General features: G+C 29.3%; 8 protein-coding genes and 1 pseudogene across 8 annotated transcripts; 4 read left to right on the top strand and 5 right to left on the bottom strand.

Moving 5' to 3' along the window:
* The first annotated feature begins 5,405 nt into the window (after nucleotides 1-5,405).
* LOC132925931 (uncharacterized) lies at nucleotides 5,406-6,680 on the top strand. The gene has a single exon (XM_060990287.1). It carries the CDS (start codon nucleotides 5,406-5,408, stop codon nucleotides 6,678-6,680), a length of 1,275 nt encoding a protein of 424 aa, XP_060846270.1.
* Nucleotides 6,681-12,952: 6,272 nt separating this feature from the next.
* On the top strand, nucleotides 12,953-15,399 carry LOC132925930 (putative nuclease HARBI1). The gene is made up of 3 exons (XM_060990286.1): nucleotides 12,953-12,999; nucleotides 13,054-13,215; nucleotides 14,799-15,399. Exons 1-3 carry the CDS (start codon nucleotides 12,953-12,955, stop codon nucleotides 15,397-15,399), a joined length of 810 nt encoding a protein of 269 aa, XP_060846269.1.
* A 1,045-nt stretch (nucleotides 15,400-16,444) lies between these two features.
* Nucleotides 16,445-17,849, bottom strand: LOC132927762 (uncharacterized; annotated as a pseudogene).
* Nucleotides 17,850-18,843: 994 nt separating this feature from the next.
* On the bottom strand, nucleotides 18,844-23,391 carry LOC132925929 (uncharacterized). Its single transcript, XM_060990285.1, is given in 6 exon segments — nucleotides 18,844-18,925; nucleotides 19,650-19,866; nucleotides 20,308-20,400; nucleotides 22,242-22,395; nucleotides 22,398-23,131; nucleotides 23,370-23,391. Coding segments are annotated over 6 exon segments (1,302 nt in total).
* A 249-nt stretch (nucleotides 23,392-23,640) lies between these two features.
* On the top strand, nucleotides 23,641-24,417 carry LOC132925928 (uncharacterized). Its single transcript, XM_060990284.1, has one exon. The coding sequence runs from the start codon at nucleotides 23,641-23,643 to the stop codon at nucleotides 24,415-24,417; it is 777 nt and encodes a 258-aa protein (XP_060846267.1).
* A 661-nt stretch (nucleotides 24,418-25,078) lies between these two features.
* Nucleotides 25,079-26,734, bottom strand: LOC132925926 (piggyBac transposable element-derived protein 4-like). Its single transcript, XM_060990282.1, has 3 exons — nucleotides 26,566-26,734; nucleotides 25,259-26,411; nucleotides 25,079-25,130 (listed from the first exon to the last, which is right to left on the bottom strand). Exons 1-3 carry the CDS (start codon nucleotides 26,732-26,734, stop codon nucleotides 25,079-25,081), a joined length of 1,374 nt encoding a protein of 457 aa, XP_060846265.1.
* A 6,493-nt stretch (nucleotides 26,735-33,227) lies between these two features.
* LOC132925925 (putative nuclease HARBI1) lies at nucleotides 33,228-34,046 on the bottom strand. Its single transcript, XM_060990281.1, has one exon. The coding sequence runs from the start codon at nucleotides 34,044-34,046 to the stop codon at nucleotides 33,228-33,230; it is 819 nt and encodes a 272-aa protein (XP_060846264.1).
* Nucleotides 34,047-44,640: 10,594 nt separating this feature from the next.
* Nucleotides 44,641-51,532, top strand: LOC132927496 (uncharacterized). Its single transcript, XM_060992036.1, has 7 exons — nucleotides 44,641-45,032; nucleotides 46,959-47,099; nucleotides 47,518-47,670; nucleotides 47,741-47,839; nucleotides 48,159-48,269; nucleotides 48,342-50,449; nucleotides 51,011-51,532. The coding sequence occupies exons 1-7, from the start codon at nucleotides 44,987-44,989 to the stop codon at nucleotides 51,446-51,448; spliced, it is 3,096 nt and encodes a 1,031-aa protein (XP_060848019.1). The 5' UTR covers nucleotides 44,641-44,986; the 3' UTR covers nucleotides 51,449-51,532.
* Nucleotides 51,533-52,232: 700 nt separating this feature from the next.
* On the bottom strand, nucleotides 52,233-53,114 carry LOC132925924 (uncharacterized). Its single transcript, XM_060990280.1, has one exon. The coding sequence runs from the start codon at nucleotides 53,112-53,114 to the stop codon at nucleotides 52,233-52,235; it is 882 nt and encodes a 293-aa protein (XP_060846263.1).
* Nucleotides 53,115-61,937: the final 8,823 nt, after the last annotated feature.

The following is a 61,937-nucleotide window of genomic DNA, read 5'->3' as shown; positions in this document are numbered from 1 at the left end:
TTAAACAAAATTATTATAATTTATAATGCAGTATTGTGATTTTTAAACTATTGATTAGTATTAGATTTGCATTACTTCCATGTTCACTTATGCCTAATAATAATGTTAATTTAATAATTTATATAACCAAGTTAAAATTTAAATAATTATTAGGTGACTAGGACCTATTTTAAAATATATATAGAGTATGAAATAATTAATTAATAATTATACTTATCAATTCACTGGTTTCTAATATATTTTAATTAAGATGAATGTAAAACAAACATAAAAAATGGCAAATATTATTGGTGGTAATAGGTAAACACTCGTATACCATATGGCATATTTATACTATTTCTAGGATTAAAACCTACATAATTAATATCTACTATTACTCTTTATAATATATAGGTAACTCTTAGTAAGATTAAAAATCTGTGATGCATATTTATGTTTAAAAATAAATAAATGAGTTTAAATTGATTATATTGTTAGGTATTATATATATATATATATATATAAAGTCAATCTATTAGAATATGATTAGAGTAGGTATGATAATAATATTATTGACTATTTGGCGGTATTTTAAAATAAACCAATCGTAGAGCATGATTTTAATACAGGTGCTGAGCTCATGTACGGAATGCTTATATGCAGCCCGTTATCGCTCGCCACAAACTATAAATTGATAAACGTATGGAATTCCCAATAGTTGTGATTAAAAGCTATCATTAATTTTAGATTTAGAACTGTATAAGAATATTCTGCGACTCTGCGTCTTCGAAATAACAGCTACGTAAAAATACGCCGGTCGCCGGGTATACCAATATAATAATACAATTTTATTATTATTATCTATACAATATGACAGGACTATCGACTGTCGTCAACACTTCAACAGTCAATTCAGTCGACACTATTTTTAATGTTATAATAATTATCATTTACTTATGTCATTATAAATATGTATAGAGAACCAAAGAATAAACGCATAATAATAATATATTATAATAATTTACATTTAAGCATAGTTCAATATCTCGATGCACCTACCCATAAAATATAATATATCATACATAATATAATATAATATACAAGGTATAATAGGTACCTACTATTATAATACACGACACACTCGTACGAAAATGCAGACCTTGATAATTTTCTAGAAATTATAAACGTACTTTTATATAAAATGTATTTATTTTATACGTAAGTGTTAAAGCTGTGAAAGGAATATGCAGTGGAGACGTGGAGTACGGTGTAGGTATTCATAGAATAAATCAAATATATTATAGGTAGTTTATTCAAAGTATAGTCAAATAAAATATTCTACAGTTTAAATAATTATAAAAATATAATAACATAATATTATTAAACTATTGTACATTTTGAATGTAGGTTTTATTAATTATTATTATTTTAACTTAATTAAATTAATTACTCATTTTTTCTTATAAATATAGGTATAATTACATCGGAAACAAAATTTGTTTAATAATATAATAATACTAATAATTAATAATTATATAACCTATAATATACATTACAGATATAGGTTAGTCATTACTCATTATGTATTATAATATTAATATATTTGATTATTCAGATTCTTTAAATGTGTGTAAAATCGGCAATAAGACTGATTGTTCATCACTTATCTTTAGAACAATACATTTACATCGAATATTTGACATCGGACAATGGACCAATTCAGAACTCAAATTATTATTGATTAAAAATATGCCAAGATCGCAACTTGAAATAGGTTTGTCATAGAGTGATGTCTCATATTTATCAAATCGGAAACCTATTAGAACCACTTCGCCACCTGTTGTTTCAATAATACTTACAACTTTTAATATATGATTACTAGTGTTTTGTATAAAACAATCCTTTTCGTTAATACAAATTTCCGTATATTTTAATTGAAGTGTCTTAAATTGTTTATAATTAGTGTATGTTTTTGATAATGTAGTTGTAACAGGCCCATTATTATTGTGAATATTTTTTAAAGTAAAATAAATCGTATTACCTGATTCTTCAACTGGTTTTCCATATTTATTATATTCAGTATATCTCTTAACCGCTTGCTGAAGAGGCTGATGAGTTTTTCTTATGTACTTTTTTAATGTTGACATATGGTTTTCGAATGGGAAACAACTGCAATTGTCCAACGGACCGAAATGTCTGTAGTCATCGCAAATGTGTTGAAGTGCATGAATATTATGTGAAATATGTTCAGTGCCGTATATTTTACCAAAAGTTTTAATAAAATATTCTAATATATTTTGACAAAAATTTAAGTAACGGTCACTCATTACGTTCGGAGTCAATAATAATGTCATACTAACATGCAAACAAAGAAAATTATTATAACATCGCTTGTTTATAATGTTTTTTTAAAACAATAGGACCAAAGTACAATAAAAATGTCCGAAATTCGGTTGCTTTCCACCTATTTACTTCGTCAACACCTCGTGGTTTCCGCTGAAAGTCTTTAGGCATAGACTTTTTAAACGATATTAATAAAAGACTAAGAGTGGTGCTATTTCTGTTACCGATTCTATTAGCCAACGGTCCTTTTAACCATAGGTTAATTAATTTTCTAGTTACACCAAGACAAACTAGATGCATATAATCTAGGGAAAATGATTTAATTATATCTATTCCAGGAATTTCAGTCAAAATAGAAAGAGTAGAGCAATCGGTGTGGTGTTCCTCGTTTTGTTTTGAAATGAAATTGTCATGTGTTCTCTTTATACAATTTAAATCTGGGAAACAAATTCTATTGTTTTTAGAATCTCCTTCAACCATACAGCGAGAACAAGAGAAGTATCCGGTGTGACCTTTAGTTTTCAACACAAACGATTTTGCAGGAACATCACATGCAAAAACATCTAAAACTACTTTTTTTTCACATAATACACCAGACTTATTTAATATTTTGATTCCATTTATTATTAAATTTCGTATTTCTTTAAAAAAATCGTCTAAAAAATCATTGCTGTTGTTAGGCTTCTCATTTCCCCAATATATCCCAATCGGAAATACATTATTATAAAAAGGTCTTATATAACATAAGATTGGCCAAAAAGTGCTTTTTGAGCTTTTAGTTAGTGGAAGACCATCGATTCCTACAACTAATTTTATAACATCCAAGGTGTTATCAATATAATTCTGTATAATACCATTGCGTACACCAAAATGGTAGTATTGCCCAGGTGCTATTTCTTTAAGTGGAATCTTTGAACTTGAAATTTTAGTTTTTAACAAAGTTCTAGCATCGCACGGAAGGGAAGGGTCGTAATTAGACTGAATAATTTTTAATAGATCCGAAGTTGCAGCATGTGTTATATTATGTTTGATACTCCATAATGCTAGTTTAGTTTGTACAGAAACTGCATCTACCTCAATATAATGACGAAATGGTAGTTCTTCATACGAACAATCTGTACCTGATTCCACAATTCCATTTTCTTCGTCATCGATAAACTGAATTTCTGGTTTATAAGAACAACTTGCAATTTCTTCTGTTGTATTATTAATATTAGATAATTCTGAAATACAGTTTTTTTTTTATTATAAGCTTATTATATTATTATAAAATAATTTATAAATAAATATAAATCATAATAATTAATAAATAATAAAAAACATTATTGTTATAATGTTGTACGAAAGACGATTCTGAACGGAAAATGCAGATCGTCTATACACTAGCCATATGCCTATATACATAATTTATTATTTAAAAATATTTTATTTTAGTGAGACTATATTATTATACGCATCATAATAATCTAGGAATAAGAATTTTATAATTATTACTCTGTGGTATACATTGATAATAATATTATAATAACATTACCTATAATATACAAGTAATTTATTTAATACTTTTATATTGATAGTAATAATAGGCACAGTAGGTTGGAATAATTATTGCAGAAAAATTGCATGAATTATTAAATAGGTATTATGATTTATGTTCTAGTTATTATTTAATTTTTATATAATATAAAATATAATATACCTACTATTTCGATTTGTTATTAATTATTATATAACTATTATAACTTATACATAATACATACGTAAGTCAATAACTTATTATATAGGTACTGATGTACCTTACAGTAAAGAACTCGGTGTTACGACAGTTGTTTTTCGAATAAGTTCGTGGTATAAATAGCTTCAAATTAATCTTAAAATGTTTAAAATTGCTTTTGTGTAATAAACAGTAATATTATATACGAATAAATGTATTATTGTGGAAGTTTTCAAGTATCTACAGTTATTCGTTTTTTAAAATTCAAAACATTATCTTCATTATTACTATAAATAATAAATCGTAATTATTCTCGTTAGTTTAGTATCTAAAATAGGTACCTATAACTATCTACATTTTAGATAATTTATTATATATGTATCGAATTGTTATTGAATATTTTAGTAACACCTATACGTAGTTATAGGAATATATTGTAATTCTTTTTTTTAGTTCCAGTAATTTTGAAGTCTAATATTGAACTTAATGTTAACAATTGTAGTACAACGTTTAAATACGCACTACTGTACCGGAGCGTACGGAATAAAAGGTGAGGAATAAATAAACAACTGATTATATAGTCTCAAACTCTCAACCCCTTTTATTCATGGGTCACGGAATTAACATTAATATAATATAATTAACACACATGTACAACAATTTGAATAAATGCCGATCGTCGTACGGAACGGTCGGCGGTCGCGACTACACTAAAAATGGTCGCCAACACGATCGACGTTCACATAATCACATCGATCGTCTGGCCCGCACTTATCGCTATAATTGATAATAATCAGATTACCACACAATAATATATAATTATAGTCTGTTCAAAATAAGAAACCTAGACGGCGGCGACCAGTTTTCGTCGGCGGCGGTCAGACTACGCCCATCTTTCTCCCCACCGAATCAACCACCTGCTCACCAGCTCGGCCGACTACGCGCGACGCAGCTGGTGGCAGGTGTTCGCATGTACGCGCCTTTCCGTTGATTTTCAAATTATATTGTTCATTGTAGAATTTGTGTTCGTTCCGTTACAACGTCCTCCGTTTTTTAACCTCGCAATTTCTACATACAATTCTTTTACCATGAGTGAGCACAATGAAAACCGCAACCGTGTTGAACCTGACGAAGTTATTTCTCCAATAAGAAAAAATAAAAAAGGAAAAGTAAGTTAAACGTTTTTTTTTATTGAATATTGATTGGTTATGCCAAATAATCACACATTTGAAAGATATTTGTTAGTATGTGAAAATCGAGTTAGGTGTATAATTATAATATGGACAAAGCAGGCAGACTTCGATGTGTGTTAACATTTATTTATTTTTTGCAGTATGTACACAGTCGTCAAAAGAGTATTATTGTTAATATGTACAAAGATACTCTAATGAAAACTCCAGATGTTTCATGCAGTGATATGTATAATAATCTGTCAAAAGCCACGGGTATAGGTTATGATACAATAATGAAAACTATCGTCGAGTATAAGCAAAAGAACACTGTGACTTCTCCAAACACGAAGCGAGTAAAAACATCGCTTTTTAATAAGATCGATGATTTGGACCGCAATGGACTTCGGCAAAAGGTCCATTCAATTTGGTTGCGGCGTGAACTCCCTACAATCGATAAAATTTTGTTTGAAGTTAACGAAGATCCGTCGCTCCCCAACTTCAAGCGTACTACTTTGTACAACATTATAAAAAAATTGGATTTTGTGTTCACAAAGAGGAAAAGGTGCAGTGTCTTGACAGAGAGAGAAGACTTGATTGTTTGGCGCCGCAAATATTTATATGACATCCGTAAGTATCGAAACGAAGGTCGATCGATTTACTATTTGGATGAGACGTGGTTGAACGCAGGTGATTGTGTAGACCGGGTGTGGATAGATAAAACGGTACGGTCCAAACACGATGCATTCAACAAGGGTCTAACAACCGGGCCGACAAACCCAACTGGTAAGGGGAAACGGTTGATTGTGTTACACATCGGTTCAGACAAAGGATTCCTCGAGGGTGGGCTGTTATGTTTCGAGTCCAAAAAGAATAGCACTGACTACCACGATGAAATGAACGACGATAATTTCAAAGAGTGGTTTCAGTCTATTCTTCCTCGACTTGATCCTCGTTCTATTATTGTTATGGACAATGCACCCTACCATTCAGTCCAAAACGAAAAATATCCTACTTCAAGTGCAAGAAAATCCGTGATATTGGAGTGGCTTAATGCGAAAGGAGTTACTTTCGACAGGCCGATGCTAAAGCCTGAACTTTTAGCTAAGGTACGGGAGTTAAAACCACGCGAGAAATCGTATGTTATAGACAACTTGGCTAGCAACGCAGGGCACACCGTTCTCCGATTACCACCGTACCACTGCGAATTCAATCCAATTGAACTAGCGTGGGCGATGGTAAAAGGCTACGTCAAACAGGAGAACACAACATTTAAAGCTGACGATGTCCGCCGACTTCTCAATACGGCAATTGGCAGAGTTACACCAGAAAATTGGCAAAACTTTATCAAGCATGTGATTGATGAAGAAAACAAGATTTGGAAAGTTGACGACATCATGGACGAGATTATTGATGGAATGGAACCATGTGTGCTAACCATTACAGGAGACACATCGAATGACTCTTCTGACTAACTTTTTTTTTTATAATATAATAGTATTATCTATTTTTTATTTTTGTTTATTTTTTATTATAATATAATTATTAAAAATACAAAATTGTTTTTTTATTTTTTACGATCGTACGTATTTTACACCTGGTAAGAGAAAAAATATTAACATACATTGAAACAAAAGGTAACATGATACAAATTAGAAAACATAAAATAAATTGGTTGTATAACGTGCCAACGTACGGAGAAGTACGCACACACACCTCACCGCACGGCGTGAACTAGGTATACAATGCATTTTAAGTTATGTGTTCATGTCACTTATCAAAGATCGACTAATGCGTCGCTCCCGCCGAAGCGCTGCGGTGGCGTTGATTTATGTCCGTGCTATTAGTCTAGCCACGCCCCTGCGCAGTAGCAAGCCGCCGTCTAGGTTTCTTATTTTGAACAGACTATAGTACTACCCATACAATTATATTTTATTATAATATATAATACCAACCTGCATTATTTTTGTCGTCTACACCAACAGCTTCATCGTCATGTTCTTCAAAGTCGAATTGATTAAATATAAACTGATCTTGTGTTTGAAGTTCTTTAAGCTCTTCGCGAATACGCCTTTTTTTTACTCGATTGACTTAAACAACTCATGTTTTTAATGTAAAGGCAAAATATAATATAATTTAATATAATCTAATATAGGTCTAATATACGTAGTCTTCACTCCTCTCAGCTTGTCCGCTGTATTGATGACTATTTTTACTTTTTATAGCTCTATTTGGGTGTTCGACTGCGACTTATATAATATTATTATTATTAATAAGTTATAACTATTATACATTTATACTCCATTTGCAAAAGAATAATAATGTGGTTAATTCGCAGTCTATATAGTTCGTTGACACCTACGACGCACGGCTAACTAGTGATGAATCGGGTGGACGGTGGTAGGTATTGTTTTGGCGGGGTACGACAGTTTTTGGTGTTTGTGTGCTATCACAGTAGCAGCGAGACGCTAACATAATAATGTCTACTGCGAAAGTGCGTATTATTGTTAATAATAGAATTTATTATAATAGAAATCGGTGCAACGTTCATCGAACGATTATTTTTAGGCATCGCGTCGTGGGCTGCAACGGTCTTATCTTATCGCCGCGGTAGACGTACACCGCGGATTAATATATTAATCCATGACGTAGAGTCGTAGACCTAGAACTCCGTTGTAAATTGTATTCTAGCAAAGGCTATTGATGAGTTGCGGCAATAAAGTTAATTTTCCTATTATTTTATAATTTTATAATAATATTATTATAGGTATTATTAGGGCTCCGATGATAATCATGTACAATTATATACATTGATATTCGAAAAATAAGTATGTATATTACATATATTGCGCTATACTACAAATAATGCTGACGAAATTGATTAAGCATTAATTAAATATTTAAATTAATACATTAACAATGCAATTCTAATTTAATGTGTGATAAATGTTAACTTAGTAACCTATAGTTAATGATTATAGATTTAGGTTTAATAAGCATTGTTTATGATACTCTATTCTAATGTTAGTCATTGAACGTTTATTCAGCATTTAATACAAATTAACTTTTTAATATTTATAATTTAATCTAAATTTAGTGTTTATATAACACTTAGAATTTATTTTAATGTAAACATTTAAAAATAAACACTTCATCTAGTATTATAAAACATTATTGGTAGAACCTTTCAAATTCAACTCAACTTCGACGTTTATAGAAGTTTTAACATTGGAAAATGTTATGTGGGCTAGTTATTAGTTTTTAAATGTACATACTATATATATATATAAAATTGCGTAAACAATTAAAATATTAATATTATTAGTTGTTAGCACATGTGGTAATTAATAAATAATGAGTTTAACGTACAGAAATATTGAATGTTCAGTTTTTATTACAACTCCCGCGCTTTTAAAATTATTTTACGCGGGAATGTAGACTTGGAATCACTGCCGGTAATTTGCCACCAGGCGCGCGACGGTCACCCGCCTAGTTTCGCTGGCCGTACTTTAGTATTAATGTATAAGAAGATAATACTATTATAATATAATAATAAAAAACGACTGATGACATGTACATATGTTAAAAACAGGAAATTATTAATATTTTTATTATTGTAACATGTCATCTGTTTAGGTTTGTACTAAAAATAGTTTCAAACTTGAAAGTATTATAAAATATTCAAAATATTAAATTGGAGGTATTTGCTCATAGAGCTATAGATTTATGAAGACATGGAAATTAGCGCTATCTATCAGTTTCGCTGTTAGTTATTGGAAACTAAATCCGATATGTTTTGCTTCACTTCATTAATAATAATTATTATGATAGGGCATCTCTATATACTCTATGCTAAGAACTGAAGAAGATAGTACTGATATCAAGTAATTTATAACAAAAGATAATGACGAGGAGGAAACACATGAAGAAACTGAAGTAACTGAAGAACCCGAGTACACTGTATCAAACTATTTTGAGGTTTTAACTCAAATAAAACAATTATCAGCTTTCCCTCTTCAAAAAGGTGACGTAGATGGTTATAATATGTTAAAAACCGCAGAAATTTATTTTGAAAAAAAATGTTTAAATAATCAAATTAATCTAAAACAAACTAATATAACTCAATTTTTTTAATTTTAATATTTATAAAAGCTTATGAGATTTTTTTTAATTTTAAATTGTACCTACTTACCTACATTATTTCGTAAATCATAAATACAATTTTTAATACCATATTCATATGCGTTATTTTAAAATTAGTGTTTTATTTTTAAAATTTGTATGACCTCTATATAGCGGTCACTTGCAAGGTCTTGAACTTCTGTTAACGGTCACCTCTAAATGGCGGTCATTATTTACAGTCCCTTTGGTGACCGTTGTATGGAAGTTCTACTGTATAAATTAAAAATATTATATGAGAAATATTTTCAAAATACTTATTTTAAATATTGTGAAATATTATGTGAGAAATATTTTCAAAATATTGATATTAAATATTATGACAATACTTGTTTTGCTGCCAATAAGTAATGTGACAATATTTTGAAAATATTTGAAAATTTTCTGAAAGTGTTCTGAAAATATTAATATTATCTATGAAAATGTTTTCAAAATATTTTGAAAACGTTATTTTGCCGTGTGGGTAAATCCTTGCTATTCTCCCTAATGCCCTCTGCAGGAAATTTCCGGTTCATTGCGTCTAACATATCATTAATTTTAGTTGTAAATAGCTGAGTTTCTAATGAATCATCAATACCATTACAATTTTGTGTACGATAAAATTGTATACCCACTGCCATGGATTTACTAAAAATCTATTAAAAGAGAAGAATTTAATTATTTCAGTTATATTAATGTATATTTCATTATTTATCTTAATTTACTTGTGTTGCAAATTTAACTTTCATTTTTGTTAAATTATTTAACACTATGTGATGTTTTGTAATTTTGGGACATACTTTCAGCATAGACTTAGAGTCATTTTAAAATACTTGGAAATAATGGTCCCATTTTATAAAATTATTGAACGGATGTAACTAAAAATAATTAAAGAATTAACATCAAATTTCGTGTTTAATAAATTTTGCATTGATAATATATTCCAAAATCAATGGTTATAGATATAAAAGTTGGTTGAATTGAATAAATATTTTGTAATAATTGCCTTTAATTGTTTTGTTTGGACCAATCGATTTCTGATATTTTTAATGATATGAGGTGCATCAGAAAAAACGGCCGTAGCCATTTTCCTGCAAAAATGAGATACCGTTTTCCTCCACTGTCCATTTTTCTCCAATAAATAAAATAATAAAATCGTCACTCATTATCAGAATGTTAAATGAAATAAAAGAACAAATTAAATATTTAAAGTATAATTATAATATAATAATACATCGTATGCGCTGATCTTGACAGGTGGCTAAAAAGAGAATGAATATAATAAAAAAGTACGCACGTCAATAAAAATGCATCAATCAATAAATTAAATAATAATAAAAAATTAATAATAATAACGGATTGGTGATAACGCAACCAGACAATATGTAAAATATAAAATATAGTAAAATCGCTGCAGTAAATAAAATTAAATTTTTTTATAATTATATGACATCTCAGCAACAAATGAATACCTGTTGGAAAAATAAAAATTAGATAAACTTCATATGAATAATTATTTAAATTTTTGCAATTACATACCTAGAAATTTCTCTGTTTTGTAATTTAATAATTGCATCGTCGATTGCTCCACGACGCTTGTTTGCTCGGTAATCCTTTGATTTTTTTGGAATATGTATACTTCTCATTTTACAATAAATATTTGTTTGAGTTTGCTTTACAATATTAAGCCACATACATATATTAGGCTTTTCTTTATAAAAGTTTTCTTTGAAATGAGAGTGGAAAGACTCACATGCATTAGTGGTTCTTGATAACGAAGAAGACAATTCTGCCCAAATAATTGGTGGAAATATAGAATTTTCCGAAATATACGTATCGGTTAAATAATCAGCGTACTGACTCACTCTTTGATCGTTTGGTATAATACTCATAAAGTCTTCAATAAAACATTTGGAAACTTCTTGTGGACTTAGAAATGTGAGTCCAAACGTGTTTCTTATTCAAGACCCAATTTCAGAGTTTTTTTCTTTATAGTATTGAACTAAACCAAGATTTTTGAACTTAAATCTAGTCAAGAACAACAATATCAATCTAGAAATACACCATCGTCAGCATTCATACTACCACAATCAACCCAATTTCCACAACCATATCTACATTCACATACACCTGAAATATCTAACCCTGCTATTCAAAATATCCAATATGATTCAACAGCTTCGTCATCATCATGTTGTAGTTATTTACATACATTTTCTCCTGAAGATAATCAAAACTAAATTTGATACAGTTAATTATATTTAAATTTTAAGTAAGTTTGTTAGTTTTTTTGATACTTCAAGGATTTATTTTTGTTTTATTTTCACTGGATAAAGCATTTGTTAAATTAAAATATAAAATAAGGTGGTACCTAATTAGTTATTTTTGGATTTTTATTAAAGTTTATTATGTTATTATTTTTTTTCGTTACTGTTGATAGTATAGTATTATAGTTATTTCTATACGTTTTTGGAGGTTGCCATTAAATTTCATACTATTTATTGTATTATTTTATTAATTTAATAATAAATTTAACTACTCAGAATTCATTGTATCTTAAAGTATATTTAATTAATTTGTTACAAAATGGATACTTTCTTACCTTAAACATACAGCTAATTTTTCTCTTGGTGATATGGCTTTACGAAAACTCGTATTTTTTTTTCTAATTGTAGTTTTAATTTTCGATAAAAGTACATTAAATTGAATTTTTGTCATACGGAAATATTTTCTTCGTGGTCAGTTAATTGTTTATACAAAGTTATGTATTCACCTTCGATATGCCGTTTTAACAAAATATCGTGAACCCATATTCTTCGTTGTACATTCCTTTGTTGTTCTTCTTCATCTAGTGCAATAGCAATCATTGCCAAATCGGCGGTAGTAAAATTTTTAAACATACTTCAAACTTTAAATATCAAAAAAGGGGAAAAGATGGAAAATTGTGTAGTCACTTAACGATGTTGAAGCGAAAATGTGGGTTTGGAAACAATGACGGTCGATATAGTATATTTGAACGGTACGGTACGGTGTCTGTCGGTACGCGTCTGACTAGTGTGAATCATCCTTAGGCCCGTTCTTACAATGTCCGGTTAAGTGTCGGTTAGTGCTAACCGGGGGTTTTACTAAAATTTAACGGACAGTTGGTTCTTACATACGTCGGTTATGCAAAAAGTCTCTGGTTACCAGATGTTTTACGGTCGAATTTTTAACCGGCAAAATTCGGCCGGTAATCTTCTGGTTATCTAAAATCTCTCGGTTTGTGTAATCAATAATACTCTATTTTTAAATCATTAAAAAAATAATTGGTTATTGATTTTTGTTTTAAATTCGACGTTGGCGTTTCAACGTAGTATAGTGTATACTTTTTGTTACAATTAAAATTTAACAATAAATTATGAATAGAGTTCTTCATAATTGCGGTTTAATCGACCAAGAAAGTGATTCTTCCGACTTTGAAAATGAAATTGCAGACTTTAACGTTGCGATTCGGGAAAAGAAAAAATTTGGATAGCGTAAAAATTACTTCGAGTTATTAGACGAAGTAGAGTTTCAGAAACGATTTCGTTTAAAGAAACAAACAGTTGAGATGGTTCTGGAAGAATTACTTGATCAGATAAAATATCCCACTAACAGGTAATTTGACATACTGTTATATCTAATTAATAATGTTAAAAACCAACGTTTCAGAAATAATGCCATTTCTCCAATGACTCAATTGTTACTAACTTTGAGGTTTTTTGCAACGGGGAATTTTCTAATTACAGCAGGGGACTTTAGTGGTGTTAGCATTGCAGCTGCTGGACAAATTGTTAAGCGAGTCAGTTATGCATTGGCTATAAAAAGTGATAAGTAAGTAACTGTATAATAAATTGGAAAGGAGAAAGAACTCAATAGGGTTTCTTGATCTTTGATGATTTTTAAGAATTTTTCTGATATGTACAGTGGCGCCGAGTACGTACTTAAGGTGGTGCATTCATATTAAAATTATTATTTTAGAATATTATGGATGTCTAATTATCAGTCATCTCCGAATCGATTCCTATATACCATTTATTATATATAGATAGAATTTTTTGAAGTCCAATATTCTTTACAGTTTACACCAAGTACATTATTATTATTTTATTCTTACATTATTGTTTTTATGACAACGCAATCTGAATGTTTCAATCAGATAGTTTTCTAAAAATTTTCCAATTTTCTACGTCATTTTCTTATTTTTTTCCCCGTTAGAACCTACTTCGAGATGTACTCTTTAATTTAAAAAAAGTGGGCAAGTGGGTATCGCTCTGCTGTATAGTAGAGATGGGGAGTAGATCACCATAATGGATGTGTTAAATTTGAATGCAACGACTGATATTATTATATACGAAAAACGATTCTGAACGGAGATGATTTGTCAGTTAATGATAATTAATAGGATATATTATATTATTACCTATTTTTAAATTGTAATATATCGTTATTTTACGCGTTTCATAAAAATTAAATTTCATACGCTCATTAAAATTTTTTCTATATTGACGCTGGAATTTTTTTTTATAGTTACTTGAAGGAAAACTTATGGATAACCTTGTATTGGGTTTTTTTTTACCATAGGTAAAAATCACAAACATTTTATGAATTCCTTGCAAATTTTCGCGATTTTGATATATTTCGTAAATATTTGAACTTCAAATGCTTATAAATAACAATTGTGACTAACGATTTATGATTTTTTTTTTACTACGATAAGTACCACTTATAAAAAACCTTGTATTAAATTTTAAAGATTTTTCAGAAATCGGCATTTCAAGAAAAAAAACTTAGAAAAGTCGAAAATTTCAATAAAAGGTCAAACAATTTTGAAAATTTAATCATTAATAGATAATACTAATATAAACATTTGGTGAAAATTTCAAGTATTTACAATGATTCGTTTTTGAGTTAGAGCAAAATAAAAAATCGATTTTGTCGAAAAGTGGTTATGCGTAAAAATTCCCGTTTTTTCCGCTATTTTTTCAGGGTTTTTCTGACGCTTTTGAAAACTACTGGAAATTTTTTACTTTTGACCCCCCAAAGTACCAACTAGATGAATTATCCTTTTCAGAGACGGGCTGAAGTAAAAAAATCGAAGCATTATTACTATTCAAAAATGTGATGAGACACAAAAAAAAAAAACATATCAATGTAAAATCAATACATTCATCACTCCGTTCAGAATCTAAAAAATCAAAATAATCAGTAATGGCGTTTTCAATTTATGTTGAGACCAAGAGAAATAGGGCTGCATTTTATATGTATAGATATTGTACTTAGACCCAATGGAAATAATATTTTTGAGGGTGTCTATGTAGGGGTGAGTCAGTGGTTGAAATTTGTGTTTGTGCCACCTATTAAAAAGTAGTTCGGCGCCACTGAATATGTATATTAATTATAATTTGTTTTTGTAGATATATCAAAATGCCTAAAGCAACAGCAGAAATAATGAAGGTGAAAGTGATGTTCTATGGTTTAGCCCGTTTTCCAAAAGTAATAGGTGCAATTGATTGTACACATATAAAATTGCAATCTCCATCAAGAGAATACGGGGAACAATACAGAAACAGAAAGGGGTATTTTTCCTTAAATTTACAAGCTTTGGTTAATGCAAATTTGGAGTTTTTGGATGTAGTAGCACGTTGGCCCGGCTCAGCACATGACAGCAATATTTTTGCAAATAGCAGGCTCAGAGCAAGAATGGAACTCCATGAGTTTAAAGATTGCGTAATTCTAGGAGACGCAGGGTATGCATTTTCCCATTACTTGCTAACACCTATAGCAAATCCAACAACAAGGGCTGAAAGATTGTACAATGAATCTCAGATTAGGACTCGTAATGTGGTGGAACGAACGTTTGGAGTCTGGAAACGAAGATTTCCTGTCTTATTTTTTGGACTACGTTTGAAAATGGAAACATCAATGGCAGTTATTCAATCCTGTGCCATACTTCACAACATTGCTCGGTTGGCAAATGACCCACAACCACCAGATGAGGTTGAAAATATTAATTAGCTATTAACCAACGAATTAGTGGATATAGAAGATGTTATCCAGCCAGGACATAATAATTCTGGTCTGAGAAATGCTCTTATAGCAGAACATTTTGGTCTCATGTGATGCATCACACAAGAGTAAAATTCCTTGTAAATATTTATACAAATGTTCATACAATTTATATTTATTGAAATTTAAAATTTACAATGTACAAATACGTTATATAGCTAAATAATAATATAAATAATACAAATTATTATGTTTTTTGTTAAAAATAAAATAAAAATGTTCTATATATTTCCACTTATATATTTGCAATATTCTTTTGTTGTTTATTGTTTTTATTCATCCTTATTGTAAATAAGAATTATTTATCAACTGCCTATTAATCAAATGCGGGCAAAAAATGAATAATATAGATAATATAGTTAATATAAAATTTAACTATCCAAGTTAGAATATATGTTATTTTCTGAAATTTACCAAATTTTTAACTTAGTTACTTAGAAGTTAGTTTGGTTAAAATAGTAACTTAAGTGAAAGTAGAAGTTAGAAGTTAGTTTTTTTTTAGTTTAAAATATAAATTAAAAAAACATTTTTTCAAATGTAATGTATTACATAAATTAATTACTAGTTACTAACTAGTTACATTACAAAGTTAATATGAAGTTCAGTACAGGTATAGGATATATTAAACAATATAACATAATACATTATACACAGTGCTCGAATTGGGAAAAATTATGTAGATGAGCTCAGATCAACGATTTAAAAAATGAGTTCCAAGTACACAATTACACAAACCCATGGGAGGCTTTCACACCCCCTGCCAACATTACTTATATTTTGAACACCACTTTTCAGCTACACAGATATTTTAATTCAACCTTCATACTAGTCCACAGAATGGATATGTACAATAAATTATAGGCAAAGAACAGTATGATATTATAATTAATTAATAGCTAAAATATATAGGGACAAAATAATAAAATAATAATATTATTATATTATATCCGCCCCCTGCGCACTCCCCCAATTCGAGCACTGATTATATATTATACTAAATATCTACACATGCACCCAACATTGTATTCACAAAATTATGAATAATTACTTGTTTTAAATCCATCACTTCATGCCTCAACTTATCACACATTAGTTTGTAATGTGCTCGTTCCCACTCATGTTTTTCTTGAGCTCGCAATTCATCGGCATTATGTTTCTCCTGAGCCCTTTTCTCTTCATTTTCAAAATATTGTTTTTGTGTAGTTATTAATTGTAACTTCTCTAATGAATATTTTTTCACGCTGTCCCCTAAAGTGGTCTTAATTTTTTTTTTCATAGCAAGAGGAGTCATTAACTCCGCACTTTTATTATTTTTTAAAACCTCTGGATTCCACTTGGCCCACATATGTTGTTGTTGCACTGTATCAGCTGTGACAACAGTTGCAGGATAATCCACATGCTCTACTTCCTGTTAATTATGTAAAAAATTAAAGCTTATTAAGAAAAATGATAATTTTAATAAATAACTCACTGTATCAGCTGTGACAATTGCCACAGGTTTATCTACAACAGTTTCAGGATCATCCACATGCTCTATTACCTATTAGAAATGTAAAAAATTAAGACCTATTAAAAAAAATGGCAATTTTAATAAATAACTCACTGCATCATCATATGTATATATAATTTCATCGTCCAAACTATTTACTCCAACAATTTCTATCTCTGTATTAACTAGCGGTTCTCCTAAAATAAACAACAATAATGCAATATTAAAAACTAGATAATTCTAATGTATTTAGTAATGCGATTAGAAAAGAAATGTATTATAAGGGGTGGATAGGCACATCATATTTAATACTAACATTCCAGTACCAAAACAAAGAAAACTATATAGAAACTGGTAAAGGTTACCTGTTTTGTCTCCATCAAAAATGTTTTGAAGTCCTACTGCAGTTGTACCCATAATTTCAAGCAACTTATTATGTGTTGGTGAGGATGCTACAGTAGAACGTGCACTTCCACCACCTGTTTTAAAAATTTCTTTTTTCCTATCCGCTTCCGTCTTCTTGGCTTTCCTTTTTAGGTTCTCATACTTGTCCTTTAAATTTTGTATCTGGGAATATAAATCAATATTGTTTTACTCCAAACTAAGCTTAAATATTCCTATTAAAAATTAATCATCTGTGAACAGTGCACATTTTTATATTTAAATACCTACACCTTTAAACCAAAGTAAAACTTATTTAATTGCTACTTACTTCTCTTGAACTGCCTGTTGTAGCAGTAAATTCTTCTTGGATTTTCATCCATACAGCAATTTTTGACTGCCAAATATCGTGATCAGATTTTTTACATTCTAATACGTTTGCATATTTTGCGGCCAATTCGACTAATGTATTTTCTTCTGTTGAAGAGAAATTACTGCAACGAGGTCTCTTGTTACTGTTTTTCGACATGTTTTAATTAAATAATATATACAATAACTCGTTATAAAATTTAAAAAACCCAACAAACAAGAAAATAATATAACAATATAATGTCGAATTATCTGGCTGATAAATGATAACAACAATAATAATTGATAACTCAAGAACGACGCATGCGTAGAACAATTAAATATATTCAAGTGCGGTTGTTTTGGGAATCACTTGTATTAAAACTGACGATTAGTTATACGGTTGTTAATCAGAGGTTGTAAGAACGGATTGGTATAACCGCCGGTAACCGGTATTTTACCGACGACGTTCCCGTTAGTTAACCAACACTTTACGGACACTTTAACCGGACATTGTAAGAACGGGCCTTAAACACTATTCGACGTACGGTAAGCTACTAAAAATATAATAATATAATATAAATATAATCTTATTGATACGAGTATTTTGTATATTCGTGTGTCTGTCTAACTCAACTCAATGTTGATAATCAGTGACAATTGATGATACACAATATAACAATATAAGTATATACGTATAATATGTCCATATGTTGTATGTACGTATCTTTATTAGGCTTAATCAAAGTTACAATATTAAGTTATCGATTGTTATAGACTGCGTGTGTTGTCGGACTAGCGTTTTTACCTAGCCGATAAGAACGCGACCAGAATTTAATCAACAGATACGCGCAAAATGTGATCCTATCCATACTCTATTTTTATAATACGGAACGCAACACTACAACACTGACTAAAATATGTATTGGAGGAAAATTAATATAACTTTAGTCAAAAATAATGTGGAGGAAAATGGAAACCAACCTTTTTTTTTTTTAGAGGAAAATGGACAGTGGAGGAAAACGGTATCTTATTTTTGGAGGAAAATGGTCCCGCCCGAAAAAACATACACATTTCTATTCCCATCATAAGGGTTAGTAAAATAATTTTTTAAATCTGCACGTTTACCACTGACTCCAAATTGCTTTGACTTTGTTTTATTAGTTGAGGCTCCATCACAGGTAAGTGCCATTACTTGTAGACCTGCATCTTTCAATAAAACAATCGCTTTTATTATTAACTGTGCCAAATCTACTCCTGTTTATGAAACAAATATTTTTTTTTTAATGCTTAATAACTAAAACTATATTAAAATTAATAATTTAAAATGTAATCCAACCTTTAACTGGACCTTTCGAGGCAAAGACAGATATAGGTTTGCATTTTTTCCCCGTTTTTTTATTATTATTATTTTTATTTTAAATTCCCGTATTTCATTTAATATTTGATATTATCAAGTCGGAACAGCACAGATATGATTTATATGCTTATCTGCACTACATATTAAAAGTTTACCCCCTACTTCATATTTTTCATTTAAGTATAAATTCTATGCTATTTATGTTAGAATGTTCATTTTTACATTAAACGTTTTTGATTTTAATTCTTTAAAAGTCCCCCTCTAGTCTCATAGTGTAAAATCGTCTTCAAAAATTTTTTTAATAGAACAATTCTATTAAAAATCTGATGATTTATTATTATTTAATATAGAGTTTCTCATTTCGCTTTGCATTTCATTTTGTTGTAACAAATTAAATATTTTAGCATCATTAACAGATAATTCATATTGTTTTGTAGATTCCATTCTTTATTTTAATTTTTATTTCTTTAACTAAGATATTCAATTTATTTTTGAAACATTTTGCAATTGATGATTTATTTCATTTTCTGATCTTTTTATGTTAATATTTTTAATATTTATTTTGTGATCTTTTTGTGATTTATAAAAGTGTGCCAGGAATGGTACTATTATACTACTTACCTTTTTTCCATATTTTCCCCATGAGTTTTTAGAAACTCAAATTGTTTTTCCTTAGCATCCATCATTTTTTTAACCCAACTGGGCTTAGTAGTTTTCAATAATGGACTTGTTTTTTGTGTAGATTGTAATGGAGAAATCTGAGTTTGAGACTCTGTCCTTGTGTTAATTTGTGGGAGCTGTTGTATGGGTTTTGCAATATGTGTTTCATAAATCATGTCTGCAAATAAAAGAGATAAATTTGTAAAAACTTGAAAAAAAAACATAAAAATACATTTAAATAAATACCTTTTGGAGGGGATGCAGTATCCTTTGTATGTACAATATTTTCCATATCTTTGAACCACTTCCATTTTACAGGCCCTCTTCTTCCAATTTGTTTCGATCAATCATGAAGTTTAGTATAATTTGTTTTCATTTTTCTAAACTTCTCATCACAAATTTTTCCACCTACGTTAATTCCTTTTTTTACACTTCTGCAGCAATCTGTTTCCATAAAATAATTTTTTTCTTTGACCTCCCATTTGAAATTTATTGTCATAAGCTAGTCTTAAATTTAAAGTTAACTGATTGATTTATCATTCCATGGTGAACCTATATTTATAGAATTTAGTTAATGGATACTACATAACATAGGTATGTTATTATTTGTCCTACTTACTTTCTTTAATAGAACTATTTAAGTTGTCAAAGCCAATAGGTTCGTCATCAAAAACTGTAACATCAGTATCTGATTCAAATATGTACTCAACAACTATGAGAAAATATTAGTTTAAAATATATTATAATGTCACTACCGATGGATTGTGCAGTGTAAAACTGAACTAATAAAATAATATTTAAAATATAATGATCAATATCAATTATCATTTATCATTTTATCAATGATGAAATGAATTTAAAATGAATATTTAATAATCTTCTATAATAATAATCTCTTATCAATTATCTGTACATATTATGTTTTCTCTCTCTTACAAGAGTTTTATTTTCCTTTTCACACAGAAAATGTGTGCGAGTGAGAACCATCGTTTCTCTCTCCGTTATGTTGACCTAAACAGTGTATGTAGAATGTATAAAGTAATGCCGTATCCATATGTTTAATATCTATGGGTAAACCAGTACTGGTGGTGTTGCCATAGCATATGTGTCGTTCGCAGTTCTCGTCCGTCCGCACCATAACACGCCATAATTATCCGGCATAATATAAAATCGCCGTAAACCGTCGCCCGCCCGAGTGTTTTCGCAGTGTGATCAAACGCCGCCTGCGCGTGTATTATTTCATTATTATCACCTGTCCGAGTAAGCATAGCGCGAATCAGTCCGTTGACATTATCGTGCGTTATTAATTATTATTATATTGTTATTATTATCCACTTCGCATTTCGCATACATGCCGCTAGTAAACGAAATAGCTGTTATATTGGTTATCGCACTCCAGTGGCGATTTAGGGGGGGGGGGGAAGCAAGGGAGGCAGTGCCTCCCTTGAAAATTGAGGGAAAAAATGTAGACTTATTGTTCCTAATTAATTTTAAATTCAATCTAGATTTTAAAAATAATTTGACTTCCGAAAATTTTATAAAAAAAAAAAAATGATTAACTACGTAAATAACAACGCTGCATAGTGCATCGGCAAAATAATGGTTTGTTTTACTGGCTTTCGTTGTCGCCCGCCGTACGGCGCACGCGAACGGGCAATTGCTCAGCAAACCTATTACGTATGACGCGGCCCCGCGCAAAGACCGTTTGAATTCAAACGGCATTTGCGCGGATAGCCTCGCCGTAAGCCCTCTCTCAACCACAAGTTGACGTCGGACCCGACGCGACCGCGAACCGGCCCTAGACTAAAGGTCTATTTACATATAACCGTTCCGTGTCCGATCAGTATCCGTTGTCCGTGCCCGTTCAGTGCAGTTAAAACCTAACTACTGAACACACGCACGTTTTTTACATTCCATTTTTCACTGTTGTTTTGGTTTTTGGGTATTTGAAAAAAATTATAATATGACTGGAAGTGTAGACGAATCGCTAGAAGATCTAGCAGTACTTGCCTTGCTGCTGGATGAAGAGGAAAAGAACAACAAACAAAAAAGGATTTGGGTTCATGATTTATGGGAAAAAAGAAAAATTGAAGGCGAATTTGCAACTTTGTATGGAGAGTTGGTAGATCACGAAACAAAATTTTTTGAATATTTTCGAATGTCACAGTACTGTTTTAATTTATTATTAAGTAAAATTGAACATGATATAAAAAAACAAGATAGTTTTTGGAGACCAGCAATAACACCAAAAGAACGATTAGCTGTCTGTCTGAGGTATGTATACTGTATAGATAAATATGAACCTACTTACAACCAAACTGTATGCAATTACAATTTGACTTAACAATATTATAATTTAATTAATTAATTTGAGAATAATAAAATTAATCATACAATATATTTCTTAATTATATATCTAAAGTAGTGTATAACATTTTAAGCAATTTAAAACTTAATACCAATCAATTCAACAAACATCATATTTAAAAGGTAGGTAATTTTATATTATGTGATATTATTGTATATTATCTTTATTTGAAAAATGTTGAAAAAATTGATGAACGAACTGTGGAGATGGTGTGGATGAATAATCAGATGTAGTTGGTGAGCTAATATCATGTGGTGTTTCTATAATATTTTTCGTATTACTAATTGAAGCAACGTGACTGACTTGTGGAGAAGGTGGTGAAGAAGAATAATTTGATACACACTTGGTGATGGCATCTCTTTCTGTAATTGAGTACTAGGATACGTATTGTGGTTAAGATGTTGTGCAGAACTTGATGGAAAGTTTTGATTAAACTCTCGACTAAACTGTTGCTGAGGTGGTAGCAATTGTGTGGGATATGGTGTCATAAAAGTTGTTTTTTTCTTTTCTTGGTCTACAATCATTTGAATTTCATATTCTTGAACTATAGAAAAAATTTTTGATTTCACTATGTTTAAATAGTATGGCGTAAATGATTTGAGTGTGGGTGAAAGGCAGGCTAATAAAGCATCAACAGAATGGGTTTGTGTAGTATTAGCTATATCATTTTCTCTTTTTTGCATTATATACTTCATTAAAGTACTCAAAGCCGATTCCGGAGTTTTGGTTGTACGTTTTTTTGTACATTTGCGAACTGCAGATTGATATTCTGGAGTTTTTGGTAATTGATCTTCACCATCTGTATTGCCACTAATATTAATCTCAATATTTTGAACTGTGCTAACATTTTCCACATCGTTCTCACTGTCATTACTAGAATTCTCTAAATCATCGTTATTCACATCTTTTAAATTTCCTAAAGTATCCCTCTCTTGTAAATGAGGCTTTAAAAACTGAAGCTGATCATCATATTTATATTTTTTAATTTCTCTAAATGCTTGACCACTTGTTGTTTTTTTAATAGATTTTCGATAGTTATCCTTAATGCTATTCCAGCGAGTTTTGCATATTTTTCCTAAAAAAAGAGATTAAATATCAATTTATATAAAAATTTAAAAAAATTAATTTATTTTATAATTCACTGTTTAAAATTAATTTTTTTTTCATTAGATTTTAATTTGATAAATGTTGTCAAAAGTCGAAAAAAAAAATTGTACCTATTTATTTTTAAAATTTTTTTAACTGTTATTGTAAAAACATATCAGAAGCCTTGTATTAAAGTTTTAGGTTGAAGAAAATCGAAGTAGTTTTACTGCCCCAAACGGACGATGACATACAAAAATTAAAAAATTTAAATAAAAAAAACATTATTGTAAATTGAATACATTCATCGCTTCCTCAGAATCTAATATAAGTATAATATATTTATAATTATAAAAAATGTTTGTTTTTTTATTTAGGTTTTTAGCGACAGGAGATTCGTTTAAGACAATATCCTTCAGTTACCGCCTAGGTCACGCAACAGTTTATAAAATAGTAATTGACACTTGTCAAAGTATATTAAAAAATTTGAAGACTGAAGTTATGCCTCAACCAACTGAAGAACGATGGAAACAAATCTCCAATGATTTTTGGAACGTTTGGAATTTTCCTAACTGTTTAGGAGCGCTAGACGGCAAACATGTCACTATCCAAGCTCCAGCAAATTCTGGATCTAATTTTTTTAACTACAAAAAAACGTTTTCAGTTGTTTTGCTAGCATTAGTAGATGCAAATTACAATTTTATAGCAGTAGATGTGGGTGCTTACGGTAAAAACAGCGATGGTGGTATATTGGCACATTCTAATTTAGGAAAATCATTAGAAAATGGTTCATTAAATATTCCTAATGATGAAATTCTACCAAATACCAATATTTCTGCACCGTACGTTATACTAGGCGACGAAGCGTTTCCACTGAAAACGTACTTAATGAGACCGTATCCTGGGAAGCAACTTGACGACTTGTTCAAACGAATTTATAACTATCGTGTTTGTAGAACGCGGAGAGTAGTCGAAAATTGTTTTGGAATTCTAGTACAAAAATTTCGTATTTTTAACAGAAGGATACAGTCTAAACCAGAAAATGTGGACTATATTATTTTAGCAATTTGCGTTCTTCACAACTATATAAAAAAATACAGCAATTGTACCAATGAAGTTTTTCAAAATATAAATGAACCCGTTTCAAATATTACTCTAAATAATATACCTATGCAAGGCGGTGGAGCTGGACGGGCAGCGTTTGCAACACGAGAATTATATAAAGATTTTTTTAATTCCCCAGCAGGGTCTGTACCGTGGCAAAATGAAAAAATTTAACAACATAAAAACGCATCTATTATTAGGTACTTACTACTATTTAATTTTACTGTGTATTATGTCTTAATATAGGTACTTATTATTATATTAATTCAGCAAAAATAATAATTATAAGTTATTTTTTAACAGTTGTGTTTTTTAAAATTTAATAACTTAAAGTTTTTCATGTAAATGACATACTATTGTCATTAGCGACTAGCAGTTGTTCATTTCAAATGTGTACCTATATCAATTATATAGATTTTACTTTTTTAAATGTTTATAACATGTTGCTATGTGTACCATTTCTGGTACACGGCTGAACATTATTATCGAGCCACATGTACCATATAAGGTACATTCGATTCATTGACATTAGTTACACCGTGCGCCAAAATGGGTACACGTAAATGTGATTTTCCTATGAGTTATGTTTGTGTGGCCTCCTAGTAATGTTTTAGTAAAAATAGCGAAATAAATTTATAAATTTTTAATATTTTAATCAATATTTTTATTAATGACATGTTTTACTGTAATATAACAATTAATTACAATATTTTTTTTTGTTTTATTTTGTAACATTATCATTTTTTTTAAATTTTATTTTGTAACATTTTATTTTTATTTTTTTTTGTATGCATGAATTCGAAAAAAACAATCCAAACAAAAATAGGAATCACATTTAGGACAAATCGTTGATACGCGAGAGGTTTTCTTTCTTGCTATCTGCGTTCCTGTATACAAAAATGTATTTATTTAATACAATAAAATATAACAATTATGTATAAGTATATTACCTTCTGTTCGAGAAATGTGTTTGTAGCATTGATTACATCGACCTCTTTTTTTATTGTTTACCAACTTATGTTCATCATATAATTCTGGAACTTCTGGAACACTGTTTGATTGCTGAATTAATCCATTAATAATGTCGTCTTTGAACTGGGTAATTGTCTTAGAATTTCCAGTGACTCCTTTATAAATACTAAAAGCATTCAATAATGATGTGTTGCAAATAATATCCATAGCAACTTTACGGTACCACTTCACACCTCTTCTTAGACAGCTACTATAAGATCCCATTTGATCAGTTAAATCGATGTATCCCTTACCACGATTATAGTCGATAACAACTTTTGGTTTTATTTTAATTCCTCTTTTAGCCATGACTTCTTCCATCGTGTTTGAATGTTTTGTACTTATCATAAGAACATCTCTACGGTCTCTCCATTTTAGTACCATAATTTCGCGATCACTCTTTTTTGCAAATATTTCACCCCGGTTAAGTTTTTTTTGTGTTACATCTTTAGGATTTCTTTTTCTATTTGATCTAAATGTTCCTACTAAGTGTGTTTTCTGTTGCAATAATTTTTCCGCTAAGTCAATGGAGTTATACCAATTATCTGCATACAATGTTCTACCGAAATCGAGATATGGTTCCATTAGTTCCATTACTACATTACATGAAACTGAATCACCCATTGTCGCTTCTTTTCCTGCATATATTTTATATTTTGACGTATAAAAGTCCCGTGTACACAGCTTAAAGATTTTGACTCCATAACGATGACGTTTATTAGAAATATACTGCCGAAACGATAATCGACCCAAGTAAGGGACCATAGACTCATCGATACAAACTGACTCTTCAGGAATTACTGCACTATTGAACTTTTCGACGAGTAAATCAATCAATATTTGGATTTTGTATAATCTATCATTAGTAGGAGCTTTGTCATTATCAGAAATGTGTAACATACTCAAAATAATTTCAAACCTGTTTCGGGACATAAATTTTGGAATATTGCAAGAATATAATTTAGAATTTTTCCAATAGTGAGCAATTGATGGCAGTTTCATCATGCCCATCCACATAGCAATACCAAAAAAGAGTTTAATTTCCTGCTCATTTGTGTCGACCCATTTTCTAATTCTAGCATGTCGAGATAAGCCTGCTGTGTTTTTTTTAGCATTAGCATACCTGTTTGTTTCAACCACTAACATGTCAATAATTTCTTTGTCAAAAAAAAAGATAAAAAAAGTCGATAGGACTGGCATCAGACATAGTTTCAATTATATCTGGATTTATTCCAATAGTATTTACATCAGGATTAAAAATTATATGACTATTTAGCTGTCCATTAGAAAAATCGTTATTCCAATTATTACCAATCGTATTAATAGTTACGTTACAATTATCCAATAATTCACGTTCGTAAATATTTTCGTCCGGTTCACTTTCCGAGGACCAGTTTGGATCAGCGTCAGTATCGTCGTAATCTTCCGAATATGAGTCCGAATTTGATTCCAGCATAGCTTCTATTTTTTGTCTATTCATTTTCGATTTCAATATTTTATAAATATACAAAATAAACAAAAGAATTTGAAATTGATACGAGGCAACACAACGCAATGAAATACAACCGTCTACTAAGACAAACCCGTGTGACCGTGTATAGTTTGTCGATAGCCCGTATACGACATACAATTGAAATCAGAAATAATAAACAAGATATAAAGGGAAAAACCTAAAGAATAATAAAATAATTTCATGTCTAAATGAGCGATAAGATAATAGTTCCAAGACATGGACATTATGCGTACCATCTAGGAATTACTTTACTAACATTTATTAGATTATTATTAGTCATGATGATTAAACTAATCGTGTACCATTTTTGGTACATGTTAAAATAATTAATTTTTTAGTATAAATAATTACATAATGACCATTCAAATACTAAAAGCATAAACTAAAAAGCTTATTTTATGATTATTGTGGGTATAGTGTATTGGACAAACATTGTAATAAATTGTATTAATTGCTTGGCAATACAACAGTGTACCATATATGGTACACATGACAGTTAACCTGTTAAACTAAGTTTTACTATATGAATGTCCAAGAACTCTAGCTGGCAACCACTGAAAATCAATTTCATTTGGATATGCTCTTTTTTCTATCATTTTTTTTACAGAATGTTTTAAAATGGGCCAAGCACACTTGTTTTCTTTTTTTTTTGTACCAGATATTAGGAACTGATTCAACAGTATCGTCTTTAATGAAATGTACAACAGTCCACATTCTGAAATCTAAATGTAAATTCTGAAATGTGAATCCATGATATATACAAATCAAATTGAAGTTAATTTACAAAATAACTAACAATAATAATAAAATAAAATGTACACTCTTATTAGCTTGTATTATAAAACTACAATTTAGGAATTAATTAAAGGCATTGCAATTAATAAGTTATTGTGAGTTATTTACATTATTTTATTTTCAATTTCAAAATCTTTCCAGTATTTTAAATTTTCCGAAAGATGATTTACAATACAAATATTAAATAATGTTGAATCAACTGGATTCGTATAGAGTAAAGATTTACTTTCAAAAATCTTTCCGATAAGTATTACATGATTTTGACAGTGTACAATGTTTAAACATTTTGCAACTTCTCCACTTTTAGTAAGGAAAAAACTCTCTTTATCAATAGATATATTAATTTTTGTACGATTTATTTGTAACTGTTTGTACTGAACTCCATCAATGTTGTTAACTAATGGTCCATTTGAATGTGGTTTTGATACCAAAAATTGCAGTTTTGGATTTTGAGGTATTTGTATCTTGTTGTATTTTTCAGTATATCGATTTACTAATTGTTCCAATGGTTTATCATGTTTTCTTATTTTAGCTTTTAACTCTTTCATAAAATTTTCAAAAACAAATGCACTGCTATTATCCAGTGGGCCATAGTATTCATAATCGTCTGATATATGTAGAAGTCCATGGACATTATGTGAAATGTGTTCACGACCATAAATTATTTCAAAGGTTTTTACAAAGTAATTTAAAAGTTGTTTTGCATACGCTACATAGTCTTGTCGATTTGGACTTAGCAGTATTAACATAGCAACATGCAAAACCATAAAATTTGTATATACATCTTTTTTGACAATATTTTTTAATACTATAGGACCTATATATATTAAAAATAACCGTAACTCAGTGGCTTTCCACCTGCCTACTTCATGTATTTCTCTTGCTTTTCTAACAAAATCACAAGGTATATAAGAATTTGTACTTAATAATGATGTACTTAATTGTTTAACATTATGGCTAGACAGGCGTACATATAATGGTCCTTTATGCAGCCAAAGTAAAATCAATTTTCTTACGACTCCGAGGCAAACTAAATGCATATAATCTAAAGAAAATGATTGGACCAAATCTAGTCCTGGTAACTTTATAAGTTCTGATAATGTGTTCCCAACATGATGCTCTTCATGTAACCTCCTTAAATACATTCCATGTGTCCTTTTATCAGATTTTTGATCAGAGTATGGGAAACAGACACGATTTTTATAATACTCGCCTTCTTGAACACATCGAGTACAAGAAAAAAACCCTGAATGGCCTTTGATTTTTAATAAAAAGGCTTTAGCTGGGGCATCACATACAAATACATGTATTGATACTTGTTTATTAGAACCATTTAGTACAATACCATTAACTATGAGTTCTTTCATTTCTGTAATGAAATCTGCCATGAAATCATTGCTATCTTTTGGTTTAGCTGTTCCGTGATAAATGCCTACAGGAAAAACTTTCTTTGTTGTATCAATAATATATGCTAAAATAGGCCAAATCTGACTGTTGCTGCTTTTGGATAAAGGAAGACCATCAATGCCAATGGCTATTTTAACCTCACTCAAATCAGATGTTGCATATCTTAATATTCCAGCAGTTAAACCAAAATGATAATAATGACCGGGATTTACACTTCGAATACTAACTTTTTTTTTTGGTGTATTTAATAATGTTCTACAATCATTTGGTAGATCTTTAGTGTTAATTACTTCATTTTTTTTCATTAATTTTAATAGTTTATTAACAGTTATGTTGGGGACATTACACTCGATGGCCCAAGTGCTTAATTCTTCCTTAAAATTATTAGTTGTTATGTATTCCTGTTCTATTATTTCATGGTTGTCTGGTGTTTCATTAAACAAGTTTAATGGAAATGATGTTATAGGTATAGCTGATACTGGCTTGGTGAAAAATGTATTTGTTTCTATGTGTGACGTTCTTATTAGGCAAGTACTTGTGGATGGAATTTTTTGTGACTCTGAAGTAATTTCATCTGTATTGTAAGTTGGTTCTACTTGAATATTATAACTATTAATAGGATAATATATTTTTTGAATATTATCTAATTCTTGTTTTCTTTTCCTCCATTTAGTTCGATTACTTTTTATCATTTTAAAAATGATGAATAAAAAATGTTTGTAAAATTAATTTTAAATCCTGCAAAAAATTATTCATACCTGATGTAGTTTTCAAAAACATACCTACAGTCTATACATTATAGATATTATAATATATATGTTAGACTTAATATGTTAAGAAACCAGACTAACAAAAAAGTATTTAAAAATAATATATTAATTAACTTCAAGAAATATTTATAGTTATACCTAAATTAATAGTAAGACAAAATATTACTGCAGATAATTTAATGGTACACTTTAAATACACATAAAACTTATTATTTATCACATATCTAATTTTAAATTGAATATTATAATAATATATGGCAAATAATTAAATAATTGATGTTTAAAAAACACTATAATAATATTATCTTATTTACTTATTAGTTATTCTTTAATGTTAGAAACATTATCTGGCCTTCTTAGGCTCAAAATCTCACAAATTAAAAATATTAAATGAAAACGTCTAAATAAATCAATATAAGTACCTAACTAATATTATTAATGTAGCATTATACATAGATAGTAGCCAGTATGTACACCAAGTATGTAGTATGTTACCACTATGCACTACTCCTTAAAAATATTTTTGAGGAGAATCAACATAGGTACCTATTTAAATATTTTTTTATTAACATCTAATTTTATCTTATGTCAGTATACATTCATTTTAAAATAATATAGGTACTTGTATTTTTTAATAAATATCTTCGGTTCACTTTTAAATAAATTTTAAAAACAAAATAGTAATGTAAATTCGGGTAAACTAAAAGTTACTGGTAAATATTACAAAATATGCATTATTATGTACAATATTGTAACATAATATACATGTATAATATTACCAAGATAATTATAAAATTAAAAAAATATATAATATAGGTATAAGTATGTACGTACCAGGATTTAAAGAGAAAATAATAGGTGTTTACTATTTAATATTTATATTAGAATGGGAGGAAAAAGATTCTTTATGAGTCTGTTTTACAATAGTGTTTAAACTTGATTCAGACTGTTCAGAGGCTGGATCAAGTTTAAACTGTAATTGTAAAACTCATTATAATATACACTTCATACACTTTTGATAGTTTTAATGTTTTAAATATGGTTTTAAACTGTATTATGATGTACGGACAGTGGTGAACACCAAATATACAATATATTAATACAAATTATAAAAATATCATGACAATATAATACAAAATATTATTGAAATGTGTATGTATATGTGTAACTATTATATTATGTAGTATTAAGTAGGCCAGTGGCGGCTTTGGGGGTATTTTTTTGGTGAGGCGACTCATGTATCACCCCCCCCTCTTCATAATAAAAATTAAACTTCATAATAATGGAATTTAAAAATATAAAAATAATTATAACTATAATAATATACTTGTTTCGTATAGTAAATAATATAATAAAGTGAACATTTTAAAACTTGGTAGTCCTGAAAAGGACTTTTTTAAGTATACATTATACCTACCTACTACCTAGTCTTGAAAAAGACTTTTTAAGTAAACCTAGTCTTGAAAAAGACTTTTTAAGTAAACCTAGTCTTGAAAAAGACTTTTTAAGTAAACCAAGTCTTAAAAAAGACTTGTTAAGTATGCAAAGTTCTGAAACTATGAATTAAATAAAACTATATTAAACTATTATGTTTTGTATGTTAAATTTATACTCCTATCTTTTTGATTAGCATATATGTTTATAATATTATCATAAAATGATTCTGTCTCTTTAAGTTGATAGATCAAGGACTTTTCAATTGATAGTATAACGAGGGAACTTAAACGAATTTGTGAAATACTATTTCGAGAATAGGTTTTAATTCTTTTGAGGCAAGAGAAACTTCTTTCATTTGATACACTAGTTGATGGTATAGTCAAAATAAGAATAAATAACTTATAAACTTCAGGTAAAATGTCTTTCAATGTATCTTGTTCAATAATTTTAACCATGTCATAAATATGTAATAAATTTTGATATTTTACATTACTATACAAAACCTCCAATTCAACTTTTAATTTAATTATATCACAAAATATATTAGAATAAGTTAATTTCAAATTATTTAAAGCATTTTCTGGAAATTTACAAGAATATTCTTTAAATTTAGTTACATCAGCTAACTGTAAAAAAAGTAATTTATTTGTGTCTTGAAATCTAGTATTTAATTGCATTAGAATATTATCAATTATTTCATAAAATAATATTTTAAAATTTGATTGATTGTTAGATTCATTTCTTGTAGCTTTTGGAGGTTTTGTAAGAGTAATAGCTTGATTAAATAATTTTAAAAATTCAAACTCATTTCTTTTTTTATTTATAAGCTCACATGTTATATTTATTTTTCTTAAGCAAAATTCTATATCAAATGACTTATTTTGAAGAACGTTAAATAAATTGTCAGTATATATAAATATATTACTAAATATGAGTGCTAAAAAAGCAAATTCAAAAGTTTTTAAATTTTTTAAATGACCTATAGCACCACAAATAGATTCAGATGAAGATTTTGGATCATTGCTTATAGAATCAAAAACATTTATAAACCCTGACCACTCATTAACTACTGTATGTAAAATTTTTGAACGTGAAGACCATCTAGTTTGAACGAATTGAGGAATTCGTTTACCTACAATATTATCTACAACATTAGTACGTGAGGTGGAATTGTGAAAATAAGCAGCCATACCAGTTATATTAGCAAAAAATATACGACATTTAGCATTTATACTACAACCATGTTGCAATACTAAGGCCCTCCGCACACGAGGCGATTGTAACGCGACACGATGTATGCGATATATGCGATACGAGCGATTTCCTTTCAAAGTGAATGGGGATCCTCTAACGACGCAATTTGATAACGATGCGACTTCGACGCGACTGTGACGCGTGCGACGGACGACACGTGCGACCGGCAGTGCTGATCGCTTGGCAGTCGCGTCGCTCGAATTGCGAGTAATTACATTTTTTTCGTTGTATTATATTATTATTTTAACTATGGAGGCATTCAATATTAAATTTGTTGGTGAAATTGAAAAACATCCTGAACTTTATGATTTCTCTATGTCGGAGTATTCAAGACGAGATTGTCAAGACAAAGCTTGGCATGATGTGTCAATTGAAGTTAATTTATCTGGTAAGTGTACAAATTGATGCTAATTTTATTTTAATATATTAATAATTGTTTTTATTTGCAAACTAAATATTTACATATATAATTATATTCCACAAAACACACTAAACACGTTCCAAATATATAATATTATAAAATAGTATACTTTTACTATCAATTTTAATTTCCAGTCGTATTAAACCAAAATAATTGTTGATTATTTATTTTTACTTTGTTTATTTGCCAACCAATGGGACTTTCCAGTCCTCTTTATATTGTACACGCAACACGCTTCTTAAATAAAACAGAATAATAATATATACTACTTAAATAATGATAATATTAGTATATAATAAAAGCAATATGGAGAGAATACCAGTAAGAAGAATAGTTTATTATTTAGTTTATCATTATTATTATAAATGTTACTAATTTATATACAATTATTCCATTGCCATGGAAGAGATGCTTGTGGAGTAGTAAAGTATCGTGATAAATAATCTCTCAAATCATAACATGACGATTGATCGTTTACTGTTTTCTCATTTGAAGTCGAATATTCTGTAGTGAAGTTGTTGGTGTTACGCAGATCAACACTTTCTTCAAAGTTTCGCATTGCATACCGAATACCTTCCCTTTTACGGATAAAATTGTGGAGTATACAACATGCTTTTACGATATTATTGATTTTATCAACATCACGACAACGAATAGCAGTACTCAGCACTTGAAATTTTTCCGTCATCATACCAAATGTGCACTCAATCGTTTTCCTACCACGGCTTAATCGGTAATTAAATACTCTTTTAATGTTATTAAGAGTCCGTCTGGGGTAGGGTCTCATTAGATATTTCGATAATGGAAACGCTTCGTCTGCCACAAAATAATAGGGAAAGTTACAGTTATTGGTATCGTGAGGTAACTTTGAAGGTAACGGAATATCAAGTTGTGAGTGAGTTATATGATATTTCATTGCTGAAGCTCGAAATATTCCACCGTCACTGTTCCTACCTGCATATCCGGTTTCTACCATCGTAAAAAGGCCATCAGCATCACAACATCCCAATAATACTATCGAATTGTAGGCTTTATAGTTGAAATTACTTGAACCTGTATTCGGCAATTTCTCTATTCGAATATGTTTACCATCTATACTGCCTATACAATTCGGTAGATTCCACAAAGATTCATAACGTTCTGCAATATTTTTCCATTGATCCTTATTCGGTTTCGACATCCAATATCCATTCATCACATCCCATATTATCTGTGTCGTCTCTGCCACGATCTGACCAACTGTTGATTCTCCTCGGCAAAAGTACAAGCCTAGCGACACAAATGTACTCCCTGTAGCCAAATATCTGTAAAATAAATATGAAAATGCATTATATGTATGTTTTTTAGTGAACGATTGCAAAGAAAAATGGAGGAATTTAAGGACTACGTTTGTAAGAAGAATTAAAAACTCGACAAGTGGATCAAAAGCCAAAAAGCCGTATTATTTGAATGAGGCAATGCAATTCACGTTACCTTTTGTCAAAACATGTGCTATGCCTAGTGGAAATTTACCACCTATTCCCGATAAAGATTTTGAGACCGCCGATGTGTGGGAAAACTCGGAAATATCGGAGTATACTGAATCAAACCAGACGGACATCGTGTCAGTCTCATCACCAGATATGCTTCAACCACTATCCCCTCACCCTTCTACTTCAAATAGCATACCACTAATTACGACACAATCTGAAACTGAACGCGTTACTACTCCAGAATCGACATTTTCAAAATCCAAATCTACTCCAGGAAAAAGAGTAAAAAGAAATAAAAATATTTCCACTGATGTTGACAAAGCCTTTACCGAATATTTTGAAACCAAGAAAGCTAAAATAGCCGCTACTGCTTCTGATGTCAAGACAGATTCAGTGAAACAGTTTCTAAATAGTCTTATACCAGATCTCTTAACAATGTCAGATTCACAACTGAGAACCTATAAGCGCAAATCTATTGAACTCATTGACGAAATACTTAGTCCTCCCCTAATGAATAGTCATTCTTCAGTTGCTACTTATTTATCTTCGTTTTCGGACGAAAGTACGGTAATTTCAAATTACACAAACTTGTAGTCAATAATGTTTTTTTTTATTATGATTAAAATTATAAAGCCTAATGTTAAATAAGAAGTTAATGTTTTTTATTATGATTAAAATTATAAAGTCTTATGTTAAATAAGAAGTTAATGTTTTTTATTATGATTAAAATTATAAAGTCTAATGTTAAATAAGGATATGTTTTTGGTTATTAATATTATAAGGTTTATTATATTATAAATATTAAAAAATATTATTAAAACTATTATTATAAACATCATTGACGTACCTTAATGTGATTAATATTCGTTCTTCTGCACTCACACATTCTCTCATGTTAGTATTCTTCTGATAAATGGCAGGAGATATAATATCTACAATTTCTTTGTAGGATTCCTTTGACATTCTGTAAAATGCTATAAATTTAACGTCGGTTTCCTGAAGTTCTCTAGTCGCAACGAAAAGTCGACAGTGGTTATTTTTTTGAATATAAGGATGAATCCAAAATTTCCTTCTATGATTCTTTTCTTGCTTTTTTCTACCAACCAACTTTTTGTACAAATAGTACGTAACAATTGCTTCTTCGTCACTAGATGAACTCGACATTTTAAAAAATGTAACCAAAGAACTGCATAAACGTCAATAATCGACTGATTACAAGCGAATAAATACGTAAACAACGATAATAATAATCTCACAACAATCGCATCGTGTGCGCCCCCGTAATCGCACAAATTGCTTGTATCGTATATATCGCATAAATCGCGCAAGAATCGTGTCGCGTTACAATCGCCTCGTGTGCGGAGGGCCTAAATTTAATCTATGAGCTAAAAAGTGTGTAAATAAAGCATTAGGAGCAAGTTCTTTAACTCTAGCCTGTAAACCTGTTAAATGACCTGACATTACACATGCTCCATCATAACATTGGCCAACTAATTTATTTTCCACATCAAACTCATGTAAAACAGAATAAACCAAATTAAATAAACCTTGAGCCGTGCGATCTTCACTAACATTATGAAAACCCAAAAAACGTTCAACTAATTCAGATTTATCTGTAACATATCTAATTACAATTGAACACTGTGTTTTTTGACTGATATCTGTAGTATCATCAATTTGAATTGAATACAATTTACATTGCCTAATTTCATTTTTAATTTGATTTATTATAAAATCAGAAATACATGAAATTAAATCATTTTGTATGGACTTGGACAAACCTGAAAATGTGTTTTTTATACTTTTATAATGATTTTGTATTTCTTGAGAACACCTAACAATATGCATATCAAACAACTCTTTAAAATTCCCTTTGTTTAATGAATCACTGCTCTCATCATGACCACGAAATGCTAGCTCTTGTTTTCCCAAAAATATAACCAAATCAATTAAGTGCTCCATAAATAAACGATTCAATCTCACATTTTCATTATAATTTTTTTTAAACAAATTACCATGCTCATTAACAATATCTACTATAGTAAAACTATTTTTTTCTAAATGTTTTAATCCTAAATAGTTATGAATATGTCCTTTTGATGATTGATGTATTTGAATACTCCTAGATAAATTTTTTAAATCACAATAACCAATAGTATTCCGAACAGACTGAATTTTACCCAATAACAAACACGGCCAACAAAACAATTTTTGTAAATAATGACTTCCACATAACCATGAGTGTTGTTTATAAAAATTTAAATTAAATGATCTACAGAATACCTTGCTTAATTTTTTGTCAGGAGTCAAAACTGACAAAGCCGGCATAGGCCTACCTACCTTTATTAAATCATTTTTATTATTAGATTCCAACGTCGAAATGGCGTCTCTAATAATATAACAACTTCGTCTGTCACTGGATTCATATTCATAATGTTAAATGTTAAATGAAAAGCACAAGTTGACAATACAAGTAAAATTTAAACGAATTTAAACAAAAAAGCACGACACGAGCGACGACTGCTGACGACACGATCGAGATATAAAGTATAAACTAATAAACTAATAATGAAATTGGTTTCCTTAGGCGCTGTGACAATAATAACGGTTTATCGGTTTATGATTATGCAATAATATCTATATTATGTTATTGTTGAACGTGCCGCAGACATGATTGCGGGCTAACTATCTATTTTTAGTATCAGAGGCGATGAAAAAGTCGCCTCACTAAGATCATTGCGCATGCGCTATTCAGCTTATTTAACAGTCGCGCGCATTCGCGTACATTCGCATGTGTGTGTAATTAATGTACACAAGTTACAATTCTGAGGCGACGTTCAACGTCGCCTCTCTGACGTCATCGGAATATTTCCGCCGGCTGAAATATGAGCGTTGGCTTACGTAATTATTATTTCGTGCATTTCTTATCGGTTTATTGCTATTTTTTGGTAATAAACACGAAATAATATTATACTATAATAAAATAAATGATAATTCATATTATTAAAATTCGTAAAGAAGAATTTTTTTCAAATAAAATCATAAAAATGTTAAAAATTATTAGCGAAATGTTATTGTCAAGAAATATACTTTTAGCGTATTATTTGCTACAAAATTTTAGGTGAGGCGGCGCCTCACTTGCCTCACCCCCAAAGCCGCCACTGAAGTAGGCTAAAATATAAATATTTCTTACGATTATTTTTCTACTAATTAATTCATATTATATAGAGTTAGTTAGTAAAGTTATTTACCTGTTTTAAGCAAACCGAGACTGAAGATTTAATTTAATCACAATTTAATACTTGTACTGTCTTAGTGTCTTGTAGTAATAAACGTCGCTTAGAGCTGATAACACACTCAGACTGTACGGGCCGGGAACGAACGATAATAGTCCGTGATGCCCGATCACCAAAATACTTCGTGGTGCTACTCACACACCGACCGACCTGTGTAAAGGTGTGTATGTATGTATAGCGACTCAAAGGAAGTGGACGGGGTCGCCGAGCAAAACCAGAGAGTGCTAGTGTGTAGTGGTGTGTGTAGATGTGTATATGTGTGGGTGTGTACGCTTAAAACTAATGACGGATATAAGAAATAATTCAACAAAAATGGTAACAGATAGTAGGTAATTAAGTTGCTGTATTATACACAAATTTAATAATTATTACGAATACAAGAATATAAAACTCACAGCAACACCTAAGGGTATAAAAAGAATATAGTAATATGGCCCTCCTGGCCCAACAGGTAAAAATATAAAATCTACGGCCCTACTGGCCCAACAGGTAAAAATATAATAAAGATAATAATTAATAATATATAATCGGCCGCTCTGGCTCAACAAGCAGTGCCACTATATGGTCCTTTTGGCCCAGCAACTTAATAATAATTTAATTGTTTGTAAAAAATAATCAATAAATAGCAATAATATAAATAAAAACTCACAATTTGGTGGAGCGCAGTCTGGCCAGCTGGTCCTAGCTATACAAAAAAGGATAACACACACACACACGACAGAAAAATATAATAATAAAAACAAAATAATATTATAGATGGATGGTGATTAGCACCCGCACAATATATAAAATAATGTGTCGATTAGCGACACACAATACAAAATATAAATACACAATATAATAAACTAAGTGGCGATTCGCGCCTCACAATATAATAAAATGAAACTAAGTGGCGATTCGCGCCTCACAATATAATAAAATGAATACAAGTGGCGATTTGCGCTCACAAGAAATATAATTAGTACAAGTGGCGATTTGCGCTCACAAGAAATATAATTATATACTAACGGCGATTAGCGCACGTAATAATATAAAAGACGTGTTCTTTGTAGGTACTATGGAAACGAACTGCTGACCCGGGCGGCCGTGGTAAATAATAATAATCGCGCAGCCGGTGCGGCGGCGGCGATAATCTGCATATTATATAATTCACAAACGATAATAATTAGCACAGAAATAAAACAGTAAAAATAAATGTGATTGTGTGATTGTGTGTGTGTGTGCGTGCGGTCGGTGTCTGTTAGCGTTCGGCTCCAACATCCTCCCCCCGTTGAAAATTATGATTTTCAACCGAATCATGTTCTTCATGTGCTGGTAAGCGGCACAACTTCACGGTGGGTCGACGCATTTGCGCTCCAGTTGCTGTCCTTAACGTAACTACTCGTGTTAATCCATCAGCTCCTGGATGAGTTTCGATCACTAAACCTAACTTCCATCTTGTAGGTGGTAGGCATTCATCTTTTATGATCACCACGTCTCCCTTTTTTAGTTGGGTTCCCTTGCTTGTCCACTTTCCGCGAGTTTGTACCTGTGGAAGGTACTCCTTTGACCATCGATTCCAAAAGGTTTGCATAAGGTTCTGAACCAACTTCCAACGCTTAAGGGCACTTACTGGTTCCCTCGAGATGTCTGGTTCATCAGGAATCAACATTGGGCCTCCAATTAGAAAATGGGACGGGGTTAAAGCTTCAATATCGGATGGGTCACTGCTAAGCGGAGTAATTGGTCTTGAATTTAAGCACGCTTCTATTTGGCAAAGGAGAGTTCGCAGCTCTGCGCTGGTGAGTTTGTGTTCTCCCATTACTCTTTTTAAGTGATGTTTAGTGCTCTTTACTGCACTTTCCCAAAGCCCTCCAAAGTGTGGCGCTGAGGGAGGGTTGAAATGCCATTCGATTCCTTCCTTTACAACCTGGTCACTAGCCTTTTTCATCATGGATACCAGTTCCTTCTGAGTTCTTACTTCATTTTTTATAGAATTAAAATTTTTAGGATCCAGGCAAACACAATCACTTAGTAATTTTGTATTACTTATAAACCGTTTATCCAAGCTGTTTACACAAATATCATGTATATAATTAAATGTTTCAATTTTAAACCTATCAATTTGTGACATATTTGGCCGTTCATCTGTTGCTTTTTCACCAGACATTTTTTTTTTTTTGATACTCTACCTACAGATTTTCCCTCGTTAAAATCATTTTTTATAGTGAAATTACTACTATTTAATTCTAGCTCTTTATTTATTTCTGTAATAAAATGTTTAACTTTAGAATAAAGATTAATGAATTAACTATCAGCATTATCTCTTCTAGATCTAATTTATTTATGCAAATTGTTAATCATATTAAAAGCAGTTAGATAGTTTAATGACGGTGTTTGAAGAAATTTAGAAATAGGTGAGCTAATACTAAATATGTCCAGATAAATTGCTGCAGTCATAATCACATCAAACTTAGACCAATTTTGTAATAGAGTGCGAGCAGTGAATTTTGTTTTTGAATCAAATGTAGAGTGATTTGAAATTATTTCTAGCAAAAAATTTAAAAATAATAAAAATCTTGAATTTTTTATGTCAGTTTCATTAAATTTTATAATAGAGCTTAACGCTTTGTCTTTAATCCACCAACGTGTAGCACCAATTAAATTTAATCTCCTAAGTTTATCATTACTTGTATGAGTTTTTTTTGTTAAGTCAGACCAAACTTTCATTCTTTTGTAGGAATCTAATAAAAATGTAGATGATTGTTGTACTAAACCGAATAGAAATTCTGCATTTACACAACATTCCGATGAATCGACCATAACTAAATTCAAAACATGACCTACACATTGTGTGTATACACATAATGGATTCTTGTTTTTTAAATGTGATTGTAAACCATTGTATGTCCCTTTCATATTGGCTGCTCCATCGAATGAGCAACCTACAATTTTAGAAATATGTAAAGTTAATTTATGAAATTCACTTGAAATCAAATCATATAAGCCTTTTCCGCTGGAGTCATAAACTATTATCAACTTTAAAAGTTTTTCATGAACTTCATTATTTAAAACATATCTAACACAGATAGCAAGCTGGTCTAAAACAGAAAAATCTTGTGTAGAAATCTACCATAATACTAAACAGTTTAGCTTGTTTTATATCATTTAATAATTTATTTTGTATTATTTGACCAATGACTAAGATAAGTTTGTTTACAAAAGTTTTTGATAAAAAAGTAACCAATGATCCCCTTCCATGACCATTTTTGATGATTACCATTTTTAATATTACATAATTCTTTCTCTTTTTTCTTATTACTTAAATGTATACTGTTTTGTATATGCTCATTCAAAACTACATCATAATCTTTTATTAACCAAACTAATTCTTAAAAGTTACAGTGATTGACAGATCTGTCTTCTAAATTATAAGCAGCTTCATCTTTACCTCTATATGATAAACCTTGTCTACCAATAAATGTAATAATATCAATAAGTCTTTTAACAACTAACCGTCTACATTCAACTTCTTTAATATTTTAAAGAAGAATATTTTATTAATTCTTAATAGCATTAATATTGATACAACTACCAATATCGTTTTTTAAATTTGCTTGAAGCAAAGAATAAGCTGCTGCACAATGAGTTTTAGATATTTCATGCTTCTTAAGTGTACCATATATACTTTTTGGATTATCAACTAACAATCCATTTACTAAATTACTAACATTTTCACGAGTACTACCAAAAGTCATACAAGTAGTACAAAATATTTTTTTATAATATGAACAATAAGACAGCCATTTTCTATTAATTTTATCATTATTATTTGTTGTTTGAAAATAAACCTTATTCGGATCAAAAGGAAGTTTATCATCCAAATCCAATGAGAGTGGTTGAATTGGATGATTTTTTAAGAAAGCCAATTTTACTTCTACTGAACTTCTGTAATCTGGCATGATAAAAAATGCAACATTACCTATAACAGAAGTAGAGCTAGATTCCTGGATAGTGGATTCTCCATTTTCATAACTTGTTTCTGGTTTACACTGTTCAGCTGAAGTACAAATGTTTTGTATGTTGTTCTGACCTAAAGCATCTGGTTCACAAATTCTATCTGTGGTTTTTTTCTCCTAATGAAAATTAGAAATAGTCAATAATATACTTATTACATTATAATAATTAATTTTACCTTTGATTCAGAAGAAATTATACCATAAGTAACTTTATCTTTATTTGAAGATGAAACTTTGAATTATCATTTGTGATTACCTTTGAAAAGAATAACTTTTTTTGTTTTGGGTTAGAACCGGCTTTGAGTAACATTTGTTGTTCTTTTAGGCGACGTTTTTCCGCACCACTTTTCAATTTCGTATTCATTTTAAACCGTAAGGTAAAAAAAAATAACAACAATTTAAATACATTTTATATACTTGTTACAGGTGCTTACAACAGTTACTCGTAATTAAGTATTTTGTACACCTTTATTATTTATTAAGCTCCGGTGCGTTGATACGAACAACTCATGACTCGTAGCAAACTGTCAATAACGAGTTAACTTCGGCGTGCGTAGCGGTCCCGTATGGCGTATATCGGTATATATTTAACGAGTGAGAGGTCCGAACGCATAGACGAAACTTAATGTATAATAGTCTCGCTATCAACATTTCTTTTGTGTGCTGTATCTTATCGGTGTTTCTTATGCACAGAAATTCAATTCAATTTTGTAAAATTTATTTTTAGATAAATGCGGGAATAACGATAGTTGCCCGCAGTCGAATTATATAATACATCAGCTATTATAATATCTGTATTAATTGGGGTGTGTGTGTGTGTGTGTGTGTGTGTGTGTGTGTGTGTGTGTGTGTGTGTGTGTGTGTGTGTGTGTGTGTGTGTGTGTGTGTGTGTGTGTGTGTGTGTGTGTGTGTGTGTGTGTGTGTGTGTGTGTGAGTTTACGAAGGGTACGCAATGAGATCCACTATATGGAAAATGAGCAGCGTTGTGAGATCCTTTTTCGTTCCGAGATCCGAAATGCCAGATCTCGTAACGTTTATATCAAATATACGATCCCAATGTGATATATTACTATGTCCACTGAAAATTGGTCGGATCTCACAAAGTATAGAAAATAAGAATTGTGTGTGTGAGCTAACGCTGGTGGATTCCTCCCAGAATGCGCCACTGTCGAGTGTGTGTATATAAAATATTTAATTGTGCACACGCTGCAATAGAAAACTACTGATTATCCGAGATCCGGTTATCGGCAACGTCGCAATTTAACTGCCTATAAAAATAATATTATAATGCTTTTAATTTTCATAGACGGTAGAGACGAAAAGTGGTTAATCAGTTGCCGATAATTTAAACTCCAGCGGACTTTGCCATGCTTGTATTTATATTTGGCGTTCGTCGTACAATGATTTTAAAAATTAATCAATTCACAAACGACAAAACTCAGCTATCGTAAATTTTAGTCACTGACGTAATTTTTGTGGGACAAGAAAGCACTTGCATTCCATGCAACTTTTTTGGGGGGCAATAGTATTATTTTACCCCCAACCCCAGATATTCCAAATATTTTATAAATTAACTCTAATTAACTTTTATTACTTATCAAGGTTGTAACCAGGTGGGTCAGATCACCACCACTAACAACACATTTTTGCAAGCCTATATACGTATTAAACTTGTTAGTCAAGATACATATATATATTATATTCAAAATACCACCCAAAAAAAAAAAAAGAAAAATGTAAGCAAAACCTTGGTACTTATTATTATTAATCAATAAAGGTACCTACAATTTGTTATACATAGACTATATTAAAGTATATTTAAAATATTTGTGTATGCATGGTTCAGAGTTTGGATTTTGATGAATAAATTATTTTCCTCTAAAGTTTTTATCTAGTAATGCCACTGACTTAACTATTTTATAAAATGAAATGAAATCATTGAATATGGTAATTGTGTTTAAACTAACACAACCTTCTCACGAAATGTATAGGTATAATACGTTAAATGTACACTGCTACGGATCTCGTGACGTGCCATTTTACATTTGGTATTTTGGTATTAATATGATCTTAAAATAAATAAATTTACATAATGTGGATCTCGCAGAGTACTATAACTACCTAGTGTGTGTGAGGTATTAATATGATATTTTTAAACGGATCTCGTAACGAATGCCAATCAATAGATATAATGTGAATCTCGCAGAGTACTATAACTATCTAGTGTGTGTGAGGTATTAATATGATATTTTTAAACGGATCTCGTAACGAATGTCGAAAAATAAATAAATTTATATAATGTGGATCTCGCAGAGTACTATAACTACCTATTGTGTGTGAGGTATTAATATGATATTTTTAAACGGATCTCGTAACGAATGCCAATCAATAGATATAATGTGAATCTCGCAGAGTACTATAACTATCTAGTGTGTGTGAGGTATTAATATGATATTTTTAAACGGATCTCGTAACGAATGTCGAAAAATAAATAAATTTATATAATGTGGATCTCGCAGAGTACTATAACTACCTATTGTGTGTGAGGTATTAATACGATATTTTTAAACGGATCTCGTAACGAATGCCAATCAATAGATATAATGTGGATCTCGCAAAGTACTATAACTACTTAGTGTGTGTGAGGTATTAATATGATATTTTTAAACGGATCTCGTAACGAATGTCGAAAAATAAATAAATTTATATAATGTGGATCTCGCAGAGTACTATAACTATCTAGTGTGTGTGAGGTATTAATATGATATTTTTAAACGGATCTCGTAACGAATGTCGAAAAATAAATAAATTTATATAATGTGGATCTCGCAGAGTACTATAACTACCTATTGTGTGTGAGGTATTAATACGATATTTTTAAACGGATCTCGTAACGAATGCCAATCAATAGATATAATGTGGATCTCGCAAAGTACTATAACTACTTATTGTGTGTGAGGTATTAATACGATATTTTTAAACGGATCTCGTAACGAATGCCAATCAATAGATATAATGTGGATCTCGCAAAGTACTATAACTACTTAGTGTGTGTGAGGTATTAATATGATATTTTTAAACGGATCTCGTAACGAATGTCGAAAAATAAATAAATTTATATAATGTGGATCTCGCAGAGTACTATAACTACCTATTGTGTGTGAGGTATTAATACGATATTTTTAAACGGATCTCGTAAGACGTGAAATCAATTATCAGTAATCAGTAATCACTTCGATCGCCTAGTGTCGTACTGTAACAACGTGTTGTTCTGTGTTAATGTTTTAAGCTTCTACACATTTTGTCTTTAACTCCCAACGTGAAATAGTTGTGCTCTTTAGTTCTTTTAAATTATCTTTTATTAAAATTATGCATACAAGAAAACAGCGTTTTGATATGGAGGAACATTTTAAAGGTAAGAATATTATTATTGGTACCTATGATAAAATTATAATTTTTATACATTTATTTTAATATAAGTAGATATTTTAACACTGTGTTTTGCCCTTTAGATTTATAAATGAATTGTAATTAATAGGTAGTTCATCTATCTTCCTATTATACTGAATAGGTAACTAAGTAGGCATTTATATCAGAATTCTCTATTGCCAATAAATTCATAAATCTTAGTTCTTATTCAACTATTATTATATTATTGTGAATTTACCTACCTACCTATCATTTATTTTTAATTTGTTTAGGTAGGTACTGAATATTTGATAATATACTACTTTTAATTTTTTCATTATTTAGAAAGTTATGAACAGTCATGAATTTAAAAAAAATTTTTTTATTATTTTCATCTTTTGTTAGTTAAACTGTCGAGTATCATTAACTTGAACTTTGCAATAAAGCACATTTTTTTTCTTGCCCGATGAAGTGTGTTAAGTTGTGTTTGAGTATAGATGTACACTGACCAAGTTAATGATAAGGAGTTGAAAGGTTAAAACAAAATAAATTTCACTGATATATACTTTTATTTACCCTTCATCGCCAACTATTTAAGGAATACATTATAATCATTCACATAAAAGAGTTCTTGAGACTACCTACTGCATATATATTTTTTTTTTAATTGAGTAATCTTAAATAAATTATATTTACCTTCTACTTTTTAAACAATTTTCAATTCTTTAAATTTAAATAAAAATATATTTACCTACCTACTTACCTACCAACAAATGAACAGTCTTGTTAAGTATTCAAATACTATTATTTAAATACTTTTTTTGTATTTCAAATAGGTATTTTTAAAATACTTTTTGACCAATGTATTTTAAATACTTAAAAAATACATTTTTTCATTCTTATATTCTACTCCAATTTCAATTTCTTATATTTTGTAATGTACTGTTTTAGATTTTGTTTTAAACATTTAAAAGAACATTTTTTTTTTTTTTTTTTTAAATACAGCTCAAAGATTTAATTCATATCTATTATAATATACAATATGCCAATATACTGTTCTACTAATATATTATAATATTTGTGTGCTTTATTATTATGATAATAAATTATTTATTATGCATTATAAAGTAGCTGAATCTTAACTTTTCATAATTAAATAAGTTATAAGTAATAACTGAACAAAAATAAATATTTAAATATAAAATTTATTAAACTAAAAAAAGTATTTGTTAAAGTATTTTGATTTTTGAATACTTTTGAAAAGTATTCTTAACAAGACTGCAAATGAATATTAATAAAAAAAATTTCAATTAGTTTTACCTGTTTTATTAAATAGCTCATTCATAATAAATATTATTTTATTTGTTAAGCCCCATGAGGAAATTACTCTAAAATATTAAATACCTATACCTAGTTAATTGCATGTAGTACCTAGGTCGTGGTATCTTCAAAATGAAAATTTACTTATTTTAGGTAACTAATATAAATTACATTTTAATTTTATCACTTTTTTACTACCTTTTTGTAAGTAATTTATTATTTTGATAGTTATTTAAATAAATAATTAGAAGCTCCCTTTGTATTTCAGTGTTTCCCGTGATCTACCATTATAGAGGATAACAACGCTAGTTGCTAGTATCCATTATTTTTAAGTTAACACTTAGGTATAAGGATTGAAAAATTAAATAATGTCATGTAGAACTTTTCTACATAGGTATTAAATACATACTCTATATGATAGATAGAAATCCTATCTATGTATATATGATTTATACAATTTTAAATTGTTTTGATAACAAGTCCTAGTAAAGACATAACTATATTTATTTAAAAATAAGAGAACTGTTGTTTTAATTATTTAAATAAACAAGTTTTTACTTAAATTAGTTATTAGTAGTATTTATATTATATTCATTATCTTTATTCGTGACAGATTGGTTAGCAGTACGTTTTAAGGATGATAATGTATTATATATGTGCCCAAACACAAACATAACAGCAAAAATTGGATCTTATATTAAGATTAAATGGATGGACGGTTATAAATATAAAGCAAAACTATTAAAGAAAGGAAGTAAGTTCTAACGTTATTTCTATTTATAAATAATTTTGAATACAAAACTTAACTTAGACATTTATATTATTTTATGCATATTTTTATTTTGTTAATAAAACATCTAAGTAGGTATATAGTGTTATTTTTAATTTTGATCATTTCCACTTACTAGCCACAATTAAATCTCTATATTTAAATAGTACAAAACCATATGATTATTGTTAAATTAAAAAATAACAATGTACCTACCTATTTGTTTAAGCGTAGGTACTATACCTAATAGTGCGTATGTATGAATCTTTATAAAAAGTAGCTTGAATTTTTTAAGTTTTAAAAGAAAACTAACAATTGTTTTTTAATCTTCTATTAGTAAAAATTTAATAAATAGTATCATATTTTATCACTTTAAAAATTGATTGTTTTTTTTAATTTTAAGATCAAGAAGATGTTAAACATTTTCTTTCTGAGATGGGTGAACAATTTGAGATACATAAAACTGTGTTAAATGTAACTGATCAAAACAAAGATCATAATGATAAAATTTCTAAAACTATTACAAATATTCAATTGGATGAAATAAAAAATACAGGTAAATAAAACCCTTAATTTTCATGTATATATATATTTTTTTTATTAAAAATGGAATTTGTGTCCTTCAGATTGTAAAAATGCATTATATGAGACGACAATTAACACACATGGTGGCCAACAAAATGAAATTGAAAACTTATTACCAATGGCCAATCTTTCTAACGAAGGTAAATTATTTTAACCTTGTGTCTCTCATTTGCTTGCTAATATTATGACATTTGTGGTATACTGGGTTACCATAATCAAAATTAGAATGGATACTATTAATAACGATTACTACACTTATCTATTAAATATTGTAATACAGAAGAATGTTGTGTGTCACATGAAGCTATGCTAGCGACTGACATTATGTCGTATGAGTGACAACCCAACTTCTAAACATACATAACCAAAAACTATTATCATTCGAGGAATAAACATGCATTACAGTCCTCCTGACTTAAGTTTACAATATATATATTAATATTAATGTGTGTCCATCAGGTTGTAACAATTCATTATTTGAGACGATAACTGACATAAATGATTACCAAAAAAATGAAAAATCTAATGAAATTGCAAACTTAGTACCAATGGAAAATCTTTCTGACGAAGGTAAATTATTTTGACCTTATGTCTCTCATTTGCTTGCTAATATAATAACATTAATTTTTATTTTATTTATAGCAAGTTTTAAATTAAACAAATTCTTTGGAACTAATCAGTCTAATACAACCACTGAACAAATTCTTCTTCCGTGTGATGACGATGAATTTGAAAAAAACCTATCTGACGGTTTCAGTTCCTATGAAGAACATGATTCAGGTTCCGAATATCTTCCATATGGTGAAAATAAATCAGACAAATCAGTTGCGTCACAGCAGATTCCAAGTTCATCTCATGTAATGGACTTATCATTCAGCACGTCATTATTAGATGAAATGAATAGTTCTAAATCGGAAAAATCAGTTGGTACAGAGCTTGTACCTAGAACATCGCATATTATGACGTCATCATTCACGACCACAGTATTAGATGATATTAATAGTTTTACATCTGATAAACTAGTGGCTCCAGAGCTTATTCCAAGTTCATCTGAAATATACGTATCAATGAATACTGTGCCAATGAAAACTGTTTCCAGAAATTTTAGTTTAGTTGCGGAAGTAGAAAAAAGTAAGAAATCAAATTTAACAAACAAACGTATTTGGGATAAATTAGATCATTGCCTTTTTTGTGAAACTGATGTTACAAATTTTACAAGGCACATAATTAGAAAACATAAGTCCGAAATTGAAGTATCAAAATATGAAGCATTACCCAAAGGCTCAAAAGAAAGATTAGCTTTGGCCGATTCTCTAAGAAAACGCGGAAATTTTTTGAATAATGTTGCAGGTAATAAAATTAAGCCAGTCCGTCGCCCATATGAATTTAGTACTTCATCAGTTATAGCTGGTGACTATTTACCCTGCAAGTATTGTTATGGTATGTACAAAAAAAAATATTTATCGCGTCATATAACAGTATGTTCAAAATATGTAAAAACTGATAAAGAAAAAACATGCAAAGCTCAGTCAAGTGGACAAAATATGTTGGTGGCATTTATCGGAAATAACAAACAGCTCGAAGAAACGGTATTTCCAAGAATGGCGAGCGATGAAATCTCTTTTGTGGCAAAATCTGACCAGCTAATAACTTCATTTGGAACTCGTTATCTCAAAAGTCACAAAGAAAAACATTTAATAGCAGTTGTTTCACAGAAATTAAGGACGTTAGCCAGATTTTTGATAGCCATGAGAAGTGAAAATAGTTCAATTTCTACCCTAAAAGATTGTCTTTTACCTCATCATTTTGATCTTGTGATAAAATGCTCAAAAAAAGTTGCAAGATACGATGAAAAAAACGATAGCTTTGGTTCACCATCCGTCATTTTGAAACTTGGTCAAATGCTTAAACAGTGCTGCGATTTGGCTGAATTTTTATTTTTAAAGCAGAGTGATAGTTTAAGTCCTGACACATCTCAAAAAGAAAGAGAATCCATCAACAATTTTAAATACATGATAGAAAAACAGTGGTCTTTTGAACTTTCAACTAACGCATGCAAGGAAATATATCAAAATAAGTGGAACAAGCCAGCTATACTTCCGTTGACATCAGACATTAAATTATTTAGAGATTACATTATTAGTGTGGAAAAAGAGGCGTATCACTCACTTAAATTAAATCCAGATAATATGTCAGCGTTTAAAGAGCTCCAAGAAAGTATAATGGTACAAATTGTATTGCTTAACCGGCGTAGGGCTGGAGAAGTGCAACGTATCCTATTAGATACTTACATCAATGCACCGTCAGAAGTTTCTCAGGAAGAAATTAGCCATGCGCTGTCTCCGGTTGAATTAGAACTTACTAAAAGTTTTAAAAGAATAGTAATCCGCGGAAAGCGTGGACGAGGTGTTCCAATTTTGTTCACAATACATCAGCAAAAGCGTTTGACTTTTTTATTGAAACTTAGAGAATCTGCTAGCTTTATAAACAATGAAAACCCATTCTTATTTCCTTTAACACAATGTTCTACTAGTTGTATGAGAGCTTCTGATGTTATTCGAAAATTTGGTCAAAAATCTGGGGCAGAGCATCCGGAAAATATTACTTCAACTCGTCTGAGAAAACACGTTGCCACGGTTTCACAATTGCTCAATTTATCTGATGGCGATATAGAACAACTTGCAACATTTATGGGTCATACGAAAGACATTCACAAACATTTTTATAGACTGACTGATAATGCATTTCAGGTAAATATTTTACACCTACCTATTTTAATATTTATAAACATTTTTTGTTAATTTAATGGAATAATTTTGTAATTTGTTCAACAGAAAATTAGATTAATAACTTATTCATATTGATTTAATACAATTTCCTTAAAATCAAGTATAATTTTGCACGGGTTATATCAAAACTAAATATAATATATAAAGCCTGGGCAAATTAAGATAAATATTTTCTTAAGAATTTAATCTTTTCTTTTAATCAGATTTTAAGTAAAAATATATTTTCGTATTAATTAAATGTGCAGTAACTTAAATTATATTAATAATAATAATAATAATTTGCTTTAGTTTAATAGTTATCATGCTTTCAATATTATCATACATTAATGTATGGTTGACAGCTAAATGTTGGTTAAATTATTAAATGTATATTTTGTACATTCTGACCCTTTGATGTATCTAATGTATTTATAATCTGAAGCATAATTGAATAATCAAATACAATATTATATATTTATATACTAGTTGATAACTAAAAACATTTCTTAACGATTATTTTATTTAAATCAAACTGATTTGCAGGTAGCAAAAGTCAGCAAACTGCTGTTACTCATGGAAAAAGGCGAGGGCCAGAAGTATCGCGGGAAGACTTTAGATGAGATCAACATCAGTGCTAATGATTTAGTTTCTGACGAAGATGAAAATGAAGCGGATGATGATTTACAAGAAAAGGACTCCTCCCCAGACCTCGATCTAATAAATGAATTAAATACAGAAGAACCACGTTCAGTTATAAAAAAACAAATGTTAAACAAAAATATTAAAATTATACCGTGGACCGACAATGAAAAACAAATAATGACTAAACATTTTAAAAATAACATTTTTTTAAATAAAGCTCCCAAAAAACATGAATGTGAAAATTTTGCAAAACAAAATAAAATTAATAAGCCTTGGAAAAAAATAAAAGATTTTGTGCACAATGCTGCCAATAGCTATAAAAATAAAAATTTGAAGTAATAATCATCAAGTAATATTACTATTTACTATGTTATTATTCAATTTTTTGCAAGCTGGTTAATTTTATAATAAATACAGATATAATCATTCCAGTTATGTGTTATTATTTTAATATTAGAGTGAATTGACATATTATCAAACTTAGCATTGAGACTATTATACCTATCCTATCTTAATGCAGTGGCAATAGAATTGCCTTGTTACACATAGCACGCGTGGTGTAGTTAATTAATTGATGATTGAAATGATTTGGCAACAGCGTATGGATCTAATAAGCACTATGCTTTAAAATATTGAAACACATATGGATCTCGTAAGTTATAGATTTTACTCTTTAGATCTCTCAACGTAATAAAATAACTTTTTCACACTCTGGATCTCGCAATGAAAGTTGATAATTAAAATAAACTCAAGTGTTCTTATAATTTTATTTGTGTGTTATGGTCAAAATATTTTTAAATTATTTTACTACCAACTCCCATGTTGATACGACGTTTCTGAATGGTGGATCTCGTTAGGATGCATTTACCATACGGATCTCACTTTATACAATGCGTATGTATGTGTGTGTGTGTGTGTGTGTGTGTGTGTGTGTGTGCGGTCGAAGGCAGAAGGACCCATGAGCAATTATTATATTTTATAACGTTATTATTACGATTCAGTTTTTAGATAAACGTTGATAATACTCATTTTATTTTATAAATCTAAAATCAATAAAGAGCCCTACAAAATATTAAGACATGTTTAAATACAGTTACTAAATAAATGTTAATCTTATTTAAATTTAAAATATGAACATGAAGACACAACACATAAATAAAATGTTATCTATGTATACCAATAGATCAGATGTTATTTTATTAAGTATATTAAATGTTTTTAACCTAGCAAAAAGCCTCTCAATATGTATTCTTACACCAGCAACATTAGAAGTGCTTAGAACTTCTTCCTCGGTAAATCTACCATTATGGAGCATGGGGGGAATTACAAGAATACTATTTTGATCATCAACACCTGTTTTTATCCCTGGAAACCCCTTATCCGCAAGAACCTGGTCACCAGGTTCAAGTTTATTCAAAAAACCAGAATCGTTAGTGATATAACTCTCACTGGATCTACCACCATACGATTTAGACAAAAAGCTAACCATTCCATTTGGTGTAATGGCAACAAGTACTTTAATGGTATATCCTCCTTTATAATGTGAATACATACAAACCCTCTGTTCCACAGTTTTAGGCTGTTCTGTCCGAATTTCTGTGCAGTCAATAATGCACCTACAATTTGGATAATTTTTTTTAAAAACTTCTGGTAACGTTTCTATTATTGTACTTTTACATGGCCAAAATATTAAATGTTTACATTTCTGACTTGAAAAAACTCTGCTAACAGTTGTTCTGTGAATTGAAAAAAATGAGCTTAAGGATGAATACGTTAGCCCAAGTTTTAATTTCATTAAACAAATTAAAAGAGTATTTTCCTTACTAATAATTAATCTATTACTTTGAGGTAAAAGTCCCAATAAAAAGTTAAATATTTGAAAAGTTGTGCCAGTTAAGTCTTTTAATGAATTTTCTGACTTGATTGAATCATATCCATGAAATGCAATTTTAGAAAAACAAAATGTTGATTGTTCAAAATCTAACCCACAAGATTTTTCAACCATTGTAGGTATAATAAAGATATGAAATGATTTAGGTATTGATAATTGAGTGTTAACACTATTACCATTAAAATCACAAGAAAAAATAAAATTATCATCAGGCACATCAAATGCTACTTGTGTACAAATACTAACTGAAGTATTTATATTATTTTGATCCACAATAAGGGGTAAACCTCTTAGAACTTCATCAGTATTGTTTGATTGATTTTCAATAGTTAGGGTTTCACGATTAATAGCTCATTCATATCTTGCACTTTGCTGTAATGGATCATTCAATTTTTTTTTGTAAAGTTTTGGAAATATTGTTGGTATATATGAAGGGCTCCTTGGATCAAGTGATTTCCTATTTCCAACAAAATGAGCACTACAAATGACACTATTCTTTGTAGGTATCCAAGGTTTTCCATTAATACTACAACAATGTAACAAATAATTAAAATAAATACCTAACTTTATATGACTATCAATGTATAAAATTGTATTTCTTGTATTGTATTTCTCTGTATTGTTTTTCTTTTAGCGAATACGAAGTCCAATTTTTTTATTATATTATATAGACTAGTACGTTTGAAGTTTGGAAGCGATGGATCTTCGTTCACTTCGTGTAATATTTTATCGATCGTTGGTAGTTCACGACGCAACCAAATAGCATGTACCTTTTGCCGTAATCCATTGCGATCTAAATCGTTAATTTTATCGAAAAGAGATTTCTTTGCACGCTTTTTGTTAGGAGAACTGACAGTTTTCGTCCTTTTATACTCTGCTATGGTTCTGCTGATTGTTTGACTATCTATATCCGTGGTTTGTGATATGTTAGTAATCATGTCATCATACTTCACATCCGAAGATTGCGATATAATATCTTTGTACATATTGATGACAATGATCTTTTGACCGCTGCTTACATACTGTAAGAAAAAAATATTTATGAATATATACAATATGTTCAATGTATAAGAGAAGAATATTTTAAATTTTTTTGATTATTTTAACAATGAGACAATGACAAAATAACTTTTATAGTTTGAAAATCACTGATCTACCAATTATGGTACTCGGTCAAAATATCCAAATGTATCTGTTTTTCCGAAAATAAGTATTTGATCCTATTTTATTTTATTTTACATTTCTTTATTTATAACATTTTAGTTGTTTTGTCAAAATGTCAAAATTCTAAATTTTTTAAATGCAATCGCTAATTTTATTAGAAAATAAATACAATTTTTTTAAAAACTATTTTATTAGCAAATTTATTTAAGTAAATAAATAAATTAATTAAGCATATTTGACTAATATGTGTATTGTGTGCAGTATAATTTGACATTTGTGATATTGTTACTATTATTATATTAGGTAGGTAGTTTTTTTATAATTAAATAATTTGATATTTGAGCCAATTCCATTAGAAAGTAAACTGTAATGTACTTATTTTCGGAAAAACAGATACATTTGGATATTTTGTCTTTGGATATTGTGACCGTTGGATATTTTGTCCGTAAATATTTTGTCCTTGGATATTTTATCCTAGATTCAACAATTATGTAGCATAATAAACCAATAAAAAAATGTTTTACTTACTTTGCCTTTTTTATTCTTTGTCTTTGGAGAAATTGTAGACATTTTGTCTGGCTGTGAAATGTCACGAAATTCACTTGGCCCACTCATGGTACACAAACTTATAAAAAAATAATAGTAAAAAACGTTAAACACAAACACAGTCACGCGTCGTCACGAAATGAACACAAATTCCGCAGTCGCACGGGACAGTAAACGTTGTTTATTGTTCAAAATGTAACGGTTAAGAGGCCGTTCTGGTAAAAGTGAAACGTATACAACGCTCAAGAGATGGCGTTGAATTTCATATCGCCGCGGCGGCGGTCACCCGTAACCACGCCCACTTTTACCAAAGAGGGGCTACGCGCAATAGTCTCAGGAGCGGCACATTATTATTTCACGGACCGCCGTCTAGAACGTTTCGCGTCAATGCTATTTTGTATTTATATTACTGGGGTAATTTGAACTTTGAATTTGATAAGCGCACGCTCGCTTGCGCGTTCATAAACTAATTTTACGATATTATTTATCGTATTATTGATTGAAGTTTCTGTTCCCTAAATATGTATGGAAATACTTAAACTAAACTATAAAAGCTATTTTACAACGTATAGTTATTATTTAAAAAGCTATCAGTAACAATTTAATAATACTAATAATTTATAAATTATTGCCATCGATTAATATAACGTTATGAATAAAATATAATTACAATTTAATTTATAGTTATAAATATAATAAATGTACATACAAATTAAACAAATCAATATATTAATCACTACATTCATTCATATAAATAAATACATACATTATTAATTTTGATGGTTTTAAACCATTTCATGCTACAAATTCGGATAATTATTGTTTTTTTTTTATGACACTGAAAGTTTATTATTTCCAAACGCATCAAACTCTTGATTTTTAATGTACAAGTACCTATAGCTGTGTTTATGAGACCGAAGTATTAAATTATATGGGTAGGTAATGCTAGAAAAAAGTCTTGCCAAAAAGTTTGATACAAAAATGTGTCCACAAGTATAGTTAATATAACTACTGCAACGAAGAATATCCCCATCATTAGCACCAACACGCCGTAAACCAACCCCATAATTTAAAAAATTTGTCTTCCACCATTTTTCCAAAAATGTTTTTGTCCATCAAATATTGAAATTGAATACCTTGGTATTCTCTGATAATAAACCTAAGAAAATACATTTTATTTATAAATATATGACCCGGAAATTCATGTATTAAAAATTAGTTAAAAAAGCATGCACTAATACACACTTAAAATCGTCAAAACATGTAGATAATATGTCTCTAATAAATATAGATATCGAATCGAATTAAAAAAAAAAATACCTTTTAAATAATACGATTTTACTTTCAATTTATGTTTATTTAAAATGCAATATAATAATATAAATATTTGACAATTTTATACTTTTTACCTCGTAGATTTAAAAAAAAAACTAAACATATTATAGTTGAATAAAAAATGTATAAAATAATATAAATGAATGTACTATATGTATTCATAAATTTATCTCAAATATTAGATACCAATAGACGAAATTGGTGTGTATTTAAAATATATCAAATCCTATTTAAAAAAAAATATTTATTTTTTCATTACCTATCGAAATTTGGTAACAAAAATTTATTGTAATTGCTGAAAAATAGATTATATACACTAAACGATAAAATTATTGAAAAATATGCAAAAAATTCAAAATAAAATGTCGTATTACGATTATGTTTGTCGTTTTATTTATTTACAGTTATAAATCTAAGTAGGTATGTACGTGTAAGCAAGTAAACATGAATCACTGTTAGGTATACTAATTTAATTTTGTCACAATTATTTTCTCATTAAATTTTTATTTTATTATGTTTATGTACGTATATGAATGTTTTTATTATTTTTATTTTTGTGTCTGTCATCACGTTTTAGAGTAGTAATAGTGCTTCGATTTTTGACTTCAGTCCCTCTTTGAAAAGGAAATTGAATCTAGTTGGTACTTTGTGGTCAAAAGTAAAATATGCTGTGCAGTAGTTTTCAAAAGCGTCAGGAAAAACCTTGAAAAAGTAACGGAAAAACGGGAATTTTTTTCTTGAAATATCGATAAAACAAATTCGGCTTTCAAAAAATCTTTAAAATTTAATATAAGATTTATTATAAGTTGTTCTTATGGTAGTAAAAAAAAAAAATCAAAAATCGTTAGTCACATTTTTTGCTTATAAGCATTAAAAGTTCAAATGTTTACAAAATATATCAAAATTGCGAACATTTGCAAGGCATTTTGAAGTTGAAAATTCATAAAATTTTTGTAATAATTTATATCTAAGGTTAAAAAAGCACAACCAAAGGTTATCCATAACTTTTTCTTCAAATAACTATAAAAAAAATTCCAGCGTCAATATAGAAAAATTTTTATGAGCATATGAAATTAATTTGTTTACGAAATCAAGTAAAATATTGTACATCACAATTATTTAAATATAAGTTATCATATAATATATCCTATATACTGACAAATCATCTCCGTACGTAAAATGAATATATTAAAAACAAAAACCGATATCAAAAAAAAAAAAAATCAAAGTTCTTGAATGAGGACATTTTAGCAATTCGTATCCAAAACAATATTTTTATAAAACACGAATATTTTTTTTAATAATTAAATAAGGATTATATAATTTAATTCGTTTTTATTTTAATTCAAGCCTCAAGGCACAATTCCAAGGTATAATCACAGAATAGATTAAATAATTGTCTGTGGTATAATCAAACCTGTTGTAGAACCTTTTTCTTAGGTGCTGATCAGCCCTTATCTTTGTGTGCAATAGCAAATGACAAATAGACGAAAAAAAAATTATCTTTACTAGTGATAACCCTGATATTGTCTAGATATGCAAATAAAAAAAAAAAGTGTGTAGTAGCAAATTTACAAAAAAAATAGTGACTGGTGCTAATAATTAACTATCGTGCGTTCATCATGGGAAACAATTAGGTAAACTTTAAATATTTTTAGGATTATTTAGTATTTAAGTCGATTAAATGCATAAACACAATTAAAGGGACTAAAATGAAGCTTAAACTTCAAATGCATTTATAAAAAATTGCGCTTATGTATTTTATATTTTTATACACATAAAAAATTAAGTTATTTAGGATCTTGTATTAAATGTTTAAAAATGTTGAACCATTTATGGAAGAAAAAAAATTAAATAGATGAATATTTGTCACGCCTATATAAGTAGTTCAAAAAGAGTTAAAGAATTTTGAAAATTGTATTTTATAATAAAAATAATAATATAAACATTTGGTGAAAATTTCAAATATACATAAATAGGTACCTACTGTTATTTTATTTATTTACGAGTATTATTTATTTTAAAAAATGAGTATTACAAAATATCAAAATTATTTGTGAAGACATTTTTATAAATTTCTTATTATATAGTTTATATATTTTTGAGATTTTAATGAATTTTATCAAAATACTAACTTAAAACACTAGTAAAAAAATTCTGAAAATACATTTTTCGATATTTCGTAATTGAGAAATAAATAACTTATAAAGAGCATTGTTTTAAATTGTTTAAGCATTTTTACTTTGCGAATAAATTAAATTAAATAAATTCACTGACCAGGGCCTCAAAAAGGCTGAAAACGGCCCTGTGTAGAGCTTAACTTCAAATACATATTAAAAAAAAAAAATTGTGTCTAAGGATTTTTTTATAGTAAATTGTATGATTATTAATATTTTGTAAAAAGTAATTCAATTTTAATTTAATCAATTTATATTGATTGGACAGTTAAATATGCCAAATTAACTTGTTTATATTTTCTATGAAGTTTAATTTGTATATTGTATTTGGTTTTTGAAGAATTTATAGTTTGTACCTAACTAAATTTTCATATGTGATACCTATTATTACTCTAAAAAAAAATTACCAAAAGCCAATAAAATAAGTCAATGTGAATTACAATATGACATTGTGTTTCTTTTTATAAGTCCAGTGACTTCAGATTGGTATGGAGTTTTTGGGAGGAGATAGGTAATATCTAAATACACATTTTTTGGTAATTTTCAAAATTTTAGATCCTCAACATATTTTGGAAAATATAAAAACAAAAAAAGCGAAAATTAAAAAATGAAAGTAATAAATGAAAAATAAATAAAACCGTTTCTAATATTTAAAAAAAAATATTTATTATAACAATAATTAGTAATTACTACTATACATTATCATATTATGATATACAGATAATATTCTGATATATTATAACTAGATAGCTTTATTATTTTAATATTTTATACGATTTGACGATTTATTTTGTACTCGAGTGCTTCTCATTCTCGTATCATATGTACTTATAGTATATTATATTAGTTGTAAATATAATTATTTAATTAATAATTTAAAAAAAAAAATGTTTATCGGTGCCAACTAGTTTTGTCATATTTTGAATTGGCTTATATTTGTTTATTTGTTATTATTAAATTTAATAAATAAATAATCTGTAATAGACGTACCTACTAATTAAAAATAATTACAGTATTTGACTGATTTATGTAAATAATTAATATAATTAGGGATTTAAATCACTTATTATTTAGACTATTATAAGTTATCGAGTTATATCGTAAGTACATTAATTACATTTGTCACTTTATTCAATAGGCTATTATTTATTCATATGTAACCGGCAAGATTGTAGGTACCTAAGGTGTTTTTTTGTTATATCGATTTAAATTTCATAATTTTTTTTTCATATGTGGTTCAGCGTAAATAAAATTAACTAAATCATCAAATTCTCTTCAAGATTAAAAAAATAATTATTCAAATCGTACTTTTATTAAACAAATTATAATAATTTTATGATAACGTGAGATCTTTAATACGGCGTGCAGAATTATAATACACGAAATATAAAATTCGATATCAGTTAAAATATTATTCGGTCACCAACATAATTGTTATCGTATTGACAATATTTATTTATAAACTGCGATATGAAAACCAGTTTAAACCTATGGTGCGGTACGGCTGCAGTCGCGCGTATGAACTATGAACACTGTTCTCGAACGCTGCCGTTATACTTAGCAGAGCAGCACATGACGACTGTAAATTTATGATTTTTTAAGCAAAAACATGTTTTCGTACTTCCCATTTTCCTCAGCTCTCAATAGTAGTAGAAATATGATTTATACACCAAAATAAACTTGAGAAGTTCCTCTAGATAAGCTCGTTCCAGATTTTTGATATCTTTTTTTTTCTATTTTATATGATTTTTTTAAAAATTTAAAAATTTTGAAAATTTCAAATGCAGATATCTCTGGTTTGAAAAAAAATTCAAAAATCTGGAACGAGGTCGTCTAGAGGAACTTCTCAAGTTTATTTTGGTGTATAAATCATGTTTCTACTACTATTGAGAGCTGAGGAAAATGGGAAGTACGAAAGCATGTTTTTACGGTCGATTTTTCGCTACCAGAACGGCCTCTTAACACGTGCGTCTGTCAGTGAGTCAACCAGTGGTTGTACGTCACCACGTCGCGTCGGTTGTCGTCGGCTTAGCAGACGAACAAATAGTTGATTCAGTGGGGGTAACAATGGGCGGTGCCTGACTGCCGCCGACGAAACCTGAACGCCGCCGACTGTGTTTCTTATTCCGAATAGACTTTATACGATGTATCACAAAAGGATGTCAGACATATAAATCAATTCGATCAACAAATGGATTTTTTACATACACTGATCTTAATGCATGATGCAATTCTAATCTCAGTTTGGGCCAAATACTAGAACTTATTTATTATTGGTCACAAGATTTACTCATAAAAACTGTTTCTGATTTGACGGGCCGTTCAAATGCTACCATTGTTGACTGGTTTAATTTGTGTAGAGACGTGTGTTGTTCATTATTTGAAAAACGTGAAGAGATGGGAGGACAAAATATAGTGGTACAAATTGATGAATCGTTATTGAGAGGAAGAAGAAAGTATAACCGAGGAAGACTGCTGCTAGGTGATCTGCGTCATGAACAAGTACAAGATAACTTAGCAGACTTCCATTCTGACAGTGATCAAGAAAATCAAATAAACCTAGCTAATTCACCTACATCAAACAGAAATTATGGTCGTCGACTAGAAGGACCCTGGGTATTCGGATTATGTAGTAAAATCGGAGATAATTTGGAACGAAGATTTTTTGTTGTAGAAAAACGTGATAGAGAAACTTTAATTCCGATTATCGAAAAAGAAATATTACCTGGTTCTATTATAATGTCAGATGAATGGAGAGCATATTCTTGTTTAAAAAATATAGGCTATGATCATAGAACAGTAAACCATTCAAAAAATTTTGTTGATCCAACTACTGGAGCTCACACACAAGCAATTGAATGTTCATGGGGAGTATTAAAAACTAAAATCCTTCGAAAAATACATGGAACATCAGCTGATATGTTACCACGTCATTTAATTGAGGCATGGTATCGATCTATCAACAGGCAAGATACAATTTTTTTTAAATTTTTAAGCAATGTACAAAAAGTGTATTGCCAAACATAATTTAATTTTATGCATTTTTTTTTATACTGATATTCTGTAATAGTGAAATAACCTAATTATATAATTTTTAATTGTAACTATTTTTAAATTAATTTTAACTGATAATATAATCCATAATTTGTAATAATAATATATTTTGACTGATATTGAATATAATCCGTTATCTGTAATAATAAAATAACGCCTAATTATATAATTTTTAATTTGTATGTTTTTAAATTAATTACCGGACCGGTAGGTCACGCATACAAAACGATCACCCTATACGGTAGGTCACATACTAAACGAATACCAATATTATAACAAATAAAAAAAAAAACTTTATATTTTTAAATGACATCGAAAAATCGATAATAGAATTTTCGACGAAAATTAATTTATATGTTTTGTGTGATGTAAAAAAAATATATATTGACGGGACGTTTAAAAGCTCTCCGAAATACTTTAACTAAATTTTTACGATACATGGTTACTTTAAAGATGCATTTGTTCCTCTTGTGTTTTTGCTGTTGCCCACGAAAGAGTCGAATATTTATGTTGAAACATTTCAACATATTATGAACTATTGTACATCGCTAAGTTTGATATTTCACCCTTCAGAAATTTATGTAGATTTTGAAAATGGAATCCATACTGCTATTAAACAAGTCTGGACCGATGTTAGAATCAAAGGGTGTCGATTCCATTT

Source organism: Rhopalosiphum padi, chromosome 3 (assembly GCF_020882245.1).
Source record: "Rhopalosiphum padi isolate XX-2018 chromosome 3, ASM2088224v1, whole genome shotgun sequence".
Classification (NCBI taxonomy): Eukaryota; Metazoa; Arthropoda; class Insecta; order Hemiptera; family Aphididae; genus Rhopalosiphum; species Rhopalosiphum padi.
This window is presented reverse-complemented; position numbering and strand designations above follow the sequence as displayed.

Bases quoted from the DNA above. Each gene is read 5' to 3' on its own strand.
- LOC132925931 (XM_060990287.1), top strand. From the start codon at position 5,406: ATGTACAAAGATACTCTAATGAAAACTCCAGATGTTTCATGCAGTGAT.
- LOC132925930 (XM_060990286.1), top strand. From the start codon at position 12,953: ATGGTTCTGGAAGAATTACTTGATCAGATAAAATATCCCACTAACAG. The intron at 13,000-13,053 runs GTAATTTGACAT...CCAACGTTTCAG, and splicing joins ATAAAATATCCCACTAACAG to AAATAATGCCATTTCTCCAA. The intron at 13,216-14,798 runs GTAAGTAACTGT...TTGTTTTTGTAG, and splicing joins TTGGCTATAAAAAGTGATAA to ATATATCAAAATGCCTAAAG.
- LOC132925928 (XM_060990284.1), top strand. From the start codon at position 23,641: ATGCCTCAACCAACTGAAGAACGATGGAAACAAATCTCCAATGATTTT.
- LOC132925926 (XM_060990282.1), bottom strand. From the start codon at position 26,734: ATGAATAGACAAAAAATAGAAGCTATGCTGGAATCAAATTCGGACTCA. The intron at 26,412-26,565 runs GTAATAATTGGA...TTTTTGACAAAG, and splicing joins CGTAACTATTAATACGATTG to AAATTATTGACATGTTAGTG. The intron at 25,131-25,258 runs GTTGGTAAACAA...TTTTGTATACAG, and splicing joins GAATTATATGATGAACATAA to GAACGCAGATAGCAAGAAAG.
- LOC132925925 (XM_060990281.1), bottom strand. From the start codon at position 34,046: ATGAATGGATATTGGATGTCGAAACCGAATAAGGATCAATGGAAAAAT.
- LOC132927496 (XM_060992036.1), top strand. From the start codon at position 44,987: ATGCATACAAGAAAACAGCGTTTTGATATGGAGGAACATTTTAAAG. The intron at 48,270-48,341 runs GTAAATTATTTT...TTTTATTTATAG, and splicing joins GGAAAATCTTTCTGACGAAG to CAAGTTTTAAATTAAACAAA. The intron at 50,450-51,010 runs GTAAATATTTTA...ACTGATTTGCAG, and splicing joins TGACTGATAATGCATTTCAG to GTAGCAAAAGTCAGCAAACT.
- LOC132925924 (XM_060990280.1), bottom strand. From the start codon at position 53,114: ATGGTTGAAAAATCTTGTGGGTTAGATTTTGAACAATCAACATTTTGT.